Source organism: Amphiura filiformis, chromosome 5, assembly GCF_039555335.1.
Source record: "Amphiura filiformis chromosome 5, Afil_fr2py, whole genome shotgun sequence".
NCBI classification, from domain to species: Eukaryota; Metazoa; Echinodermata; class Ophiuroidea; order Amphilepidida; family Amphiuridae; genus Amphiura; species Amphiura filiformis.
The window spans coordinates 64,813,318-64,866,702 of NC_092632.1; the positions used below are offsets into that span (position 1 = coordinate 64,813,318).

At 38.9% G+C, this 53,385-nt stretch overlaps 3 protein-coding genes, 1 long non-coding RNA gene and 1 other non-coding gene across 5 annotated transcripts; 4 read left to right on the plus strand and 1 right to left on the minus strand.

Moving 5' to 3' along the window:
• Positions 1–3,598: 3,598 nt before the first annotated feature.
• Positions 3,599–7,020, minus strand: LOC140151940 (uncharacterized). Its single transcript, XR_011859004.1, has 3 exons — positions 6,960–7,020; positions 5,107–5,307; positions 3,599–3,833 (listed from the first exon to the last, which is right to left on the minus strand). It is a non-coding gene; the product is annotated as an uncharacterized lncRNA (long non-coding RNA).
• An 894-nt stretch (positions 7,021–7,914) lies between these two features.
• LOC140153867 (U6 spliceosomal RNA) lies at positions 7,915–8,021 on the plus strand. Its single transcript, XR_011859199.1, has one exon. It is a non-coding gene; the product is annotated as a U6 spliceosomal RNA (small nuclear RNA).
• Positions 8,022–21,506: 13,485 nt separating this feature from the next.
• Positions 21,507–29,776, plus strand: LOC140153551 (2-Hydroxyacid oxidase 1-like). The gene is made up of 8 exons (XM_072176330.1): positions 21,507–21,760; positions 24,275–24,426; positions 25,170–25,434; positions 26,560–26,732; positions 27,412–27,503; positions 27,790–27,951; positions 28,603–28,672; positions 29,002–29,776. The coding sequence occupies exons 1-8, from the start codon at positions 21,585–21,587 to the stop codon at positions 29,070–29,072; spliced, it is 1,161 nt and encodes a 386-aa protein (XP_072032431.1). The 5' UTR covers positions 21,507–21,584; the 3' UTR covers positions 29,073–29,776.
• Positions 29,777–30,883: 1,107 nt separating this feature from the next.
• On the plus strand, positions 30,884–39,053 carry LOC140152331 (2-Hydroxyacid oxidase 1-like). The gene is made up of 8 exons (XM_072174634.1): positions 30,884–31,029; positions 32,322–32,473; positions 33,062–33,326; positions 33,461–33,633; positions 34,301–34,392; positions 35,422–35,583; positions 37,808–37,877; positions 38,812–39,053. Exons 1-8 carry the CDS (start codon positions 30,884–30,886, stop codon positions 38,880–38,882), a joined length of 1,131 nt encoding a protein of 376 aa, XP_072030735.1. The 3' UTR covers positions 38,883–39,053.
• A 2,222-nt stretch (positions 39,054–41,275) lies between these two features.
• LOC140153552 (2-Hydroxyacid oxidase 1-like) lies at positions 41,276–52,940 on the plus strand. Its single transcript, XM_072176331.1, has 8 exons — positions 41,276–41,437; positions 42,549–42,700; positions 43,532–43,796; positions 44,708–44,880; positions 45,249–45,340; positions 48,535–48,696; positions 52,441–52,510; positions 52,763–52,940. The coding sequence occupies exons 1-8, from the start codon at positions 41,292–41,294 to the stop codon at positions 52,831–52,833; spliced, it is 1,131 nt and encodes a 376-aa protein (XP_072032432.1). The 5' UTR covers positions 41,276–41,291; the 3' UTR covers positions 52,834–52,940.
• The last annotated feature ends 445 nt before the right edge of the window (positions 52,941–53,385 follow it).

Sequence of the window (53,385 nt, forward strand, 5' to 3'; positions counted from 1 at the left end):
TTTTGTTATTTCATATGGTATAACCCATCAAAATTTGAGATATTAGGGTTAGAATTCAACAAAAATCGGTGAATTGAAAACTTTGCTTGAATGAAAGTTGATCATATAATCCACACAGAAGGTAATTTGTGAGAATGTAATGATTCACACAGAAATATATTCATAATCAAACTTGATTCTTGCATTATGGTACAAATTCTAAGCCTTCAGTTACCAAATACTTTATATCGATTGACACAGCCTTATTCTTAATCTCACAAGATCTTTACCGACATGATTTGGTTCCATCTTGCTCATTACATCACAAATTACAGTAAATTTTTAAAATGAACACTTAACTTCCATGATTCAGTTTTGTCAGAGGCCCCATTATAATTATATATTGCAAATAGTGATACAGGGACCTCTTTGATCAACTGAATCAGGTCATAAAAAATGGCATCTCAATTATAGCTGAACAAGGAATGTTAGTCTGTAAGAGTAACCCCATGTTGGATTTCACAGTGGCAGATTTGAATTGCGCACTAACCTAATCCCACAAGAAATACACACACACGTATAAGGGCTATTTGATGGCGATGCAACCATGTAAACGCACCAATTCGAATCTGCCACTGCAAAATCCAACATGGCGTCACTCTCAACTTGACACGCCAAAGCATGTTTTATATGGATACATGCATTGGAAGTTTGACCTGTTAGGGAAAAAAACAAAAGATTGATGAAGGTATGTGAAGGGTTCTATTTGAAATTCTATACATTGATGTTGACCCACTTCTGGTTTTGTTACGGATGGAGAGGAAGAGGTCAGCAAAAACTATTTTAGCTATTATAGTGAATTCTCAGACTCAGGTGTACATGCCTGTCACAAGTGTCAATGCATGTGCATACTATGCAGAAGATTTTACCTTCAGGTGACTAAGAAAAAAAGCCGTTTTACGGGCGGATGGACTTTTCAAGTAGGGTCAGTTTGTCAGGATTTTTTTCTGGAGGCTAATATCAGCAAAAGCTTGAAAATTTGGCAAAAATTTTCAGTCAAAATATGGCCAAAAAAAGGCTGAATTTACATGACTTTTGCAAAAAGTAACAACAAAATTCTCTCCAAAATGCTTAATCTGGGTCAGTCGGGTCAATAAAACAGGGTTTTTTTTTTTTTTGGGGGGGCTTAGTGGCCAGCTGCTTGGTAACATCATTGTGTTCAAATTTTCCAAGCAGTGCATAGTTTACAAAATTATACGCTTGTGGGACTCGTTACTTTCAAATGTACATGTTGTGTGTGAGAATAAACTATAGATACAAACAGTAGTATAGGGCTTCATCAATCTTCTGGTTTGTTCCAAAAGTATTTCACAAAACATGCTTCTTAAAAGAAAACCTTGCTCCTTATTTGTTCTTCTTGCTCCTGGTACACTGTAGCCATATCCCGACACCACCAATATTCTGTTGATTGAATATTATGTATTCACAGTGAAGAAATTGGATTGCACCTGGCACTTGGACAAAAGACCTGTAACAAGAATAAGAAAACACAATTGGGTAACTTTTTAGCCATTTCATTTACACTTTCTGACCACCATGACTTTCCATTACCTTTTAAGGAAATATTCCCTGACTTTTGACCTCTGTGAGAAGCCCTATGTGTGACATTCTGAGGCAATATCCTGTTGCTGCCCATTTTTGGTCAAAATTATACTTGTTAACTTTGTATTTGTGTGTAAAACTTTCTCAAAACTTTAAAAACCAAGCTACCTGTTGCTATCATTTTAACAACGGAAAAAAATAATATAAGGTATCAAAATATTCCAATTCCCTAACTTTCGGCCTGGAAAAAACAAACCCAAAATTCCCTGACTTTCCAGGTTTGCCATGACCCCTAAGAACCCTGAATTCTTAATCTAGTTTTTTCCATATCTTCTTTTATGTGGCAGGTCCAATATTTTATCACAGTGAATACCGGCGCATGGACTTGCCTATATCATCTGTAACACAGGCATTTTCCTAAAAAACTGAAAAAAAAAAAAAAAAAATGTGTGTGAAATTGAGCAAAAAGTACCAAAAATAGGCTGAAATTAAATAAAGTTGTGGAAATATTGACTTTAAAAAAACCTGAATTCAGTTTTTAAACTGAAAATTCTCATGCCTGATAACATGACAGATGATGGTAAAAACAACAATTCCTATCTTTTTACTCTCTAATTGTCTACTCTAATAAATACACATGGTGATGGCATGCAAGTATTTTGGCGCTATATTCACCAGGTGTTTTTTTTTTTCTAATCAATATGCTTGACATCTAGATTGGTGCCTTGAGATGAGATTTGACTAAGGCCAGGCATGTAATATTTTTTTCTAGTCTTGTTACCACTAGCCTGACATATTGTAACTGCTCAGTGCCAGTGTGTAGTGGGTGAGTGGGTAAGTGCAATAGCTGCCTTGTGAATATTTGGCAATTTACACACATTATACTGTACTCATGCAGCTTAAAATGGCACCTGTTGCACTTACCCACTTCTGGCACTGAGCAGGCAATTTACAACTCTCAACTGCCAATGGGCCATAGTCACACTGGACACCTCATAAACACTAGCCTTACAATGATTGTGGTGCAGTAAGTTCATACTTCAGATGCTAAAACTTCATTACCCAAAGGCTATAAGCATGCCCCCGGCTCTCGATACTGAAGTCTAGTTTTCTTGAATTTATACTTCATGCAACAATTCAAGTACTGACTCACAGATAATTCACCTTCAACGTACCTTGTATGTTGTTATTCAAGTGGTTTCTCAGACATTGCAGTAACAATCAGACTGGTCCATTCCTACACTGAAGACATGCAGTCCACTGATCAGCTCTTAAACCTGCTGCCAACAGAAAAAAGAAAACAAGACACCCGCCTTTATACATGTACACATTTTTACTTGCAACTGAGGGGGTGTTATTGTTTTGGTTTGTTTGTTTTTAAACAGGGGTGAAGCCAAGATTGATTAAATTTTGATGATGTCAATGGTTAAGCACATAAACACAAAACTATATGGCAAATAATTCCATAAGTTTATTAAAATGTTATATTACTTTTAGTCTACATATAAATCTGTTGAGGTGTGATAGCGCATCCCAGTATAAAGTCTGGTTTTTCTCTCTTTTTCATGCATGGCTAAGATATTTTATGATATTATATAATGTAAGATACTCTTAGGGCACCAGTTGTAAGAGTTTGGTTTCTTGGCTTTGCATCTACGTGAATCTTTGGATTAAATAGAAGAAATCTGTGACTAAAGTATTAATACGAATGGTCCTTACAGATTCACCCGCAAGGTTCGTCAGAGTTGAGAGAGAGAAAGAGAGTGAGAGAGAGGGCCCAGAATAGAATAGAGGTAGTCATTGTGACGTCAACGCCGCCATCTTGTGGGTACAGAGTGCCTTGTTGCTAAGATCACCGTGTTGGCGCTTGACTGAAGAGGTGCGTCCACGCTGCGACTTCCGTGTAATCGAGGGCGTAATGCCTAACGCATGACATGCAGAACGGCAGTACCCACAAGATGGCGGAACGATCGGAAAAGGCTGACGGCCTCTATTCATAAACTCTACTTACCTATTCCACAGCATCTTTGACTCCTTGTCCATTGTAGGTTGTATGCTTTCCTACCACTGCTGTCAGCTTGCCTGTTTGATGTCACTATCTGTGACATTACCTCCAATGATATTTACCATTTTTAATGAGCCTGCAGCACTTGTCATTGATTCGCAAATAACCAGTTGAATCTCGCATACTTCTTATCACATTGTGATACATAGTCAAGTGATTCCTCTGTAGTTTATCATTGTCACTTTACCTGTAATGTATCAATGACAACAAAGGAAATAAATGAAATATTCAAGGCTATTGTCTAAGTTAGTCAATCATCCTGTTGACAGGCAGTTTGGATGGGCTGAAGTTCTGCCTTTTACATGTGCACTCACATATCTCGGCAGATGGCTATACCGATTTTGACAACTCCCTCCGACAGGGGTGTGAGAGACCATTACAAGTGCTTTTTATATACTTGATTTCCAATTTTCCATTTTAACATCTTTTCTTCCAATCGAGGAAATTCTGTGGGAAGTGAGAAAACATGTTCAATGTATTTTTTTTCTGTGTAACCCAACGACATTACAGTTATATAGGCCAATAGTATGAAGAATGCAGAATACGAGCTAGTATGTTGCCATTACATTTGAAATCATATACACACAAAAAAAAATTTAGTTGTTTGTGTTTTCAATATGAAAAGTTATGTGTTCATGTCATACTCTAAATGATTTCAAAATGGATACAAATTCAATGCACAAATTTTTATTTTTTTTAATCAACCATACTGTAGATGATACTAGCATTTAGCTCTAGGTCCAGGGACTTTCCAAAACCAGGGGAAAATGAATTTGAGTATATTCCCACCTCCTAAAAATGTGTGGTACTATAATCGAACCAGTATTATATGCATGTTTAACTTTGTCTATACTACATTGTATACACGAAAGAGTAAATGTGACCCATCACATCAAAACCAACCACTTGGCTTCACAAATGAAAATGGAGATTTTAAATTAAACACTAGGATAAACTGCTGTTTTTTAGCTTTAAAATGACACCTTACTTTTATGAGGCAAAACAAGCTAATTTTTTTTTATTTTCTTTTATATTTTCTCAACGTCTTTCATTGTTATCTGAAAAGGAAGCCAGCCACACAGTGGTTGGTTTTGATGTGATGAGTCCAGGGTTCAAATTCGTTTAAAAAATGTGCATAGCAGTTTTTTGGCCAATTCCTCATAATACTAAAGCACTATAAAAGTGCTATACAAATGTAAAATTGGGTAGCAGTTACTTCAAAATATGGAGCAAACTGCTTTGCGATACAGCCGAATTCGAACCCTGGATGGGTCACTAAAATACCATGCCTAATTAATTAATATTTGGTGCTTTTTTTTTGTGAACAGTTTCATTTCACAGCGAGCAATTCAGGGTTAAATTTACATCAAACCGGCAACGAGTTTGAATGAACAGACAACTTCATCAACTCGCAGAGCAGGGTGCTCTTTACCGCATTTGATGTACCCTGCTACCCTTACCTTTTGATTGCAAGGCTTCCTGGGCTTAGACATCCACCCACTGCCAGCTGATAGCTTCATGTGTTGTGATGCACAAATCTGAATACCTTCAGCTTTTTGTAACATGGCACATTATTTATTGATCATGCCGTCATTTTAAAGAAGATCATAATCTGGCTTGCATGTCATCTTTTGGATTTCCAGATTTTCCAAGCAGTACACCTATTAGGAAGAAAAAGGAAAACAATATTATAGTTTGATGACATTGACAAGATTGAGAAACATGGGTGGATGGAGCTGATAGAAGGCCATTCAGAGATAGATGATGTATACATTTTTTCTGGGATTGATACCATCGAAAATTGTTCTTTTATCATATGTGTACATCCGTATCAAAACGATGCACTTGTCGGCTGATACATGTCTCTTTTTACATAATAGCTAGGAATAAATACCAGACTCATCTCAAGTGGAGGTCACTTCAAATCATCCCCAAGTCACATGGTTTACGAATACAGAGAACATTCCTTAACCACATCCCGGTGGGTTCAGTCTTCACTGACAATGTGTACGCATGATGGTTCCAATTAGGGGTACTTTTCAAGAAATATCCACGGAATTTTCGAGGACAAAATTGTCTGCGATTTGCCAAATTAGGGGTGTTTTGGAGCAAAATTGTCTGTGAAATAGGAAATAGGGTGTATTTCTAGGACTGTCGTCCGTGTTTTACCGATCTGATTTCTGTTATAACAATGCAGTTTTATCTGGAGTTAAAGGGAAAAATTTATAGGGTATTTTTCCGAAAAAATTGTCCTCATTTCCTCATGAAATATGGGGCAGAATTCAAAAGAGTCCTTGAAATGGTAAAAATAGGGGTATTTTTTCGGAAAAAATGTCCTTGATTCCCCGTGATAAGGGGGTGAAATGAAAATTTGGTGGTAAATTGTCCTTGATTTCGGGCAAAATAGGGGGTAAATTGCTGCAAATGTCCTTGATTCCCCGTGAAATAGGGGGTCATTTTCAAATCCTGGAACGGTCATACGTCCTACCTTTAAATACAAACTGAACCCACCGGGAACCACATGTCTTAAACCTTTTCTGTTAATGCAAGCAACAATTTGGAGTGTGTTATATATCCAAGTGAGTACTAGTGCAACTCAAAAGTGACATAATGTTTGCCATTCAAATTGCCGTTAAAACCCATTCAGTCCCCATATAGACCTTTTTCTGATGACGTCACCTAATCGATATTGGGGTCTGAGATGTAAACAAACAACACGTGCGTTTCTCACGTGTCCACGGTGTAAAAACACCAAATACTGCGTATTTTCTCATCTGTTTTGTCATATTTCACTTTAGCTTCCATAAAATAATTGTTTAAAATTAAACGGACTCTGTATACTAGTTACCATTGTTCCAGTTTGTTTTGATGCCATAAAATACAAAAGATACGGAAAAACCGCGATGCTATTTAAAATTCAATCTTTGTTTTGTTTCACAATTTTGTTTACTTTTTACACCGTGGCGAACTAAACGCGTACTGCGAGCTGGCAATTCCGTGCAGGACGCCTAGCGTGGCGCATAAAGTTGATCGCAGCAGCCGGCGCCGGTATTTGCGTTGGGTGCTGATGACTCGAATGCTGGACCCCAATATCGATTGATTGGTGACGTCTGAGAAAAAGGTCTATACAGGTTAATGTCAGCAAGTGAATTTTGTATTGGGGACTGATTATTCGGTCTACATGCACTGCACCACAACAATCAGAGTCAAGACTCTCAGCACACATAAAACTCTGTCAATATAAGATAGCTTTGTTCACGTTAGATCTCTGACATACATACTTTTGTTTGAAATAGAATTTGTCTCATTTTACCTGTATTTAGAGAAGTTCAAAAGAGTTTTACTTTCACCCACCTAAACTTTTTCACCCTTCATTGTAAACGCGATGGATCATGGACGATGGATGAGAAATGAGATCGAGACGAAGTCAAAATAGCCTAAAATTGCTCAAACGTATGCGCCCTCATTTTAAAATATAGGCAAGTGCTAATACTGCGTACAAAAAATTAGTATAGTAGATTGACTTTTTAATGCAAAATATTGCAGTTCATACTGAATCAATCGGCTAAATATCGAGGATCGCTAGCGAGAAATAGGACATTTACCAAATTTTATCCAATCAACTACCTTGTCTTATGCTACGCACGATGTACAAAAATAAGAACTTATTTCATTGCACAATAAATTATAACTTGTCGCTATCATTTGTTTAACTATGTAGCAAACCTTTTACCCCGGGGTAAAAGATTGACAGAGAACTATCGGCAGGTGCCGCGGAAACGGGAAAGTGAAATTGTTCCAAATGTTTCAATCATGGTTTCAATTTTGTGTTTCATTTGTTTCAATTTTTTAAAACAAGATAAGTTTTTAAAACGTAGAGCCGACGGGCATTAATGTAGTATTTCTTGAGTTTCAAGTTTTGCTTTTATGTCTGACATTGCTAGTCGGGGCGTTTTGATTCCTTTTGAGGAGAATTTATACAGACTAGCCTATATATGTTTCTGTATGATAACATGCATGTATTTTGAGCCAAACAGGTTTCAACAGCAGATTAGTTAAGCAATTCTGCACGCATTATAGAGGCGGGTAATTTAAATTCACTTTGTCAAACGTGACTTGCACTACCTGGTGGTCACTATCGAGCGCCCTCTGTCGATTATTAGAGACAAACCGCTACGTTATAACAACGTTTTTGATATAATACACTAATGAATATATATTCGGCGTTTTTCAACGATATAAATACAGCCACTGAAAACACTTTAGTCGTGCTTGCTTCGGCAGCACATATACTAAAATTGGAACGATACAGAGAAGATTAGCATGGCCCCTGCGCAAGGATGACACGCAAAATCGTGAAGCGTTCCATATTTTTTTTCCTTTTTTATTTTTACTATATAATTTTCTCATGCTTGATAAGTCTCTTTTGACAAAAGAAAAAATCTTTTTGATTGTGTACCGGTACTTGACCTAAAATCCCCTAAAATGACAAACTTGTAGTCTTGGAGTAAGCCGAATAATGACACACATTTACACACATGCTGATATTGGCAATTTAAACTTCCCGCTGTAATTCCTTTTACTCCAGATTTGACCTTTGGGGTTCAGATCTAGGGAAGTAGGCCTAGTATGATAATCTACATTTTTGTGATTTTGGTGTGTCTTGCTTTGAAAAAAATATTTTTAATACTATTTAATGTAAAATAGCTTAAATTATATACCCAATCTAAAGATTCCTGCCATCTGGGCTCCTAGCATCAAATGATATTACGCACGCGTTAATGTTTTCGCATTGAAACTATTAATTTCTCTTCCCACTTATCGATGCTTGGCACCAAACAGATGACAAGAATCTTAAGATTTGGTATATAAAACAAAATTTGACTGCTTTTTATTCGGGGTATGGTTAAAATTATAGGCCCGTGTTGATCTCAAAACCTTAACTATGCCCCTCGGCTACGTCTCGGGTCATTTTAACCATGCCCATCATAGCTGTCAATATTTGTATAATATGGTTATTTAGTTATTCATGTTTAGTTAATTATTTATGTCGACTGCAATGGAAAGGTCATTCAATATGATTCATTTCCATTTCTTATAGTGTCTTTTACCGAAGAAAATGGATTGTGAGAATGGCGACTGGAGATTCAATTGTAATGTATTCTGAACAAGTGGAGTAGCCTCATAGGGGCACGGGGGAACGTCCCCCCCCTCCCAATCATCAATCTGAAATTTTAAAAAATCCCATAGGAAAATTGCCGAAAACGACTTGTGCCCCAATCAGATCCAGTGCCCCCCCCCCATCATGGTCGCCCCCCTCCACCACCACCACCACCACCAATGTGATGACCCACGCTGCGCCACTGTTCTGAACTCTATCCAGAAAACATAATACATTTTAAAACCTTTTCAAAACATCATTAAAACGTTTTGTGTTTGCTATATTAGCGGCGCCAGGGCGTCAAGCCATCAATTACCACCACCCATACACCTGGCATCACCAGCCTTCACCAGAAATCACCTGCTATCCCTACCCATCACTAACCATCACCATCCACCACCTGCCATCAACAGCCAATGCCTGCAATCATCAGCAATCACCTGCTATCACCACCCGTCAATCACTCACTATCGCCAACCATCACCTGCCATCACCAGCCTTCACCTGCCATCACCAGCCATCAATTCATATTACTACCCATCACCCCATTACCAGTCGTGATCAGCAATCACTTACTACAACGACCGTACCCATCATATGCCATCACCAGCTGTCAAGAGCCATCAATTATTGATACCACGGCCCATCACCTCAGTGCCATCACCAGCCGTCACATGCCAGCAACAGCAATCACCTGCTAACACCAGCACCCATCCTGGCCATCACCACTAAAACCTCCCATCACCAGCCATCATCATATATTATTATTAATATTGAAATTATAATCTATCATCTGCAATCACCAGTGGTCACATACTATCACCAACCGTTACCAGCAATCACCTGCTTACCATGGTAATTTACCATCCCAACAATCACCTGCCATCAGCTGAATTCAACTGATACCACCACCAATTAATGACCAACCGTCACCAGCTATCAATTGGTATCATCATCAATCATCTGCCATTACCAGCCGTCACCACAAATCACCTGCAATCATACCACCCAGCACGTGCTATCTCTAGTGACTATTTGCTACCACCACCCCTCACTTGCCATTACCAACCATTAATTGATTTCACAACACGTTGCTTACTATCACCATCCAGTAACCTGCCATCTCCAACTGTCATCAGCCGTCACCAGCAATCACCAGTTACCAAAACCCATCAACTGCCCTAACTGCAATGACCCGTTACGACCACCCATCACTTGCCATCACCAGCCGTCAACAGCATGCAGCAATACCTGTTAAGACCACCCATCACCTGCCATCACCAGTGGTCACCAGCAATCACCCTTTACGACCACCCATCACCTGCCATCACCAGCCGTCACCAGCAATGACCTGTTACCACCACCCATCACCTGCCATCACCAGCGGTCACCAGCAATGACCTGTCATCACCAACCGTCATCAGCAATGACCTGCCATCACCAGCCGTCACCAGCAATCACCCGTTACGACCACCCATCACCTGCCATCACTAGCCGTCACCAGCAATCACCTGTTACTACCATCCATCACCTGCCATCACTAGCCGTCACCAGCAATCACCTGTTACTACCATCCATCACCTGCCATCACCAGCCGTCACCAGCAATCACCTGTTACCACCACCCATTACCTGCCATCACCAGTGGTCACCAGCAATGACCCGTTACCACCACCCATCACTTGCCATCACCAGCCGTCACCAGCAATACCCGTTAAGACCACCCATCACCAGCCGTCACCAGCAATACCCGTTAAGACCACCCATCACCTGCCATCACAAGTGGTCACCAGCAATCATCCGTTACGACCAACCATCACCAACCGTCGTCAGCAATCACCTGTTACTACCACCCATCACCTGCCATCACCAGCCGTCACCAGTAATGATCTGTTACCACCACCCATCACCTGCCACCACCAGCCATCACCAGCAATCACATGTTACCACCACCCATCACCTGCCATCACCAGCAATGACCTGTTACCACCACCCATCACCTGCCACCACCAGCCATCACCAGCCGTCACCAGCAATCACATATTAGCACCACCCATCACTTGCTATCACAGGCCGTCACCAGCAATCACCTGTTACCACCACCCATCACTTGCCATCACCAGCCGTCACCAGCAATCACCTGTTACGACCATAAACCCATCACCTGCAATCACCAGCCGTCACCAGCAATGACCTGTTACCACCGCCCATCACCTGCCATCACCAGCCGTCACCAGCAATCACCTGTTACCACCACCCATCACCTGCCATCACCAGCCGTCACCAGCAATGACCTGTCATCACCAACCGTCATCAGCAATGACCTGTCATCACCAACCGTCACCAGCAATCACCTGTTACTATCCCCATCACTTGCCATCACCAGCCGTCACCAGCAATCACCCGTTACGACCACCCATCACCTGCAATCACCAGCCGTCACCAGCAATGACCTGTTACCACCACCACCCATCACCTGCCATCACCAGCCATCTCCAGCAATCACCTGTTACCACCATCCATCACTTGCCATCACCGGCCGTCACCAGCAATCACCTGTTACCACCACCCATCACTTGCCATCACCGGCCGTCACCAGCAATCACCTGTTACGACCATACACCCATCACCTGCCATCACCAGCCATCTCCAGCAATCACCTGTTACCACCATCCATCACTTGCCATCACCGGCCGTTACCAGCAATCACCTGTTACCACCGCCCATCACCTGCCATCACAAGCCGTCACCAGCAATCACCTGTTACCACCACCCATCACCTGCCATCACCGGCCGTCACCAGCAATGACCTGTTACCACCACCCATCACCTGCCATCACCAGCCGTCACCAGCAATGACCTGTCATCACCAACCGTCATCAGCAATGACCTGTCATCACCAACCGTCACCAGCAATCACCTGTTACCACCACCCATCACCTGCCATCACCAGCCGTCACCAGCAATCACCTGTTAACTACCACCCATCACTTGCCATCACCAGCCGTCACCAGCAATCACCCGTTACGACCACCCATCACCTGCAATCACCAGCCATCTCCAGCAATCACCTGTTACCACCACCCATCACCGGCCGTCACCAGCAATCACCCGTTACGACCACCCATCACCTGCCATCACCAGCCGTCACCAGCAATGACCTGTTACCACCACCCATCACCTGCCATCACCAGCCGTCACCAGCAATCACCTGTTACCACCACCCATCACCTGCCATCACCAGCCGTCATCAGCAATCACCTGTTACCACCTGCCATCACCAGCCGTCACCAGCAATCACCTGTTACCACCACCCATCACCTGCCATCACCAGCCATCACCTGTTACCACCTGTTACCACCACCCATCACCTGCAATCACCAGCCGTCATCAGCAATCACCTGTTACCACCTGCCATCACCAGCCGTCACCAGCAATCACCTGTTACCACCACCCATCACCTGCCATCACCAGCCGTCATCAGCAATCACCTGTTACCACCTGCCATCACCAGCCGTCACCAGCAATCACCTGTTACCACCACCCATCACCTGCCATCACCAGCCGTCATCAGCAATCACCTGTTACCACCTGCCATCACTAGCCGTCACCAGCAATCACCTGTTACCACCACCCATCACTTGCCATCACCAGCCGTCACCAGCAATCACCTGTTACCACCACCCATCACCTGCAATCACCAGCCGTCACCAGCAATGACCTGTTACCACCACCCATCACTTGCCATCACCTGCAATCACCAGCCGTCACCAGCAATGACCTGTTACCACCACCCATCACTTGCCATCACCTGCCATCACCAGCCGTCACCAGCAATCACCTGTTACCACCACCCATCACCTGCAATCACCAGCCGTCACCAGCAATGACCTGTTACCACCACCCATCACTTGCCATCACCTGCCATCACCAGCCATCTCCAGCAATCACCTGTTACCACCACCCATCACTTGCCATCACCTGCCATCACCAGCCATCTCCAGCAATCACCTGTTACCACCACCCATCACTTGCCATCACCTGCTATCACCAGCCATCTCCAGCAATGACCTGTTACCACCACCTATCACCTGCCATCACCTGCCATCACCGGCCGTCACCAGCAATCACCTGTTACCAACACCCATTACCTGCCATCACCAGCAATCTCCCGTTACACACCGACATCGCCTGGTTAATAATTATTTGGTGCAGCAGAGATACTAAAATAAATACCCGGGATCGATACACGTGAATTGCTATGCACGATTTTGATATCAGACGAAAATCTTCGGATACCGGGGTGGAAAATGATGAATATCTCCCGTAAATGATTTCGTCTCAAGAAACCAGATCTGGTCTCATACACTTGAAAATACGTGTTGAACAGATATGATAGTCGTTAGTTTGCGCTTTGAGAAAAGGCCGTGAGTCTTGAATTCAAAATCTGACCAAAATTATAATTTTATATTGCGTTGGTCCTGTATGGACTACAGCGCGCAGGCTATAGCTGCACTCACTACTCCAGTGGAGGCAGTATGACCATTGACCGCAATGTCGTATACAAGCTTACTCACACATCGAGAAATCAATTACCCCGGCTATTGTCAGTAGCCTTAGTCAGGTCACTTGGCTACTGCGTCTCATATTAAAGGTGGAATAAAATGGCCATGCGTGGCTGTGGATTCAACCTACCATGGCGATTTCTACCATGAAGATATCGGGGCGATGACACTGTGCGTTACGACCATGCACCAATCACTTGGAATCACCAGCCGTCATCAGCAATCACCTGTTACCACCGCCCACTACCACCCATCACCTGCAATTACCAGCCGTCACCAGCAATCGCCGTTACGACCATGCACCCATCACCTGCCATCACTAGCCGTCACCAGCAATGACCTGTTACCACCATCCATCACCTGCCGTAAACAGCCGTCACCAGCAATGAACCGTTACCACCACCCATCACTTGCCATCACCAGCAATCACCCATTACGACCAACCATCACCTGCAATCACCAGCCGTCACCGGCACCAGCAATCACCTGTTAGCACCACCCATTACCTGCCATCACCAGCCGTCACCAGCAATACCCGTTAAGACCACCTATCACCTGCCATCACCAGGGGTGACCAGCAATCACCCGTTACGACCATCCATCACCTGCCATCACCAACCGTCACCAGCAATGACCTGTTACCACCACCCATCACTTGCCATCACCAGCCGTCAGCCGTCACCAGCAATAACCTGTTACCACCACCCATCACATGCCATCACCAGCCGTCACCAGCCGTCACCAGCAATCACCTGTTACCACCACCCATCACTTGCCATCACCAGCCGTCACTAGCAATAACCTGTTACCACCACCCATCACTTGCCATCACCAGCCGTCACCAGCAATAACCTGTTACCACCACCCATCACTTGCCATCACCAGCCGTCACCAGCAATGACATGTTACCACCACCCATCACTTGCCATCACCTGCAATCACCAGCCGTCACCAGCAATCACCTGTTACCACCACCCATCACATGCCATCACCAGCCGTCACCAGCCGTCACCAGCAATCACCTGTTACCACCACCCATCACTTGCCATCACCAGCCGTCACTAGCAATAACCTGTTACCACCACCCATCACTTGCCATCACCAGCCGTCACCAGCAATGACCTGTTACCACCACCCATCACTTGCCATCACCAGCCGTCACTAGCAATAACCTGTTACCACCACCCATCACTTGCCATCACCAGCCGTCACCAGCAATGACCTGTTACCACCACCCATCACTTGCCATCACCTGCAATCACCAGCCGTCACCAGCAATCACCTGTTACCACCACCCATCACTTGCCATCACCAGCCGTCACTAGCAATAACCTGTTACCACCACCCATCACTTGCCATCCCCGGACGTCACCAGCAATCACCTGTTACGACCACCCATCACCTGCAATTACCAGCCGTCACCAGAAATGACCTGTTACCACCACACATCACCTGCCATCACCAGCCGTCACCAGAAATCACCTGTTACCACCACCCACCACCAGCAATCACCAACCATCGCCAGCAATCACCTGTTACCACCACCCATCACTTGCCATCACCAGCCGTCACCAGCAATGACCTGTCATCACCAGCCGTCACCGGCAATCACCTGTTACCACCACCCATCACCTGCCATCTCCAGCCATCACCAGCCGTTACCAGCAATCACCTGTTACCACCTCCCATCACCTGCCATCACCGGCCATCGCCAGCAATCACCTGTTACCACCACCCATCACTTGCCATCACCAGCCGTCACCAGCAATCACCCGTTACGACCACCCATCACCTGCAATTACCAGCCGTCACCAGAAATGACCTGTTACCACCACCCATCACCTGCCATCACCAGCCATCTCCAGCAATCACCTGTTACCACCACCCATCAGCATTTTTTGGCAGGTCGAAAGGGGGAGTCAAGCGATTTTTGGCAGGTCAAAGGGGGCAAGCAATTTTGGCACAGATATTTTGGGCACCGTTTCTATATTACGCCCTAAAAGGCGTAGGAAAACGTTACGAACACGTTCAAATATGCAAAATTTCCTGCTCGCTGCGCTCGCATTATATGTTAAGACAATTTAAGGTTTTAACTCCGGGTTCCTCAAAATCTTGCATGTGTAAGGGTGGGGCCAAGATTTTTGGCACGTCAAAGGGGGGCAAAGGTTTTTGGCACGTCGAAAGGGGGGCAAAGGTTTTTGGCACGGCCAAAGGGGGGCAAGCGATTTTGGCAGACCATTTTGAGAATTCACCCCCCGGGGTACACATAATTATTGCACCACCCCTCACTTGCAATCACCAGCCGTCAAAAGCAAACACTTAGGCCTGTTACCACCACCCATCACCTGCCATCATCAGCCGTCACCAGCAATCACCCGTTACGACCACCCGTCACTTGCCATCACCAGCCGTTACCAGCAATCACCTGTTACCACCTCCCATCACCTGCCAATACCAGCCGGCACCAGCAATCACCTGTTGCCACCACCCATCACTTGCAATCACCAGCCGTCAAAAGCAAACACTTAGGCCTGTTACCACCACCCATCACCAGCCGTCACCAGCAATCACCCGTTACGACCACCCGTCACTTGCCATCACCAGCCGTCACCAGCAATGACCTGTTACCACCACCCATCACCTGCCATCACCAGCCGTCACCAGCAATGAACCGTTACCACCACCCATCACATGCCATCACCAGCCGTCATCAGCAATCACCTTTTACCACCACCCATCACCTGTCATCACCAGCCATCACCAGCAATCACCTGTTACCACCACCATCCCCTGCCATCACCAGCCGTCACCAATCACCTGTTACCACCACCCATCACCTGTCATCCCCAGCCGTCAACAGCAATCACCTGTTACCAACAACTGTCACCTGCCATCATCAGCCATCTAGTACTAACAATCATTTTCACTTCGCATCACCCGCCAACATCTGCTACCACCAGTAGTCACCACCAGCAGTCACCTACTAACAATCACTATCACTACGCAAACCAGCCATCACCTATCATCACCAGTCATCACCAACCATCCAATTTATATATCCATGCAGCTGTCCCCTTATCACTAGCCGCCACCAGCAATCCCCTGCTACCACCAGCCATCACCACCTGCCATCACCAGCCATCCTTTGATATCACCATCTCCAACAATCACCTGTTACCACCACCATCACCTGCCATCAACAGCAATTACCTGTTACCACCACCCATCACCTGCCATCACCAGCAATTACCAGCCATCACCAGCAATCACCTGTTACCACCACCCATCACCGGCCGTCACTACTACTACCAATACCTATCACTTACCATCATCAGCTATCACATGCCATCCCCAACTGCCGTCACGTCACCAACCACCAACCATCAATATTGATATCATCACTCATCACCTGCCATCTCCAAACGGCACCTGCCATCACCAGCAGGCACCAACAATCACCTAATACCACAATCTATTACTTTCCATCACCAGCCGTAACCTGCTATTACCTGCCTACACCAGCCATCAAATGATACCACCACCTATCACCTGCCATCACCAACCGTCACCAGCCATCAATTGCTATCACCAAAACTCGCCTGCCATAACCAGCAATCCCTTGCTACCACCACCCATCACTTGCCATCAATTTATATCACAATCCATTACCTGCCATTACCAGCCTTCACTACCAATCACCTGTGTCTACCACGTATCACTTGTCATTACTAGCCGCCACCTCTATCACCTGCCATCACCAGCAATCACCTACCACCACCACCCATCGATCACCTGCGAATATCAGCTGCCACCAGCAAACACCTACCGCTAACCATCATTATTGCCATCACCTACCGACAGCAATAATTATCAATTAATATCACCTACCATCACCTGCCATCACCAGCAATCACCATCACCACCTGCTACATCCACACATAACATACCATCAGCAACCGTCACCAACCATCATAAATCGTCACATGCAATTACCACCATTACCTGTCATCACCAGCCTTCACCAGCACTCACCTGCCGTCACCTGCAATCAACTGATATCACAACCCATTGCCTACCACCATCAACCGTTACCTGCCATCACCAGCCACTACTAACAATCACTTGCAAACACCGTCCATCACCTGCCATCACCTGCCATCACCAACCGTCACCTGCTATCATGAGCCGTCACCTGTATCATGAGTCGTCACCTGCAATCAACTGATATCATGAGCCGTCACCTTTATAACCGTCACCTACCAGCTCCTACCATCACCAGCCACTACTAACAATTACTATTACTACGCATCAACAGCCGAGACCTGCCATGAAATATATTTTTACGTGTAACATTCTCATTTTGTACTCATGTACATCACTTGGACATGCTTGTTTTTGGGTAACTTAATTATTTTGCCATACAGTGTCATATTAAACTGAAGGATATTGGGGATGATGTTAATTCCACAAAAATTGTTAATTGTCAGCAATTGTTATTTACTGCTAATAATATTTGAATGATTCCATGAAGTTCAGACTTCCAATAATGCATTTTGTTACGTAGCTCATATACTTTCCTTGAATTATCGTTTTCATCAATATTTCCTTCAAATTGAAGTACTTCGATATTGCCAGAAGGTTCGGGACACGGACAGTTTATAACCATAGTGAACCAAGTTCTGGTTAAAGCCATAATGTGTGATTTGTGTGAAGAATAGATGTCTATTTAAATGTTAGTTTTCACTAATAACTACTGATCACATTGTCCCCTTTTAATTTTGAGCCAAACAAATGAGGTAAAACGAAGACAATTGTCATTTAATTCCAGCGCCTATGATGCGTGTATTAGCTCGCCGATCGTATCGTGATTGTTGACGTAGCTTCCAGCCTTCACGCAGCCGGGAATTACAAACAAGACGTAAGACGAATAGCGATATATACACAGTTTCAAGACGTATGGCGAATAGCGATATGCATACAGTTTATACGTCACTGATTTTATGATACTCACGCACGCGATGTGTTTAGCCAGCACTCGATCGGTGAACTCGAAAAAAAACAAACACCGGAGATCTCCGAATTTAATATGAAAACTAAATTTTTACTGCAATTAAAGCACTTCAGGCTTAGTCTTAAACGTGGTATTTTAGTACACCACTGGGCATTACAATCATGCAAAAAGTAGATATTCGAGAAAAAAATTGAGGGTGTCCCTGTGGAGCAAATTATACACATCATGGCGATATCCTCCGCCTTGGCTATGCAACTGTTGTAGTGTCGCTAGGACGTTATCAATCTTTTGGTTTGTTCCCTAACGGTCGTATGGCTTACATTCTTGATAGCCATGGTCGATCTGTGCAGGTGCAGGCCAATTGTCATTAACACAGTGATTTGGTTAATCATTAATAGGAGTTTTGTATTTAATATCGTGATTAATATACTAATCGGTGAACTCGTAAAAAAACCCGCATATCTCCGAATTTAATATGTAAACTAATTTTTTACTGTGATTAAAGCACTTCAGGCTTAGTCTTAAACGTGGTATTTTATTGCACCACTGAGCATTACAATCATGCAAAAAGTAGACATTCGAGAAAAAATTGAGGGCGTCCCTGTGGAGCAAATTACACATCATGGCGATATCCTCCCCTTTGCTATGCAATTGTTGTAGTGTCGCTAGGACGTCATCAATCTTTTGGTTTGTTCCCTAACGGTCGTATGGCTTACATTCTTGATATCCATGGTCGATCTGTGCAGGTGCACACTGCACAGGTCAATGGTCATTAACACAGTGATTTGATTACTAGGAGTTTTGTATTTAATATCGTGATTCCCATCGTATGACAACTATATGGTCAATTCCAGCGAAAGCGGGACAAAATTCTCTCTATGTTAACTTTCCACTTTAAAATGTCATTAATAAAGGAAATCACGTTATTGATGGAGCATATCATGTCACGTCCAATGTGCTCTCTTTGTGCATATAGGCCTTTACTAGCAAATCATACCAGGGGACAAGTTATGATGGCTTAAATGAATTGGCGTTACCCACGAATTCAAAGATAAAGCACCATATATGTCATTGAATGTCCTTCAATCAAAATGAAATTATTACCGTTAGAAAGACGGTTGCATGATCTCTCATCATATGTAAAACGATTTCATTCCACCAAAGTTTGTGGACTCTAGAGGCCATTAAGTCAATTTGGCTAATAATTTTGTTACCCGCGTATCAAAAATAAAATGATCGTTCTGAAAAATGTTAAGTGAATATGCCATAAATGACTATATCATGAAACGAAGTTTCGTTCTATAATTCTGAGGTCCAAGTGATTATTTTATGCAAATACGTTTTACCCATAAAATTCCATAAAATCAAATTTGACGTTACCCACGTATCAACTGTTACCCACGAGTCCAGCAAACATAATTGCCATAACTTAAATTAATATTTAATGACTTTGGACACTGAATTTAGTTTGACAAGCGCTTAAAATTGTAAATCGTAAAAATACGTTCACCGCTTTAAAAAAAGAATCTACGACGGTTTAATCTTTTGTTACCCACGAATCCCGAATAGATGCTAACCTTGAAAAACAAGGACATTGTTTATTTTAAGTTTAAATCAGCACATATTCAAGCCATGGGTATGCTATAATTTTTACAGTACTTACAGTTTATGCACCTAAGAAACGCAACCCCAAACGGTACTATAGTACTTATAGCTTTACCCACGAATTCGGCGTTACCCACGAATCCAAGGATTTACTCGTAAATTATATGTTTCTTATGCATCTTAACATTTTGAAAACATGCGAAATAGGTTCCAAAACAGTCCTGTTTAATAGCGTCCTCTTGAAGGTATACTGAAGTTGTATCATGAAGTTTTGATTGATTATCCTAAATTACCATTTTTTTGGTAAATGCAATTGGTTAGAGAAACGGGAATCATTGAAACACAATGGAGGAATAACCGCATGATGGTTTCCAACCTTCTGTAATATTTTCTATTTTGCCGCTTACCAATACATACCTTCAAATATGTGTTACCCACGAACATTTTGGTTACCCACGAATCCCTACTTAAATTATAGTTAACAATGTATTGATAGTGTTTTTAGTTCATAGGAACTGTCAAACACGAGTTAATAGAATATTGCTGCATGAAAATATGGAATGATTTTACTAAAATAATAATATAAAACTGTTTGCTCTGTCTATTTGAATTTGGCAACTTCATTATTCTCAAAATTTTTATACCCAAAATGCCATAATGATCCATTCTAAATATTCCATGTAGTTTGTATTTTGATTAAAATTCATTTTAGTGCCATTGCAGCCTGAATTATTGACATACGGAAAAGTATTTTTTATTTTTTATTAAAAAAAATTAATAGGAATTGCTATTTTTCAGACGCTGTTACCCACGAATCCATCCGAGATCCTCATCCTGCGACGAGATACAAAATCTAACTTTATATTTATATGAAGCATTTATTCTAATCTTTCGAAATAATACAGTAATGTTAAATGATAGCCACTTTGGAAAGAGTTCGAAGAATTGACACAATCTTAACTGTACACCTGGTTCTTTCTTAAAATTTGTAATAACCAAAATATTTCTTTGTAGATGTATGTAATAAAATTCTATTTTACGTTCAAAGTCTTCACCAATTTCTAGTGTATATGAGTCACACATAAAATATTGAAAGATATTAAAGAAAGTGAAATTTTATGGCGTACAACAGGTGAAAAAGGCTTGAATTCGTGGGTAACATGCATATGCGCATTTAACACTTTATTTGGTATAGCAAGAAAAGTTATTTTTCAATCCGATGGCACTTCCACCTGATGATTCACTAGGTATGATCGTCTCATTTGATAAGTCTAGAATTGAAAAGGAAAACATTTTCAAAATGGCCCCCAGAGAGAATTTTGTCCCGCTTTGGCTGGAATTGACCATATATAGCCATATTTAATTATATTATACAAATATTGCTTGTCTATAATGCAATATTTAAAATATATATTATTCGGTCACTTTTTGACTTCCATATTTTCACTTGCATGGTTCAGTATTGCCTCCTATTTAAAGTGAGAAAAGTCAGACAGAATTTGACCTCTCGATATATTTAAATCTAGTAGGCTTATATTCTTCTCATAGTCAGCATGTATTAAGGTGCTCAATATTTGTATACTGATAATGTTATGTTATGTCACTGTTAACAAACAAGATACAGACAATCATGGCGGGTACAAATCAACTCGTTTGTGTGGACGATTTTGAGAAGAAAGCAGAGCAATTGCTTCCTAAATTTGCGTTCGATTACTATGCTGGTGGTGCCGATGATCAACAGACTCTGCAGGATAATAAGGAAGCATTCACACGGTACGTACAATTCATGTTAACCTTCATTTAATAGGCCTGGTAATTATCTGCACTGCAAAATCAGCGTTATAACCCCACCGACACCAGTAGGCTACACGACATTTGCCCGGCCTTATAATTTTGATAAAGCTTGTTGAGTTCCTTCGCAGTGGATTATTAATAACCCCTCACCCAAAAAAAGAAAGTCATGGAAGTATGAAAGAGATCCGCAAATCATGGATTCGCACCAAATAACGTACCTCGGAGGAGCCTAAAATGAGGGGAAGCTGCTGGGGGAGGTACCGTTTTTTGGCACTCCAAGAGCATGGTGAAAACGAGCTGATCCCAGCCTAAAGCAATAATTTAGCACATGAGGACGGTTTAATTTTGCACATTAAAGCATGCTGAAAGGTGTAGTAAAGAATCACCAGCTGCGCTCACATCATGTTGCGTTTCCAGCGTTTTCGAATATGAGCATTTTTTTGTCCAAATCGAAAGGGTACCCCCGGAAGGGTACCACTTTCTGGCACATCGACAGCTCAAGGGGTAGGCGACAATCAATGTATATTTTTGCCCTCCCCGGTGCACATAATTATAGCACAGCCCCTGAGTTATCCGGAACGGTTTTGACAGGCTTATCAAATGAATACAAATGGTTATCTCAATTATGTATGTAACATGACCTAATAATCATATAACACTATTGATACTGATCGTAATTAAGCATCCGATACACACGCGGGGTTAATGCCAAAAGCATCGTATGTAGTAAAGCAACTAAGCAACAGTAATGTGCACTTTATGATAAAATCCTGTACTACGAATGAACCAAACTGGCTTCCGTCCTGGAAGGTCTACAGCGTCACAAATACTGGCCTTCAGAATTATTGAAGAGATAAACAACAACAATCTGCAAGCAGCACTGGTTTTCATCGATTTTAAAAAGGCATTTGACACCATCCATCGAAGGAAAATCCGGGAGGAAAATGCTAGACATTCTAAGAGTACCAGAGAAACTCGTGGCGGCTATTAGAAACACCTATGAGAACACTGTTGCCTATTTTACCGGCATATGGCACGTTCTGCACCATTTCGATTTGTAACAGTCCTCGACTATGCTCTCAAAAAAGCACTATATGGGAATGAAGATCGTCTAGGGTTCACACAAACCAGGAAAGGTCGGAGGAAAGGCTCGCAAACAATTACAGACCTCGACTTTGCTGACGACGTAGCACTATTGGCCGACAGTTAAGTCTCAGAGATGAGATGCCGAAGAGCTACCCCATCTTGTTGAGACTGCACAATAGTCGGTCTGAGCATGAACGCCAAGAAAACCAAGGCAATGGTTTGCAATATGGCCGCATCCCCAATCAAAACACTTGATGGAAGCGAGCTTGAAGTAGTTGACGATATCAAATACCTTGGGGCTTGGATTGGCAGCAGTGAAAAGGACTTTAACATCAGGAAAGCCCAGGCATGGAGGGCTTGCACCAGCATGAGCAAGATATGGAGAGCAGTCTGCCTAGAAATCTAAAAACCAAACTTTTCACCAACAGAGTCGAATCAGTTCTGATGTATGGTGCAGAAACCTGGACAATTACATCAAAGTTTAGGAAGGCGCTTGATGATTGTTACACAAGACTACTGAGAAAAGAACTTAATGTTACCTGGCAGGAGCTGTACTACTATCTCTCCCCAATTTCCGAAAGGCTGAAAACTAAAAGTCTGAGATTTGCTGGACACTGTGCCAGAAGTGAAACAGAGGCAGCTTCCGTGGAGACCTTCATCATATATACATGCTTCCGATACAGAATTGTATTTGTCGTAAATTGTTTTCTGACTATTTTGATGATTTTACTGGATACCAAGTTCTTCAACAAATCTAAAACTGGCGGTTGGCCAGAAACAACCCTTATTTTTTTCTTTGACCTAAAACGTAGGCTATAGTTTATGCGCCGTCATATTTTTTTCATTTTTTATTTGACTTTATTCATTTTTTATTTATTTATTTATTTATTTATTTATTTATTTATTTATTTATTTATTTATTTATTTATTTATTTATTTATTTATTTATTTATTTTTTAATATTTTTATTTTTATTTTTTATTATTATTATTATTATTATTATTATTTTTTTTTTTATTTGAACAATTGCTTTTACATCAGCGGCGATCGTCTATCCCACGGTGCGTTCACATAAGATATTAACAAAGTTGTGTTGTATATACATGCTACCACGAAATGAGCTTTAAGTCGCAAGTTAGTAGTTTCGAGACCTCCTGGCTAATTACTGAGTTGATGCTCTTTGTTTTACAAGTCATTAGTATTTCCTTCGTGAATTATTCATAAAGGCCACACAGCCATGCTACTGACTTGAACAGGTGCGTGTTAAATAAAGAACAGTTGTAAGAACACCATCACCAACGCAGTAGCCAGGGCGTCTCAAAACTACCAGACTTTACGCTCAATTCGTGGTAGCAGGTCACATAATCCTATTAGTTTATTTGTTTGTTTTGCTTCATTGATCTTTAGATTCCGATTGCGCCCCAGATTGATGCGAGATGTCAGCAATAGGGACATGTCCACTACCATATTAGGTCATCATTTGCCTCATCCTATTGCTATTGGACCATCGGCGTTCCATAAAATGGCGCACCCAGACGGTGAAATAGCAACAGTTAAAGGTAGTGTTTATTGTTGAATGCCCATTTCAGAAAAAAAAGGTATGATTCATCTTAAAGCCATAATGTCCGATTTCAGTTTGTGTGGACGATTATGAGAAGAAAGCGGAGCAATTGCTTCCTAAATTTGCGTTTGATTACTATGCTGGTGGGGCTGATGATCAACAGACTCTGCAGGATAATAAGGAAGCATTCACACGGTATGTACAATTCATGTTAACCTTCATTATATTATCTGCAAATTATCTGCAATGCAAAATCAGCGTTATAACCCCACCGACACCAGTAGGCTACACGACATTTGCCCGGCCTTATAATTTTGATAAAGCTTGTTGAGTTCCTTCGCAGAGGATTATTAATAACCCCTCACCCCAAAAAACAAACCAAGCAACCAATATGATCTTCACAGCTCATTCATGGAAGTATGAAAGAGATCCGCAAATCATGGATTCGCACCAAATAACGTACCTCGGAGGAGCCTAAAATGAGGGGAAGCTGCTGGGGGAGCCCGTGGGGGAGGTACCGTTTTTCGCACTCCAAGAGCATGGTGAAAACGAGATGAGCTTTAAGTCGCAAGTTAGTAGTTTCGAGACCTCCTGGCTAATTACTGAGTTGATGCTCTTTGTTTTACAAGTCATTAGTTAATAATGACATGAACATCATGGCGATTTATATGTACATAATTATGATACTACGGAATTGTACCATTATCAACAAATAATCCTTTCTTTCATATTTCCTTCCAGGGGCTGCCATGACATCCACACCAATGTGTGTTGGAGGCAGTGGTTCCAATGTAACTCTTGAAGATCTCGCTGAAGCTGTTAAAGAATCGACAACACCGCTATGGATTCAATTCTACATCTACAGAGATCGACAAATAAACGAAAGACTCATCAAAAGAGCCGAAAAGGCTGGTTACAAAGCACTTTTTGTAACGGTAGATCTTCCATATCAAGGAAAACGACGATTGGATATTAGAAATCAGTTCAATTTACCGTCAAATCTGGGGTAGGTCATAGGGTTTGTTTAATTCATTCCAAACTTGTCAATAGTTTGTAGCCAAAATTCCTTCTCTCACAACCAACGGGTTTCTCCATTGAATAAGCCGCCAAATTGCTTTGGCAAATCGGGGGCTATCATTTCCGATCAATTCAGCGATGAAGGCAAGCTCTAAGCGTATATCACATTGGCGTACGGAGGGGGTTATGTTTGAACGTTGAGAAGTAAATTACTTTTTCACCATTAAAATTATTTTATTCAATACGTCACGTTTAATTTATCGCTTGCAGAGTATGTTAGTACACCCATTCTTTTTAATATTAAATACAAAAATCTAACTTGAATCATTGTCTGTTATAGCATATATGACCGTCCACGGCGAATGAGCCGTAAATTCCTCCCCGGTCAATTTTGTTTTATTTCGTGTTTAAAAATAAACATCATAAACTTAAAAATGGTATATCATTTGACTTCAAACGATATCCAGAAGCGGGGTTATGGTTTGTTAAACTTTGCTCCTTCAACAAAACTATAGCTTTTTGCGTTTTTATATGTGTCTCTTTTTCCACATTGTTGGCAATAAATATCAAACAGTCATAATTGGCGGTCATTTCAAATCATCCCTAAGTCAACGAGGTTTAAGAAAGGTCTCTCATTGTTAATTGTTGGTTATGCATACCTGTACAAAATACAATGCCTGGTAACCCACCACTTGAACAGGATTTAGCGATATAAGCAAACAAAGACCAGAGCTATTAAAAGTTCTATAGCCATCTGAGGTAGAAGCTTATTATCCACTTCAACAATAGGATTATTGATTAGTTTTTGACTATCGAAATGAGACGGATGTCGGGCCAGCTTAAGTTACCGATGAATATGACCTTCGTACACATTTTACACCGTATCTCAGAATACAATTTAGGGAATTTACGGCTCATTTGTGCTGCCGGGTCACATATTGTCAGTCACTCAGCCAGACCTGTACGCAGGATTATTTCGCGGGTGGCTCGGAATTTCCAAAATACGGACCTTTCCCAAAAATGAGTATAGTTAGCATGCAAAAAGCATTGAAAAGTGAACTAAAATTGACCTTTATAACCTTTACTCGTATTTTGGCCTTTCATCCCCTCACAGTTTTGCCAACATTGCGGGCGAATTAGAAAGCCAACAACTTTATACCAAAGGCAAGGGATCCGGCATAGAAAATTTTATTAACACCCAATTTGATCCGTCAGTTACGTGGGAAGATATCAAATGGCTCCGTAGTATCACCAGATTACCAATAGTACTCAAAGGCATATTAACTGGTAAGGTGATAAAAATGTTTATTTGTATGGTTGTGGGTTTTTTGTAGTTAAACTAAAATTGGTATTTGAAGAAACTGGTCATTTGTACTGGATATTTGGCTGAGTCTTATACCTGTGAGATTGGGCAATTTATATATTGTCATTTTATCATTAACCCTCAGGTCAAGTTTGATGTCAATACCAGAGAAGCATAATGCCCTGCGCATAAATCTCTCTAGATAGCACAGCAAACACAAAAGTTTTTAAAACATTTTAAACAGGATATTATGGGTTTGGTTTTGGTTAAAACGTTTTAATAACATTAAATGTCGGGTTTTATAAAGGTCATGAAAACTTTATAAAACGTTTTGTATGAAAAAACACTTCAACGACATTTTTAAAATGTTGTCGAAATGTTATTGTAAAATATTTGTTGCAAACAAGTTTGCAAAATATTTCGTCAACACTTAAATAACAATTTTGTTAGTAAGTTTTTAAAAAATGTTTTGAATGTTATTTAAACGTTTTATACCACGTATATTTGCAAATAATGGTTTTGTGTTTGCTGGGACCGGGCATTCAGAAACAAAGTATTAAAGAGGCTCTTTTCATTTCAAGTACATTATAAATTTTGTATACAATATACCCAATATATGTACCCATTGTCTATTAACATTTTATTTTGGCTGTATTTATAAAGCCGAAGACGCAAAAGAAGCGGTGAAATATGGTGTAAACGGGATACTCGTGTCCAACCATGGCGGAAGACAACTGGATGGAGTGCTAGCAACGGTAACTCAACTTTTCACATAATTTTCGGCAGATATTATTCTTTTCGGTATACTTATAATATTCCGAACAGGTCTTTTTTCAACGAATGCGTAGTTTCAGGAAATATTCGCTATGAATATAAATAGTTACACATTGACTTCGAAAGACAAGCATTTATTATGTAGAGACACTACTCAATAAAAAACAACAACCTCTATGACGAACTGAATATAATGTAAACTTAAAAATATCGGTAGTTATTTTCTGCTTTCTGCTGCCTATTAACGAATGAAATTAATAATTCCAGATTGATGCTTTGTCTGAAGTCGTAGAGGCTGTTAGAGGTTCTAGTGTAGAGGTGTATTTGGATGGAGGTGTGAGGAAGGGCACGGATATACTGAAAGCTCTCGCATTGGGTGCTAAAGCTGTCTTTGTCGCCAGACCCGTAATATGGGGATTAGCTTGTGACGTAAGTATATTTGTAAAAATTACATGAAACGCATATTATGTTTACGTATGGAAATGTACACGATGAAACTATGAGGTATCCCACAAGGCTCGAGTGGTGGCCCGTTATTTGACGGTTTTACTACATATACGCAAATGACACTTAGATCTTGCATGCTATAAATCTTGTTACAAATCCACTGAGTTCCAGATCCATGTCATTAACAATGTTTAGCTCAATTCCTGATATATATTTTGAAGTCGTATACTTTTTTTTTGTTACTTCACACTGACTTCACGCGTATTCATTCTATTGACGGTAAGTGAGGCAACGCCCTACGACTTTAATGCACACCCAACGACAGGGTGATGTCACAACAAATAAAAGCACCCACTGGTTTTGCTTCTTGAGCAATATAATTTCTCATCACGTTTGCCTCACCTCACTCAGATGTCATAGGAAGAAGCCTAAGGAATGACCACAATCTAAAATCCGTTGTACCATACTGAAAGAAAATGAGCCGATATTCATAGTATATGCGCGCTCGTATCAATGTGTGAAAACTCAATTTTTGATACTTTTCTGATTTTTTTAAATGTGCTAATTTGTAATTTGCTCAAGTATTTCAAAATAGCAATTTTGTGTTATTCCTATGTTCTTGCTTCCATTCAGGGACAGGAAGGAGTAAAGAAAGTTCTTGACATTTTGAAAGATGAATTTGGCCTTGCTATGGCATTATCAGGTAACTAGCCGTCAATCCGTGTGAATTTTAAACAGGTTATATTATATTAAATACAAATTAACGTAGAAAATTGTCACTTTCACCATATTTAATTATTGGGGTAACACGACACGTACCAATACAAGCGGGAACAATAACGTAGCCATGGTAGTGGTCAAAGTATACTTTAGATAAAATTGAATTATTAATTATTTAAAAAAATACTTCTAAAAGTTACAAAATGTATTTTACCAAAACCTTTGAAAATTTAAAATAATAATAATGGTACAGAAATAACTGTAAAAGCTTAATATACCTGCCACATTGATAAAATGTATTTTCCTATATAGGTTGCACTACCATTGAAGACATATCCAGAGACATTTTGCAGCGACAGTCACAGTACACTAGTAGACTTTAACACGGAAGTAATTTGAAGTATCATCGGAACAACTACACAGTTGCAATAATTTCTTTCATGAAAGATGCCCATACCAGATATTATAAAGACGAAGATGTTATAATGTTTTCAAATAAATGCTAAGATTTCTATTAACGTGTATATTAGTTAACAGTTATTTAAAGACAAAGTAAGATGACAAGTTAAGGTTGGTCTTAACCCTGGAATAATGAAAACTGTTGGGCCTCATAACTGCTAAATAATATTGTTGGTTCCAAAGTATATAAAAGTATACATGTTTAGAATAGTAAACACTTGTCGAATCTATCTGTGACGTCAAATTTGGGGAAAATGCTCAGTTTCGGACAATATGCCAAAAACAACTTTTTTTTTTGCAACATAACAAAAAAATTCTTCAGTATTTTTTGGGTTCTACCTTCATGCATGGAAGTTTACATGAAGCAGGGAAGTTTGCACTTCCCTGATGTAAAGAGTCGCGAAATTATACCCTCGCGTCTGCCAGCGTTGCCATGGTAGCTGCGAGTGTGGGCAATGGAAAAAGGACTATTGCACGGGCGCGGAATGCCAATTGACCAATCAAATGATAAGAATCTTTGTATGAGTTATATAAACATAAATAATACAAATAATACATTCATACTTTTTGCACTGTGTTCAAATATTGGCAAATATGAACATAAACGGTAAAAATTGCAGAGAATTATCAGCAGAAAAAAATGAAACTAATAAAATTCATTCTTTAAATCGATATTTTTGAGCTTTTTTGTACAAACGTAATCGAGTTTTTATCCGCCCCCGCCCCCACAAAACTACATTCCGCTGACAGTGTAGTTTTGTTATATAGGACATCATGGACCTTTTGGTCGATTTATTTACGCACATTTGATACCCCATTCGTCCAATTTTGTTCAATATCAAAAATACCCGAATTTAAATGTTGCAGCTATTTGAAGTCACTCAGCGGGAAGATAATTGCGGGTTTTACGTGCCACAATGCTGGCGTAATAACCATTGGTCGCTGTAAACGGCAACTTTTAAATTCGGGTATTGTTCTTTAAAAGGACTACTTTGTTGTTAATATTGAACGACATTGGACAAATTGGGTATCAAAATGCGCGAAAATAAATAATCCTTCTTTCTATGTTAAAATATTGTGAAAACAATTATTAGTTCTGAAGCTATAGTCGTATAACAGCTGCGTTAATTTTTGTATGCCTACTGGAGACAATGTGGTGTCCTTAATGACCATGTTCTTCGTGAGGTTGACATGGTCTTAGAAGGCCTTTGATCACAAGGAAAGTAGACCCTCTCCGAATTACTGCTAATTTGGAACAAGTTGGTTTTAATGCTAGTTTTGGTGTTGAAATAGCGGCCTCGCTTTTTAACATTTTTCAAAATAAAACACTGAATCTGTAAAGTTATCCAAGCTTAATGAAAATTCAGTCCTTCGATCGGTCGATCGGCACAGTCGCAGGTCAGCATGGTCAGTGGTCACAAAGACAATGATTTGAGTCATAGATTGTGGGATAGGAGTTTGAATAAATCGGAGACATGAGAGTATAATACAATTTCCCATGGTATGACCTCGTGTATGACAACAAGCCATGTGATATTATTATAGGTAAAGAAATATTGCTTGCATATCCTTGCACTACTTAATTGACTTCCATTTTCACTCAGCCGGATCATCGCTAAAAATTTAAAACAGAATTTGACCTCGTGATATAATTGTTACTAAGGTACTCGTATTTGTATTACTGATAAGGTCATGTCATGGTTAAACCAATCAACGATATTCAATTCAGTTAACAATGGCAGCGGGTTCAAATCAACTCGTTTGTTTGGACGATTATGAGAAGAAAGCAGAGCAATTGCTTCCTAAATTTGCGTTCGATTTCTATGCTGGTGGTGCCGATGATCAACAGACATTGCAGGATAATAAGGAAGCATTCACACGGTACGTACAATCTATGTTCACCTTTATCAGTCCTTACCCACATAATTTGCCTGGCACAGTGGTTGTCGAGTTCCTTAGCTTCGCCAAGGATCATTGACCCCCCAACAACCACACAACCAACCAATCAACACATTCATGGAAGTGAGAGATCAGTTCCCTGATTTAACATACTAGCAGTTACCCGTCTTTCGCGGACACCGTCTTTCGCGGCCAGTCTTTTGCAGTACTGATTTTATATAATTCTTTTTAATGTTCTATTTAATGTGATTAGTGAGGTGAGAGGATATTGTCATTTAGAATTACAATTGAGAAGGTCAGATGCAATTTCAATGTTTGAGTTAATTTTGTTACCTTGGGGTGCACCCCATTTTCAAAGTTGTGTTATTTCATCTGATGCAGCGCAATTTCATGTGCAGTCTCAGAACAATCAAAATAAATGTACAATTTTGTAGGACACTTACGTTCTACATGGGCCTAAATATTTTGCACAGACACAAATTACCTGTCACCTGCTGTATCCGACAAACCCTCTCCGACCCAGTCCCTTAGTTGAGTAAATGTAGGCCTTCAAGACATCCAAATGCTTATCCTTACCAGACTTGCATCTGTTCCTATGGGAAGTCTCGGGGAAATTGTTCAAAAGTCACCCATTTGGGCTACCAAACCACAGGTTTGGCAACCCTGATTAATTTGTCCTTCAACTCAAAAGCTTCATTTACAAACTATTTCAATAGGTTCTCCATAAAAACAGACACTGTTGAACACATGCTAATGTTGACAAATTAGTTGAATAAACAATACACGTTAATGAGTTTCTACTGTGTCATGTAATAGTTGATGCAGGGACCGGGCATGAGACAAAATTGAGTATGCGAGTGAAAAATATGGCATTGTTATTTTAGGCTGAAAGGCCTTTTCAATGCTTTTGGAACTAATTAACTTAATTTGACCCCTTAACGTAAATAAAAACAAAATTCGATGTTTTATTGAAGTGCGCACAACCTTGTTCTTCGTATCGCAAAAGTCCGTTTTCCGAAATAATGTAAACTGCAAAAGTTTTTAGCCTCACCAATTCGCCAGTTTCAGTAATTTATAATAGATTATTTCAATATAAGGCAAAGACGTATACAGAGACAATGATTTGAAGCAAGATGATTGACAATCATAATTCCCATTTTTATTTTACTTGTGTGGCATGTATAACCAGGGATGTGTAGTGGCACTTCCCTTGTCACTACCTATTAGATTAATTGATTTGTTGCATAAAAATGTTTTGCTTCTTTGATCTTTAGATTCCGATTGCGCCCCAGATTGATGCGAGATGTCAGCAATAGGGACATGTCCACTACCATATTAGGTCATCATTTGCCTCATCCTATTGCTATTGGACCATCGGCGTTCCATAAAATGGCGCACCCAGACGGTGAAATAGCAACAGTCAAAGGTAGTGTTTAATGTTGCATGCCCTCTCACAAAAACGTATGAGTGAATGCCATAATATGATTTCCTTTAATTTTATATTTGCTATTCATAAAAAAATTGAAATAATGTTAGTAATTTGGGGAAGGAATCAATGAATGTTCTCTAATCAAGTCTTTGAAGCCGAAATAATGAGATAAGATTTTTGAAAAATAAAATAAATTAACCAAATTCATTTAAAAAGACTAGCACACTATGTCTTTAATTTTGAATTATCAAACTCAAGCGCTAGCCCCTATAGATCAAATACAACTTTTGATCATAAATTATGGATTGGGCTCAAGCACTAGAAGCTACCAGATCTTAATCATGAATAATCGTGTTACGATTTGTCAGACGAATTTCCAAACAACAGCTCCTATGCTCACGATGATTAAACTTTTGATATCAAATTTGGTATCAACCTTCGAAGGAAAGTGTACAGAAAAAATTATATAAATTATTTTGCCATAAACTCATCAGACTCTGATTAAATGGGGATGGAACTAGTGGAAACTTTTTAATTGGGCTGAGTTTATTATGGAATTGTAACGTTATAATAATTTCCTTCCAGGGGCAGCCATGACATCCACACCAATGTGTGTTGGAGGCAGCACTTCCAATGTAACTCTTGAAGATCTCGCTGAAGCCGTCAAAGATTCGACAACACCGCTATGGATTCAATTCTATATCTACAGAGATCGACAAATAAACGAAAGGCTCATCAAAAGAGCCGAAAAGGCTGGTTACAAAGCGCTTTTTGTAACGGTAGACCTTCCATGCCAAGGGAAAAGACGATCGGATATTAGAAATCAGTTCAATTTGCCGTCAAACCTGGGGTAGGTCATAAGCTATGTTTAATTTAAGGACAAAACTGTTCAATACTTTGTACCCTCTAAACATGCTAAAATGGACCTTTTTAATCTTCGTGATCTTTATATATTTTATCATTTTGGGATTTCACCCCTCACAGTTTTGCCAACATTGCGGGTCAATTAGAAAGCCAACAACTTTATACGAAAGGCAAGGGATCCGGCGTAGAAAATTTTGCTAACACCCAATTTGATCCGTCAGTTACGTGGGAAGATATCAAATGGCTCCGTAGTATCACCAGATTACCAATAGTACTCAAAGGCATATTAACTGGTAAGGTGATAAAATGTTTATTTGTATGGTTGTGGGATTTATTTCGTAATTAAACTAAAATTGTGATTTTAGGAAATTGGTCATTTGTACTGGACATTTCGCCAAGTCTTATACATGTGAGACTGAGCAATTCTATTATTGTCATTTTGTTATTAACACTCAGGTAACGCAAATAAAATGACAGAGAAGCACAATGTCCTACACATTTTTCTATCAAAATCTCTCTCTCTCTCTCTCTCTGCACTCTTCCATGCATTCAGAAACAAAGTATGAAGGACGCTCTTTTTCATTTCAAGTACATTTTGTATTCTATACGATATATGTATCCATTTTCTATTAAAGGAGTATTTCGTGATCCTAACATTCTCTTTTTATGACACTGCTCAAAAAAAAAAGCTTATTGCCAAAATTTCAGTTGATTCCGATTTTGCGTTTGCGAATTATCCACGATGAGACTGCTCCATAGTCCACTGTGTTGAAATTACGTTCTGGTACGTAAAACGTAAATCAAATTTGGCAGGAATTTTTTTAACGAATTAATCTGCAAGAAATGTTTTGTAGCCAGTGGTATAAAAATCTCAACTTTTTTGAGAAAAGTGGGAGATGAGTCTATGGATCACGAAATGTTCTTTTAACATTTGTTTTGACTGTATTTGTATTATAAAAGCCGAAGACGCAAGAGAAGCTGTGAAGTATGGTGTAAACGGGATACTCGTGTCTAACCATGGCGGAAGACAACTGGATGGAGTGCTAGCAACGGTAACTCAACTTTCCACATAATTTTCGGTAGATATTAGCTGATATTATTCTTTTCGGTAGCTGAATAGTATACTTTAAAGATTCCGAACGAAATGACTTATGACATGAACTATGTTTTAGCGAAGGCGGAGTTTAAGAAAATATTCACTATGAAAATTGTTGCACCTGTGGTTGTACATTCACTTCAAGAGGCAAGCATATTAGCAAGAGACTCCACCCAATAAATATAACAATCTCTAAAAGCAATGACGAAATGAAGCATGCTTAAGGGAAGGGGTACGGTATGAACGTTTGGGCAGTATTTATTGTGGGACATTAGAGCACATCAGACATATCGAATTGCATTCTGAATACGAAGAATATCCTTCTGATATCATATAATTTTGATTTTTTGAAATTTGCAATGTTATACACATTTTATGGCAAATCATTAAAATTTATTTTTGATACTTAACAATACTCGATGTAAACTTTAATAAATCTGATGATTTATATTTGAAGTGTATGTAGGTGGGATGAAACGCCGACGATCAATTGAAAATTTGGACCTTTCGTTTTGAAGATATGGATTTTTTCCCAAAACACCAAAATAAAATAGGTCTTGTAGGGAAAAAAATTCATATCTTCAATACGAAAGGTCAACATTTTCAATTGATCGTCGGCTTTTCCTCCCAGCTACATACACTTTAAGAATATATCATTAAATTTATAAAATTTACTTCGAGGACTGTTATATCTCAAAATGTGAAAATCAAATTTTATTAATTTGTCATAAAATTTGTATTATATCGTAAATTTCATAAAAAATGAAAATTATTTGATATCAGAAAGACATTCTTCGTATTTAGAATGGAATTCGATATGTCTGATGTGCTCTCATGTCCCACAAAAAATACTGTCGAAACGCTCCAGTTCCCTTAATTTGAATGCTCTTATCAAGGGGCAGTAAATATAATGTAAACTTTGTGCTTAGTTATTTTCTGCTTTGTGTTGCCTATAACGCAAACCGATTGAAATTAAACATTCCAGATTGATGCATTGTCTGAAGTTGTAGAGGCTGTTAGAGGGTCTAATGTAGAGGTGTATTTGGATGGAGGTGTGAGGAAGGGCACGGATATTCTGAAAGCTCTCGCCGTGGGCGCTAAAGCTGTCTTTATCGCCAGACCCGTAATATGGGGATTAGCTTGTGACGTAAGTATAAGTATAATTATAGCAAGTTGCACGAAACACGCATTACGTATCGAAATACAGGAAGCAAACATGATGTTTGTTTGTTTTTTGTTTACTACGGTTGGTCCATGCACGCTAACAGCTGTATCCCCCAAGGCTCGATTCGGGGGCCATGCTATTTGCAAGTTACTACTCCGTCTACACGCAGATGACACTTTTTTTATACTATAAATCTTATTACAGATCCATTTTCAAATTTCAGAAATATTGAAGTCGTATAAAAGCATCATAAAAGTGTCATAGTTCACCAAACGGAAGGGTCACAGCATCCACGGGAGCAATTACTTTTTGTGGCGCGCCTCCGTATAGGCATGACTTTGTGAAAAGCTTCTAATTTCACTCTTGCTAGATTGACTTCGCAATTGTTTTGCTAAAATTATGCCCAGCTCAGAAATAAAACCACAATTTGCTTGGATTTTATTTTATTATTGTTTTCTGATATGCACGGGATAAAATGGTGAGCGTATATTCTTTGTTTAAAATACAAAATTAGGATTTATAAAACACCAAATAAATCCTGACCTTTGTATGCGTTCAACCAGTTTACCGTGTGCCTTAGAACCCGATAGACGGTGACATTTGACCATACACTAGGATCCACAACATGCTCATCTATCATGGGAACAGTTCTTAAACCCTAATACATTTGTACATTCATCCTTTGAAAATTTGCTCATACTCTGCAACTTGAGGTCAAATTTTGCACTATGATTTTGTAATTGAGGTTATTGGACTGTGCCATTGGGATGAGACTCTTGTGGTCCATAGTGATAAGATCAATTAACGAGGCCTCTTAAACTGATGGCTTTTGTTTGCTAATTATACCATAGAATCTATATAGCGGTTATTGCCAAAGTTGCAATATGGTGGCACAATTGGGCGGCAAACTGTATGCAAACAACACGGCATATTAATTATACATGTTCTACATTGTTGTATTTTAAAACACTGAAGACCAAAATTGACTAGCTACTACCTCCATGATTGGATTAAGTAAATAACTAAATCCTGTTATCTACCCAGCAATGTTTGCTTATCTTAATAATTGTAACAAACTGTAGTGTACTAAATGGTATGAGACAGAAAAGGCAAACAGACAGAAATTTAGAGTTTTAAATTAGAGAGTTGACAGGAAGTTGTAAGAGTTAAATTGTTATGGATATGATTGGTGTAAGCGCGAAAATGTTGAATGTCAAATCAAAGTCATCCGAGGTGAATTAAGTAATGTCAATCACAAATTGTTACAGGTCATTTGAGGTGGACTAAGTTTATATTTGGATTGTCAGAACACCTTCCCCAATCAAACACATTTCTCTTGCATTTGATCATCTTCGACTCTTCCCTAGAAAAATCATTATAATACCAAATCTACACACCATGGAATTCACCATATCACGTCCAAGTTCACATTGGGCGCCACATTCCTTTTTTAAAGGGATTTTTATTCACGCTTGCCTCACTCATATGACAATGAAAGAAAATGATCCCGCTGTGCGCTATCATAGTCGATCCGCGCACTCAATGTGCGAGTGTCTCAATATTTAGAACTCTGAGCCTGTTTTCTTGTTTGATACTGAGTTCTCTTTGAATTTGTCTTTGACTTGAATTTGTTTTTAAACTACAGCATGCAGTTTTCGTTGTTTGCTTTTATATTTTGTTGTCTGTCCGTGAAGAAGAGCAGTTTATCTGCTCGAAACGTCGTTTTTGTCCGTTTGGTTTAGTTTGTCTGCTATGTCCACAATGATTTTTTCTTGTACTTTTGTACTGTTTTCCTGACACTTCTGTGGGCTCTGGAATTGGCCATTATTTTTGGCCATCGAACTTTGCCTGTTTTTGCCTATATTGGCGGGTACATTGGTTGTTTGGTTTATCGTGTCTATTTATATGCACAGTGATTTTCATCACTTGTTCTTGTGTACTTTTGTATTCCCGTTGATGTTGTTTTCGCAGGTTTAGTTGGTGTACCTTGATCTTTTCTTTCCAGTTGTTCATATTCAAGGTACCCTCTTGTATCATTTATTGATCCTTGATGTGTTTTGTGTCATTATCGGTTGGATTCACCATTACAAACTTTGTCTCAATGTTGTTACTTCTCTGAAAGTTTATGGAATTGTATATAGATTGCTGAAATGTAGTATTTCAAAATAGTAATTTTGTGTTTACCTTTGTTCTTGCTTCCATTCAGGGACAAGAAGGAGTAAAGAAAGTTCTTGACATTTTGAAAGATGAACTGAGTCTTGCTATGGCATTATCAGGTAACTATACCATTTTCCACCCTGATTTGGCAGTGACGACGACGCGTTGAGACAGCTGTTTTGCGCACGCACCTTTATGTGGCGTCTTTAACCGCGTCGTACTTTGAGCGAGCTCTAGCGACTTGAAGCTGCGCCCATTAATATGCGCACTGACGACACTGCCATGTTAGTGTAAAATAGTAAAGTCGTCAATGCACAAGATGGCATATTATGTATGGACAAGAATGTCACATCAACATAGAGTATATTTAGTATCCACCTTTTTGTAGATTTACGTCATAAAAGGTCATTAAACAATAAACTGTAGTCATTTCAAGAGGATCTAATGTTGAATTGGGAAGAGTTTCGTTAGACAACATCCTGTATTGTACCAAAAAAATACACCAGGAGGCGCCAAACTGATATATCACCATAGGAAAAGTTTTATCATTTTTATCTGTTAGGGTAAACACAAGTACTTATAAAACCCGGTACCTGTAAATGTGGTCAATGCACACTTTAGGGTATATACAAATAACAATGGTTGGGATAAGAATAATGGATTATTTACCTAACACATAACACTGCTTTTTGTTATCGCAAGTTAAAGAAGAAACGAAAAAGGAGAGAAGATGAACAAAGAAGTCACTTGCTACCCCCGAGATTCGAACCTTAGACCCCCCTCGGGTGACAAGCACACGATCACCGGCCGGTAGCTACAGGTATTGCACTGGCCCGGCCAGCGATTTCCCTGAGCATAAAGCACTTAGGGCGATTGCGTCATCGTATCACGTGGGATTAATGCATGCGCGGTGGTTATCATCGTGGTATACATGGTATATATGGGTGTTAGGGTTAATGTATCATACATTTGAAAGTTAGACAAATATATTACACTTAGACCTTTGAGAATTAATAATAATAATAATGAAATATATTTTCCTACTTTATATAGGTTGCACTAGCATTGAAGATATATCCAGAGACATATTGCAGCGACAGTCACAGTACACTGCCAGACTTTAACACAGAAGTGTCGTCTTAACAACTATAGGGTGAAGCAATCACCAGCTGCAATCATTTCTATCATGAAAGATGTCCATACCATTGTTATATTATAATGTTTACAAATAAATGATAATATTTCTATTAAATAATAGATGGTAATAATCATTTAAAGACAAATTGAAATAACAAATTGGTGAATGCTCAGTTTAGGAGAAAATAAAAAAAACCATACATTTCATTTTTTCAATGTTGATCAACTTTGAAAAATATCAAAAATGATTGAAAATTTTAAATGCAAAGGCTGTAAACAACACCAGATTGTGCAGCAAAATTGTCTATTATGTTCATTGTGTGATGTGTGACATTATTGTAAATTTCCGTCGATTTTTTCCGTCGGCAAATTCTTTCAAAATGTTGTTTTTGATAACATATTACATATCGTCAGCCTGCTACGCTAAATGCCTAAGTCATTTTTACATGTTTCTCATTTGCAATTTTGATTTTCTGAGTAATAAACCCATAATCCAGCCGCATTCTTCAATAACTTGTGGAATACATCAAAAGAGATGTATTCCACTAGTTAATGATAAACGCGGCTGGAAATTTGATGAATTATGGGTTTAAGACTCAGAAAATCAAAATTGCAAATGAGAAACATGTAAGAATGACTTAGGCATTTAGCGTAGCAGGCTGACGATATTCAGAATCCCCCATGTGTAATAATTTTGCTATTCAATTAATACTCAAATCTGATGATGTTTATCTAAAGAGTTCCTATCCTTTTCCTTCAATGGCATGAGGATTTGGTCACGCTTGCTGGTCTTGGTATGTCGTGCCAATGGGTCACGTGCGTATTTATAAATCTGTATTTAAAAAAATATAGTCGAAGGTAGCTGCTTATCAAAAATGCTATATTTACCCATGAAAATTAGGTCCTTAAGGGAAGGGGTATGAACGTTTGGACAGTATTTATTGTGGGACATAAGAGCATATCAGACATATCGAATTGCATTCTGAATACGAAGAATGTCCTTCTGATATCAAATAATTTTGATTTTTGAAATTCGCAATGTAATACACATTTTATGGCAAATCATTAAAATTGACATTGTTGATATTTAACAGTACTTGAAGTAAACTTTATAAATCTGATGATTTATACTTAAAGTGTATGTAGGTGGGATGAAAAGCCGACGATCAATTGAAAATTTTAACCTTTCGTATTGAAGATATGGATTTTTTTTCCAAAACACCAACAAAAAAAAATAGGTCTTTCCATATCTTCAATATAAAGGTCAAAATTTTCAATTGATCGTCGGCTTTTCCTCCCAGCTACATACACTTTAAGAATATATCATTAGATTTATAAAATTTATTTCGAGGACTGTTATATATCAAACATTTGAAAAATATCAAATTTTAATAATTTGTCATAAAATTTGTATTATATCGTGAATTTCAAAAATGAAAATTATTTGATATCAGAAAGACATGCTTCGTATTCAGAATGCAATTCGATACGTCTGAGGTGCTCTCATGTCCCACAAAAAATACTGTCGAAACGCCATAAACACTCATTTAGTCCCTTAATAATTTAAGGGATAACGTAAAAATGCGAAAACATTTTCTCTAATTTATATATATATATTTGTTTATTTATTATTTAACTAGGTGACCAATCAATGCACTGGCACTGTTCTCCCTTGGTTCCCAGGATAAAATTGGCCCCCCCGACTGCTCTAAATCCGCCACAGATATAAGTAAACAAATATTGCTTGCATAATATTCATGCAATATTTGAAAATATATTATTCTCTTTTTGACTATGATATTTTCACTCAGTCGGCTCATCGTTAAAAATGTTGAGAAATGTCAGACAGAATTTGACCTTGTGATTTATTTTTAGTAGTATATTTAATAGGCAGGATGTAAGGGAATGTGCAATGATTATAAGCCCTAGGGAGGTTAAAATTGGAGAGGGCAAGAAACATTTGGGGAGCTGAAAGTGGGGGGGGGGGGCAATTTTGGTAAGCCGAGAGGGGGAAACGATTGTTGGCAAGTTCATGAGGCGCCTTTTAAATAAAACGCTCTAAAGAGACTTAGAAAAACAGTACGGATAAACGTTGAAATAATGCCAATCCGCGATGCCAATTTTCCTGCTCGCTGAGCTCTCAACATACCTAGTCCATTTATTGGCATCCAAAAAATTTGGCATGTAAAAAGGGGTGGAGCAAAGATTTTTGGCAGGCTAAGGGGGAGGGGGCAAGCGATTTTTGGCAATGAGCCCGGGGAGATTTTTGGCAAAAAATTTGGATTTACCCACCCCGGGGACTCATAATTATTGCACAGCCCCTAAAGCACTATTTGTATACTGATAAGATCATGACATGGTTAAACCAAACAATATTCAACAACATACAGACAATCATGGCCGCGGGTACAAATCAACTCGTTTGTTTGGACGATTATGAGAAGAAAGCAGAGCAATTGCTTCCTAAATTTGCGTTCGATTTCTATGCCGGTGGTGCCGATGATCAACAGACATTGCAGGACAATAAGGAAGCATTCAAACGGTACGTACAATTAATTATAGTTCACCTTCATCACGCCAGGGCATCACGCCTGGCAATTTTCTGCATTGCAAAATCAGTATACCCTACCCTGCCTGGTATTAATAGGCATAATTTGCCACACATGTTACACGTTATGGTTGAATTTCTTGTTTGCAATCCTGTATGCGGCCCATGTTTTTTCTGATGGTTTACATCGGGCTTCTAACTATGCACACGTGAAATATTACCTTCATCCATGATGCAGTCATGTCTACAGTAGAATTCATCTCGACCTTTGCAGGACTTAAACCCCATTAAAAGCTATTAAACCAAGATAACACTCATTGAAGCAGCTCAACTGATTAAATCAGATCTTCTCTGGTTGTGCACAAGTGTCTGTTTTACATGTGTGACATCGCAATAAAGCTGGTATTATAGCTTCAGTTGGGTAACCGATTATAAAGGAAACGAAAGGAAACAATGGTATGTGTACCTTTGTTCACGAAATGAGACAATGACCTGCTTTTTGTTAACCAGCATTCTTCAAAATGAGCAACATAATGATTGTTGACTTAACACGGTTTGGAAATAATTTCTGTCGTTTACATATCCTTCCTAAAACACAAAAGTGCGACCCTCTCCAAACATCTAAATTATCTAAAAATTTAGGACATGTTACAAAACTATATTTTCTAGAACCTATTTAGAATAGTTTAAATGTAGCTTGTACCGGTTTTTTTGTGGCATCCTTCAGAACGGAGCGGTCCGTTACCAATATAGCTCAATATTTTCGGTCAAATCTCCATTCAATTAACACGGGGAGTTGGCTAGCTATGAGCTAGCTATGCTTTGCCCTCACTCATATTCTACGAAAGTGCGACCCCTTCTGAACATCTAACCTAGCTGTAATTTTAGGTCATGTTAGAGAAATATATTTGCTAGAAGTTTGGAGAATAGTTAAAATATTGGCCGGTTATTTTTCACACAGTGATGTTAACTAGGCAATGCCCATATACCTATAACATACACTGTTTAGGTCACGCGTCAATGGTGAGAGCACTGTGTATTGTGTATAGGAAAACGGACAGTAACTGCAGTATGCATAAAAATGTTATGCTTCTTTGATCTTTAGATTCCGATTGCGCCCCAGATTGATGCGAGATGTCAGCAATAGGGACATGTCAACTACCATATTAGGTCATCATTTGCCTCATCCTATTGCTATTGGACCATCGTCTTTTCATAAAATGGCGCACCCAGACGGTGAAATAGCAACAGTCAAAGGTAGTGTTTAATGCCCGTTTTATTAAATGTATATTTTGTTATTCTTTATAAAAGAAAATGATTATGAAATAATGTTAGTAATTAGGAACGTTCTCCAATGAAGTCATTTATAGGTTTGATAATAAATTAACCAAAATTCATTTAAAAAGATAGTTCATTATGGTATTAATTTTGAATTATCAAGCGCTAGCCCATATAGGTCAAATAAAAACTTATGGACCAGGCAGGGCCCAGGCACTCATGACTGTGACAGTATACTTCAGTTATATTTATGAATACGCTTTGTATTCGCACGTGACTCATGGACACGACATACCAAGACCAGCAAGCGTGACCAAATCCTCATGCATTGACCACTATACAGAAAAACATAGGAACTCTGTAGATAAATATCATCAAATTTAAGTATCAATTTAATAGCAACATTATTACACATGGGGAGATTCCAAATTTGTAATATGTTATCAAAAACAACATTTTGAAAGTATTTGACGACGGAAAAAATATTCAAAGACGGAAACGTTTACAATATAATCACAAAGTTGAACAAAATAGACAATTTTGCTGCACAGTAGTCTCATGTTGTTCCGTCTTTGCATTCATATGTACAGGAAGACCACCCGTTATGTAGAAGGTCACTTCGAGACTTACTATCTACAACCTGTTATGGCAGCGTGGAGGTGGTCACGTGCGTATTTATAAAAGCGCATTACCACACGTATTTGGAGCATTCATTCAATATTAATTGTTTGTTAGTATTACATTAAACATGGGGATTTATAGATACATTATTATAATATGGAATTGTAATGTTATTATATTTCCTTCCAGGGGCAGCCATGACATCCACACCAATGTGTGTTGCAGGCAGTGGTTCCAATGTAACTCTTGAAGATCTCGCCGAAGCTGTCAAAGATTCGACAACACCGCTGTGGATTCAATTTTACATCTACAAAGATCGACAAATAAACGAGAGGCTCATCAAAAGAGCCGAAAAGGCTGGTTACGAAGCACTTTTTGTAACGGTAGATCTTCCATGCATAGGAAAACGACGATCGGATATTAGAAATCAGTTCAATATGCCGTCAAACCTGGGGTAGGTCATAGGCTATGTTTTATGTAAGATCCAAACTGGTCAAATACGTTGTAGCAAAAATTCCCTCTCTTAACAGTATGCTTCAACTATGTTTATAAATACATATTTATAAATACGCACGTGACAACTGCTTGTAGACGAGAAGTGTGGAAGTGAGCCTTCGATACAGCGGGTGATCTTCCTGTACATTTGAATGCAAAGATGGTAAACAACACCATACTGTGCAGCAGAAATTATCTCTTTTGTTAAACTTTGTGATATTAATGTAAACGTTTTTTACTTTCAAATTGTGATAACATATTACAAATTCGAAATCTCCCATGTGTAATAACTTTGCCATTCAGTTAATTTCATACTTAAATTTGATGATATTTATCTAAAGAGTTCCTATCCTTTTCTGTATAGTGCTCTCAATGACATGAGGCTTTGGTCACGCTTGCTGGTCCATGGTTCACGTGCCTATTTATAAATACGTATTTTCGAAGGTAGCTGCTTAAGAGGGTTTTCTCCCTCGAATAAGCCGCCAAATGGCTTTGGGCAATCGTGGGGCCATCCTTCCCGATCTATTCAGCGTCAAAGACAAGCTCTATTAAGCTTATGCCACAGTGACGTGCGTAGGGGGTATGTTTGACCCGTTGAGGAGAAAGTTTACTTTTTCACCACTAAAAATTATTTTATCCAATACATGTACGTCATGTTCGGTCTCATCACTTGCATAGTATTGTAGCACACGCATCCTTAAATACACAAATCTGCATTAAATCACTGCCTATAGCATAATGTCAGTAACCATACCTGTCACTCAATTCGGACCTTGCATGCAAAAAGAAAACTACCCTATAAACAGGCTAAAATGGACCTTTTTAATCTTCATGATCTTTATATAGTTTTGGCATTTTACCCCCTCACAGTTTTGCCAACATTGCGGGCGAATTAGAAAGCCAACAACTTTACACCAAAGGCAAGGGATCCGGCTTAGAAAATTTTATTAATACCCAAATTGATCCGTCAGTTACGTGGGAAGATATCAAATGGCTCCGACGTATCACCAAATTACCAATAGTACTCAAAGGCATACTAACTGGTAAGGTGATAAAAATGTTGTTTGTATGGCTGTGTTTTGTTTGTTTTCGTAGTTGAAATTTAAAGAAATTGATCATTTGGACTGGACATTTGGCTAAGTCTTATACCTGTGAAACTGAGCAATTTATAATGTTATTTTGTTGTTAAGCCTCAATGTAAACATGGTAAAGCTTGATGTCAATGACAAAGAAGCACAATGTCCTACACATTTTTCTATAAAAATCTCTCTCACACACATGTATTCAGAAACAAAATATGAACAGATGAAAGAGGCTCTTTTTCATTTCAAGAACATATCATAATACGAATATAAATTGTATTATATTACGATGTACCCATTGTCTATTGATTTTGACTGTATTTATAAAGCCGAAGACGCAAGAGAAACTGTGAAATATGGTGTGAACGGGATACTCGTGTCCAACCATGGCGGAAGACAACTGGATGGAGTGCTAGCAACGGTAACTGAACTTTTCACATGATTTTAGGTATCTATTATACTTTTCGGTAGCTGAATAGTATATTTTAAAGAAAAGGAAGCTATGAAAAAATGTTATATTATTGTCCCTCCTAGGCTCCTACACTGAGACCACGCTATGATGCAGCTCCAAATTTGGAACAGTTGTTCATCTTAATAATATGACAAACAATATAGCACACTTTATTTGTCATGAATTCTGAGGTAAATAATATTTTCATAAATTTAAGAGAAAAATAATATCAACTAGAAATACACTGAATAGTAAATAAAAATCCCTTTAAAAAGGGATGCGTCTGGTCCAGAGAGAAGATTGCATGCGTTGTGGGCATGGAGACCTAGGGCAAGTACGCATTGGGTTTTAGAGAAAAAAACTCACTGGGGATTTAATTCCAACACTATATGCCTCAGGCCCCTTGGGGCTAGACGCGAAAAGTCGGCGAACTATTTGGACACCAGATTTAGCCAGCGTTACCATAGTTACCAGCCATGCAAAGAGCACTAGCTTAAACAGGTCTGGACTCACACTGAAATAAAACATTGGCTTCTTCGTTAACACGAGTTGAGATAACATGATTACCACATTGAACTAGACAGTAGCTCATATTATTGGGATCACATTTTTGGGGGCGCCCGCCTTAAGCGGGCGCACCTATAGGCATGACTTTGTGAAAAGCTTCTAATTTCACTCTTGCTAGATTTACTTCGCAATTGTTTTGCTAAAATTATGCCCATATGCCCAACTCATAAATAAAATCACAATTTGTTTGGATTTTATTTTATTATTGTTTTCTGATATGCACGGGATAAAATGTTGAGCGTATATTCTTTGTTTAAAATACAAAATTAATGGACTTATAAAAACACCTAATAAATCCAGACCTTTGACCTTTGTATGCCTTCAACCAGTTTACCGTGTGTCTTAGAACCCGATAGACGGTGACATTTGACCATACACTAGGATCCACAACATGCTCATCTATCATGGGAACAGTTCTTAAACCCTAATACATTTGTACATTCATCCTTTGAAGATTTTGGTACACAAACTCTACTCTGCAACTTGAGGTCAAATTTTGCACTATGATTATGTAATTGAGGTTATTGGACTATGCCATTGGGATGAGACTCTTGTGGTCCATAGTGATAAGATCAATTAACGAGGCCTCTTAAACTGATGGCCTTATGTTTGCTAATTACCATAAAATCTATATAGCGGTTATTGCCAAAGTTGCAATATGGTGGCACAATTGGGCGGCAAACTGTATGCAAACAACACGGCATACTAATTATACATGTTCTACATTGTTGTATTTTAAAACACTGAAGACCAAAATTGACGTAAATGCCATCGGAACTGCATATGTTTAGTTGAGTTGTAATCACATTAATGCTACCCAGTAATGTTTGCTTAATTAGATGTTATCTTAATTAGAGCTCTAGTAGGCCAAATGTTATTATTTGCATGGTATAATTGACTTGGAACGTTTGTTTGCTGGTAGGTTAGATATGAAAATCAAATGGAAAGTTACAACAAATTACTATACACCTGATTCGTGAATTGTGTCTTTTTGAAAGACTCTTCCTGTTTATCCTTCATCTCTATTTGATTTTCAGTGTATTAGCAAGTAGATGATGTATATGTATCACAGACGTTATACATTTATAAAAACTTAACGTTTTCTATTGGTCAACATAGGCGTAGATCCCGGGTGGGGATAACCCCCCCATATTTTGCCAGGGAGCTTACTTATTTGTGTCTTCTATACTATTCACCATATACCCCTGCATAACGAAATTCAACAATATTCAATATCCAAAGCAATATCCTCACTATAATAGGTCCCAAAAACATAATTTTTCCCCACCCCACATAATCGCAAATTGACACGAAAGCTTCATTCCCATTTATTTCATCCAAAACGGTCCTGTCATACATCTTCCCCAATCAAACACATTTCTCTTGCATTTGATCATTTCCTACTCTTCCCTAGAAAAATCATTATAATACCAAATCTACACACCATGGAATTCACCATCATATACCCCTGCATAACGAAATTCAACAATATTCAATATCCAAAGCAATATCCTCACTACAATAAGTCCCAAAAACAGAAATCCCACACCCCACATAATCGCAAATTGACACGAAAGCTTCATTCCCATTTATTTCATCCAAAACGGTCCTGTCATACACCTTCCCCAATTAAACACATTTCTCTTGCATTTGATCATCTTCTACTCTTCCCTAGAAAAATCATTATAATACCAAATCTATACACCATGGAATTCACCATCACGTCCAAGCTCACATTGGGCGCCCCATTCCTTTTTTAAAGTTATTTTTATTTCCAACTATATACACGCCAGTACCAACTACACAGCAGCACTTATTTTCATGAACGCGTCAAATTATGTTTGCAATGGATGTAAATTATCATCAGGACAATTATTTATGTATTTGCTCCGATCGGGTTGTAACTTGGGGAAACCAATCCCCGGCACTTGTTGAGTATGAAACCGCAAAAAGTCATCCGAGGTCAAAAATAGGTCAGTTCAAATTTAAAGTAAAGTAGCTCCGATCGGGCTGTAACACTTGGTGAAAATGAAAGCCAAAGGTCAGGACAAATTTAAAGTAGCTTCGACCGGGCGCGGGCTGTAACAACTTGCGGATAATGATTCCTGATATTTGGGGAGTATGAAACTGCAAATATCGTCCGAGGTCAAAGGTCAGGTTTTAAAGTTGGTCCAATCGTCTTTAACACGACAGGAGCTAACATGATTGTCAAGCCAACATGATTATTACTGGATGAATAATCTACACCAAGACACCTTGATTTACATCACCGTTTACTATATTTACTAACCACTCCCGATTACTAACTGCTCCCGTTTACTTAACGAAATATCCTGAACGAAATAACTTATGAGGATAATGAGGGACTGTTTTTTCGCAATGGAAATGGTCGCAAATTGACTCCAAAAGGCAAGCATTTATTAGCAAAAGACACCATCCGATAAAATAACAATCTGAAACGATGTCGAACTGAAGCATGCTCAATTTTAATTATCTTATCAAAGGAATATAATGTAACGTAAACTTATAGAAGTGCTGAAAATATCGGCAGTTATTTTCTACTTTCTGTTGCCTATTATTGATTGAAATTTTTCTAGATTGATGTTTTGTCTGAAGTTGTAGAGGCTGTTAGAGAGTCTAACGTAGAGGTGTATTTGGATGGAGGTGTGAGGAAGGGCACGGATATTTTGAAAGCTCTCGCTTTGGGTGCTAAAGCTGTCTTTATCGCCAGACCTGTAATATGGGGATTAGCTTGTAACGTAAGTATAATTGTAGAAAATATATAGATGGTCGAATCCAACGAAAAGTGTACACGGCATGTTCAGGACCATAACTTGAAAGTATTAATCAATTGGCATTTGTTTTTGTATTGTGTTTATTCGCCTTGATCATACGCTTCGCGCCATATATAATAAGACCCCTTCTGTGAAAAACTTAGACACAGAGACCCCAAAACATGCTATTTTTACCCATTTTTTTTTAATTTATTTCTTAAAGTATTTTTAAAAACATCTAAACCAGTTATGAAAAGAAGTCATTGGATTGAATCTAAATTGATTTCCAGAAAGGTGTGTATTCAAAGATTGCCTGTTCAATTTTTCACATATTTGTACATAATTATGAATTTTTTGTGATAATTTTTTGAGTGGTATTTTTTACATTACCTACGAATACAATTTTTCATAGCACCTGATATATCTTTAAAAATGGAAATCACTAATAAATGCGCAATTGATACAAGCTTTGATATGTCCAATACTGAAATGCATTGCATTCGGACATCTTTATTATTGTGTTTAGCTGCCAGAAATTCTAAATGGCACAAAGGTAGGTTTGGTAAAAAATATGCATTACCTCCGAATACATGTTAAAAGCTGTGCCATTTTCACAAAGTGAGAGAATAGTAAACAATAGTTAAGCAATAGATGCAGGGTAATACACTCTTTATTTCTACCAAGTTTCAATAGCCTGCGTTTAAATATTTCTGAGATGTCACCAATAAAAGCAAGTATTCGTAGGTAAATTTCGGTAACCGAATGTTACCTACGAATACAATTTGACATCATGACAGTATTGTGAAACACCGCCATTCATGCCGATGCCCATATTGGTACATAACAAAGGCCTGTATGTTTGCTATCAAATCATATGTCAATGAAAGTTGCGAATTCACATACATGCCCACCATGCAAAACTGAATACGGCTTAATTGGTGAAAAATATGTACTGAAATAGACGACGGTCTGCTCATTTGAAAGAAAAATCAGATTCAAAGAAGATTAGAAGGGGATAAATACTTGGATTTGTCAACTGTCATGTGTGCTTCATTTTAAATGTTTACCGACCTTCTGGTTTCTGAGTAATTTGTGTGCAAATTGATTTATTCGAAGGTAACTTTTGACGTTTTCGCTAAGGTTACCTACGAATACCATGGAAAAAACGACTGTTCTCATTGTCTCATGATCTAGACAACACATTGATGGACCCTGGTATAAAGTTAATTGTAGTTGCCCTCAAACGAAAGGCCACAAGACGTAACTGACTCCAAGATGGACTTCACAAGTCTGCAATAACGGTTTTAAGCGATTTGTGTGCAATTAAGCAAATTAAAGTCACTTTAGTGCCTTTGTTTCTTACTTCAATCCTCTTTCAACCGCTGTGAACCGACATTATTAATACATGATAGGGTCTAAAGTATCAATAAACGCACATAAAGAAAACAATACATTTCAAAGTGCTTTATAAAATTGCGATATCCACCAAAAGTCTAATTCTTACCTACAAATACTGAAATGTTACTTACGAATACAGCATAATACATGACATGTGTAATGAAGTGTCTCTACCAATGGAAATTAATTGTCAAAAACTTTAAGCGGTACCCCAGGACACTATTATTACCCATATACGGAGTCATTCAACAATTATTTATTATGTAAAATTGCTGATTAACTACTTGTATATCAAAATGAAGTGGTCAAAATCTTGCTAAAAGCATCAAAAAATTTTTGATCTAAGGTAATAGCATTTATTCATTTGGACGTACCATCTGAAATAGATCTAAAAACTACCATTTTATTAATTCATTACCATAATAGGAAAATTTAAACCTCTAAACTCAATATAGATATTGTTAAATCGCTCATGTTACCTACGAATACCCGGGTTTCTTCACCTTTTCATTGTATAAAGCGTTAGGTGTATGTGTATAATTCCTAATATTCTTGAAAACATATATCCTACTCGTTCTAATACAATGTGTAAATTGATTCATACTCATTTGATAAATAAAATACAGAAACTGACCTAAACTTCATTTTCAAAAATAAACTAGCATAAATTGACTAAGATCATATTGATCGCGTTATAAAAATAAAAACAAATATTTTCTGGTTGAGCTAGCATTTTCCTGACACCCTGTGGTCTACATTACAAGAAAAAAGTGTTAATGAGAATATTCCATTTGTTTTAGGTTGATTAGTATTGCGATAGTGAAAGCATCCTAGTGGTATTCGTAGGTAACATTGGGTTTGATATCACATTTACTATCACACGTCCTGGATTTATTTTTCAAGATTAGTAATGGCACTTTTGGTTTTTATAAGGCCAATATGTCATCAATCAATGGGCAAAAGGAAAAAATTGTGGAGACATTTTTATTTCGGACTTTTATTTTTGGCCCGTGGACACTTTTGGCTGGATTCGACCAGATATGGACAAAGGCTTGATTGGTGGCCCATTCCATTAGTAAGCATGGTAAGTTACACCGCTACATCTCTACGCACAACAGACGTGGTCTAATTCTGCATAAAACCGGGCCACGTTATTTCTATAGATCTGTTGCGCATTCAAATTGCATTGTATTGCATCGTAATTTCATTTGTGTCTATGCTAATTATGTTTACACAACATGAACTCACGTATTTTCAAGCAAATTCCCGATAACAGGTGATCAAAAGCGATCGGAATGTAACAAAAGTACAGATCGCATTCAGCTTACTTCATATGAGATGATCTTTGGAAAAATACGGCATAATTTGTCTTGGTGCTTGCGGAATGCCATGCAGTAAAATACTAACACGTTGCGGCAATTCATGATTGACAACTAACAATCGGCATGTCCTTCGTATCCTCCGCTGTCAATTTCTTATCCACTCACTAATCCTCACAAAAGCTTGGCGTTGATTACGTAATGTGTGGAGGCAAATTGCAATGAAATATAAACAAGTACAATGAAATAATGAGTAGGGCGGGCTCCGAGGCGGGTTTCTTCTTCGTAATAGTATTGTTCTCCAAAAAACCCCGGAAGATTGTCGTCTGGCGCTCTAGCTGAAATACAGCAAGATAATGTAAGATAGTAAATGTAAACCTGTATTTTAGCTAGAGTATCTCGAGCTAACGCACATATCCCTGAAATTGTACCAAATTTTGAAGTCGTATATAACAGCACTCCTTTGTTACTTCACTTCACACTTGTTTATTCTGTTGACAATAGGTGAGGTAACGTCCTACGACTTATTGCACATTTACATAAAGCGTATTACATAACTCAAATATAGATTCCTGTCGTGTCGTCTAATTTGAAAAAATGAGAACAAATATTGACTGCTTTATTCGGGTCATGGTGTTGCGCCTCGAGTCATAGCATGGTTTTAAGATCACATTGGGCCTATAATTTTAACCATGCCCCTCATCATAGCAGTCAATATTTTGTATAATATACATTTGCCTCAACTAATACTCAGATGTCATGGGAATAACCACAATCTGGCAATAGGGTAGGACCACAATTTATTTTCGGAGAGAGAGTCTGTACCATAATGAAACAAACGGTTCCCGATACTAACAGTACAATTTTAATGCCCGCTCCTATAATTTTCTGAAGAGAGACTCAATTGTGTTACTTCTCTGAAAGTTCTTTTACAATGTAAAATGGAGGTTGCTCAAAAATATATATATTTCAATTTCAGTTTTTTATGTGTTTACGTTTATTGTTGCATCAGGGACAAGAAGGAGTGAAGAGAGTTCTTGACATTTTGAAAGATGAATTGAGTCTTGCTATGGCATTATCAGGTAAGCAGCCGTCAATGCTTCATAAATGAAGTACATATTATCTACCACTTCCATATTGTACAAAATACCAAATAAACCGTACATTATGATGTGGCCAATCTGTTGTCTCACCAAGAAAACTATCACTTTTACCGGACCTTAAGTCAAAATTTAAAATAATTATAATAATAGAAATGACAATAAAATTAATGCTTGATATGCCTATCAGATAATTATTGAAAGATTGAAAATATATTTTCTTACTTTATTTAGGTTGCACTAGCATTGAAGATATATCCAGAGACATATTGCAGCGACAGTCACAGTACACTGCCAGACTTTAACACAGAAGTAATCAAAAGTATTATCTTAACAACTATAAGGTGAAGCCATCATCAGCTGCAATCATATCATGAAAGATGTCCATGACAGATATTATACTGTTTACAAGTCTACTATTTCTGTTAACGATAATTTGTCATTTTATACCAAAAGTAAATTTAACTCTCTTCACGCGGGTGTCGACTGCAGACGACATGTTTCAAATTTTTTTTTTAAATTCAAAAATGTCAGAAATGCTAATTTTCATGACCATATTTCATGTTTCACAATTTCAACTTCTTCTGTTGAAGCGCAAGGATAGCACGCAGAGCATTAAACTTAACAAGTTAAACGACTACCGTTACGTTGGGATAGATCACCAAAAGATTGGGGCTTTTGGAGATTCACTCCATTTCAGCATTCTTCAGTTTCTTGAGACTCACTCAGCTCAATATAGAAAGCTCCGCATTTCAAAAATCCTTTTCAAAAAAGAACCTAAAGCCGGACGTACCTGTAGACGGCATGTTACATTGTACTGATACGTTCAGTAGTAACGTTTAGTGAAGTGTGTTGTA

Excerpts from the sequence above, each read along its gene's own strand:
- LOC140153551 (XM_072176330.1), top strand. The coding sequence starts at position 21,585 with ATGTCACTGTTAACAAACAAGATACAGACAATCATGGCGGGTACAAAT. Across the intron at positions 21,761-24,274 it reads AATAAGGAAGCATTCACACG|ATTCCGATTGCGCCCCAGAT; the intron begins GTACGTACAATT and ends ATTGATCTTTAG. Across the intron at positions 28,673-29,001 it reads CCTTGCTATGGCATTATCAG|GTTGCACTACCATTGAAGAC; the intron begins GTAACTAGCCGT and ends TTTCCTATATAG.
- LOC140152331 (XM_072174634.1), top strand. The coding sequence starts at position 30,884 with ATGGCAGCGGGTTCAAATCAACTCGTTTGTTTGGACGATTATGAGAAG. Across the intron at positions 33,327-33,460 it reads AATTTGCCGTCAAACCTGGG|TTTTGCCAACATTGCGGGTC; the intron begins GTAGGTCATAAG and ends CACCCCTCACAG. Across the intron at positions 35,584-37,807 it reads TATGGGGATTAGCTTGTGAC|GGACAAGAAGGAGTAAAGAA; the intron begins GTAAGTATAAGT and ends GCTTCCATTCAG.
- LOC140153552 (XM_072176331.1), top strand. The coding sequence starts at position 41,292 with ATGGCCGCGGGTACAAATCAACTCGTTTGTTTGGACGATTATGAGAAG. Across the intron at positions 41,438-42,548 it reads AATAAGGAAGCATTCAAACG|ATTCCGATTGCGCCCCAGAT; the intron begins GTACGTACAATT and ends TTTGATCTTTAG. Across the intron at positions 52,511-52,762 it reads TCTTGCTATGGCATTATCAG|GTTGCACTAGCATTGAAGAT; the intron begins GTAAGCAGCCGT and ends TACTTTATTTAG.